We start from the raw sequence: 60,948 nt of genomic DNA, 5'->3' as shown, positions 1-60,948 counted from the left end.
TGCACTCTGCGCAGTAGCTCGACATGCTTTCTCCCTGCTGTCCCCCGCTGGATATTTCAATGCAAATGTAGTATGCCGTGTGTTGAAGTGCCACTTTATATTTGATTGTTTCATCGATGCAATTTTATCATTGATATTAGACACACTGTAGAACCTGCTCTCTCCACAAAGGCGAATTCCTCTGTCAATTCCTGCTGAAAAGTACGATACTCCTCATCTTTTTTTCTTTTAGCCATCTTCTTCATCAAAAGGGTTTCTGTAATTAGCTAGCTGACTGCTTGATTAAAAGGAGGGAAATTTACTTCCTGACCTCACAACGACTCGTGTACATTATGCGTTATCCAATAAAAATTTGGTGTTGTCCCGGAGGACAGCTGTGATTGGCTCCAGCCTCCCACAACCATGAATATGAGCAGTAGGAAATGAATGAATTGTAATACATGAGAATGTTTTATATATATATATATTGTATTTATATATATATATATTGTATATATATATAAATATATATATATATATATTTGTATTTTTCTGAAGTTGGAAACGGGGAGGCAGTCAGATAGACTCCCACATGCACCCGACCAGGATCCACCCAGCATGCCCACCAGGGGGCGATGCTCTGCCCATCTGGGGCATCACTCTGTTGCAACCAGTGCCATTTTAGCGCCTGAGGCAGAAGCCATAGAGCCATCCTCAGTGCCCAGGGCCAGTTTTGCTCCAGTGGAGCCTTGGCTGCGGGAGGGGATGTTTTATATTTTTAATGTTATTATTTTTTTTATTAAAGATTTGTCTGCGAGCCAGATGCAGCCATCAAAAGAGCCATGTCTGGCTCTCGAGCCATAGGTTCCCGACCCCTGCTCTATCCACTGAGCCACTGCCTGGTCAGGCTGATTGATTGATTTTAAATAGAAAAAAAGAGAAACAGTGATATGTTGTTTTGTTTATTTATGCATTCATTGGTTGATTCTTGTATAAACCCTGACCAGGGACTGAATCAACAACTTGACATATTGAGATGACACTCTAACCAACTGCACTACCTGGCCAGTACAGAAACTCTTAATCACTAAAAGTCTTAACACTTTATTTTTTTATTTTTTGTCTTAACACTTTTTAGAAGAATATCAATATAGAACCTTTACAGTTTACCATCTATAATCTGAAAACCAACTGAAAATTATAAAATATGCTAAAAATAACTGAAATAAATGACTAATATAAAGAGAAAAGGGAAGAAATGAAGAGATCCAGGAACCACAGGGCCATCAAAGAGACAGGAGTGCTGCTGACCCTAGCCACCTGGAAAAGCCCTTACCAATGCCACCTAGACACTTCCTGGCTTTGCACATGCTCACCAGCTGCACACCCAACTTCTGGGTGCTGTGCAATGGAACTACTGGCTCTCCTGGTTGCCACACCCCACTGGCCACTGCACAGTCCTTTTCCTGTCCACCTGCACAAAGCACTGCCCTCTACTCACTAAAATGACCCATGGGGTCATCTTCTACAAAGGCAACTGAAAACATTGTGTCAGAAGAAATTTGGCTGGCATTCTCCCAGTTCTATAAGGTAAGACTTAAGAACATTGCCTCTCTCTCTGACTTGCATAAATTTTGTTTAGCTCGCACATTAGAAGGCAGGGGAAAGATGGCTAGTCATCACATTATTAACTGCTGATGAGGCTCTCCTGCTTTAACCAGGACATAACCTGTACTTATGAGACTCAGACATTTTAGAAAACCAGTTAGTCACTGTAAAAAAAAAAAGATTAAAGAAATCATGAAGGCAAGAAATTTACCAAGTGTAGTATAGCCTTTATAGCATCCAGTATATAGAAAGTATAAGGTAAAAAGAGAATTTCAGTATCCAGCTGAAAAGAGAATTTGTAACCTGAAACATGGTTCAGAAGAAAACATCCAAACTGAAGCACAATGAAGAAAATGGGAAATACAGAGAGGAGCATAAAAAACTTGTCAGACATGAAAGGTTTAGAACAAGTATAATTTGAGGTACAGAAAGAAAGGAAAACGTGACAAAAGCAATGTTTGAAGAACAAAAAAATGGCGAAGAATTTTTCAAGAATTCAAGAAATGCTACAAACCCAAGAAGGATTGATACAAGCATTTTACCTAAAGGAAACAATGGAAGGTTTGGATAATTGACATACAGCTGTATTGTAGTCTTAACTGAAAGAGGTCTAAGAGATAAACCGCTTTTATACAGGGAGCAGCTTCAGAACTGCACAAGTAAATGACTTAAGGCAGTCAGACAAGGCAGAGCCAGAATCAAAATTCCTTTCTTTTTTTATTTACTGTATTGATTTCAGTGAGAGAGGAAGGGGAGGGAGGGAGAGAGAGAGAGAGAAAGAGAGAGACAGGAACATAGAGCTGCTCCTGTGTGTGCCCTGATTGGGGAGAGACCCTGCAACCTCTGCACTTGCAGACAATGCTCCAACCAACCAAGCTATCTGGCCAGGGCAATACTTTTTTTTTTTTTTTTTTTTCAGAGACAGAGAGAGACAGATAGGGACAGACAGGCAGGAACAAAGAGAAAGGAGAAGCAGCAATCATCAGTTTTTCATTACAACACTTTAATTGTTCATTGATTGCTTTCTCATATGTGCCTTGATGGGGGGGGGGGGGTGGCTACAGCAGACCGCGTAACCCCTTGCTCAAGCCAGCGACCTTGGGTCCAAGCTGGTGAGCTTTGCTCAAACCAGATGAGCCAGTGCTCAAGCTGGCAACCTCGGGGTCTTGAACCTGGGTCCTCCGCATCCCAGTTCAACACTCTATCCACTGCGCCACTGCTCGGTCAGGCTTTTTTTTTAAGACCGCAAAAATGCTGGTCTTTCACCTTAACCTTTATCCTTAGTAATTATTATTTTGTGATTCTTACACTTTCTTTTTTTTTAATGTCTTTTTTCCAATTGTATTAAAGTACAATAAAATTGTATATATTCAAAGAGTACAGCCTGACCTGTGGTGGTGCAGTGGATCAAGCTTTGACCTGGAACACTGAGGTCACAGGTTCAAAACCCTGGGCTTGCCCGATCAAGGCACAGATGGGAGTTGATGCTTCCTGCTCCTCCCCCCTTCTCTTTGTCTATCTCTATCTCTATCTCTTTCTGTCTCTCTTCTCTAAAATGAATAAATAAATAAAAATAATTCAAAGAGTACAATGCAATGATTTTATATACATATACATTGTAAAATGATTAACACACACACACACACACACACGGCTTCTACAGCCTCTAGTCTAGCTCAGGCATACTTCACTTGCTTTCTTCACCCTTAAGTCCAAGGACATGAGACACTAATAATCACGGAGCCTAATTCTTAGTGTTCAAGGCAGAGATGAGAGCAGGAAGAAGTTCAGATCCTTATCATTGGAGTCAAAGATAAGGTCCGAGTACCCCATGGGGCTCACTGGAGGTTGTTAACTGGAGAGCAGGAAAATACAGAAATCATAGATATAGCCCACCCACACTCCACCCTCAGTCCAGAAACTCCACCAGCTTTAGAGCATCAACCAGTTGCTAATGTACTGGGGCTGCTACTGTTATCCCCAGCCCAAAGGGCCGGTGTAAGTGAAAGGCACTTGAGCTGAAGCTTTTTTAGAGCCATGATACACCCATCGCTGCACAGAGCCTGGGTTAAGAGTGGCCAATTTTGCTAGTAGCCCACAGTCCCAAAGAGTTGAACAATCAGGAGCCATGCTGCCAGCAAAGCTGAATTGTCTACCTCATGATATAGAAAACTTCTCCGGATTTTCTGCACTCCTTTCTCCAAGATACAAGTAGTTAGTTGTTACTTCCTCTCTCTCCCTCTGATTTATTCTTTCTCTGCACACTCATAATTCCCTCAACTCGTTTCCAATATTTCACTTATTCTGTGGTACAGTCTTTCACAATTAGTTGAATGGTTTTTCTGTTTATTTGTTTGTATGTATGTTTGTTTTCAGGCAACAAAAATCCTGAAAACCCAATTCAAGCTTTCAAAAGAATAAATTCTATTGGCTAGTGGCACTGAAACATCCAGAGGCAGTAGGCTTCAGTGCAGGTCAGTCACATCAAGTCAGGTTTCTCTGTTGTTTTCCTGACTTTGCCCTTGTCCAGGGCTCACTTCATCCTTGGGCTGACTTTCCAAATGACCACAGGGGGCTTCCTGAAACAACGGACTCTACATGGTCCCTCTTTTGTGTCTGGGTGAACAAAATTGGAAGCATCTGACAACCACTAAACAAGCTTTCTGAGCTTTGTGCAGAAGTCAAATCACTATAGATAAAAGAACGTCACATAGGTTTACACCTCGGTTACATGATCACTGCTGAAACAATAACTGTAGTAAATGATTTTGAATTGTCTCTGGAACTGGATGTGATACCAATCCCATACAATCCTTAATCTCCTGGCTGCTACATGAGAAAAAAACAGTTAGAATGGTGCCAGGTAGACAAATAAGACATCTGTTATAATTATGATAGATTTTTTTTCTATTACTCCCATAAACCCTGGAAAGCCTAGAAGACAGTCTGACTTATCTCTGTATGTTGGGTCCTACCTCATAGCTGACATATAATCATTATTCAACAGTCACCTGAATAAACGAACAAACATAATAATTGATTTTCCTCAAAAATGTATTTGTCACCAACCATTCCAATAATTCTTAAAGCATATTATAGTTGCAATAATATTTGCACAATATTGTTCAATCCCACCCTGCATGGTTATAATTTTTACCTATTGAGTCCTAGTTCTTTCACTTGATTTCAACACATTAACGATTATTTTTAGAGATGCGATTAACAAAGACTTCAATTGCTATCCTGTTTTCCCTTAAGCAGTGAAGCAGTTGCCATGGAAACAGAATTTAATACCTCTCTCTAGAGCCTCACATCAATGCAATTTGATGAGAGGGACTAACATACTACCTCCTACCTCTATTTTATAAGTCTGAAGTTCTATTACTTCAAAAGATGCAAGTCATTACCGGGGAAAGGCATACTCGATGAAATAACAGGTTTGACAGCTTGTCCCCGAAGATGTTTCAGACCTCTCACCTGGAAATAATTCCCTAATCAGACTTGGAAAAAGTTCTGAATGCTTGAATTGACAAGAAATTCCAAGTCACAAGGACGATTTTACTTAAAGGTGGGAGAAAGAATCATTTTAATTGCTACCATTCATTCAGCACAGTCATAAGCTTGTAGCCTTTTTCAGAGAACCATGCATGGTGATTAAGAGGGAAGAAACATCCTTACTCCACCTACACAAAGAATGAGCTTTGAAATATAATCGAGGTACATTGATGGCGGGGGGGAGGGGAATAGGTTCCCAAGTATCTCTAGGTGAGGCAGCTCCCATTAGCCAAGGGCAATCTTCTGGACAAAGTTGTGTTTCTAAGCCCTCGCTGCCTTCCTCTCGGCAGCTGGGGGAAGGCTATACTGGCTATGTGGGAAACTGTGGAGGGAACCAACAGCGACAACTACATTACATATGAGTAGAAATAATTCATCCCCAGGTCCCCAACTGTCAGCTGGAACAAATTTGTATTGCGTAAAACGAAACTTTGACCTTGTGAGTACTCCGGAATTTTTATTTGGTAGCTCAGTGTGCTGATGGAATTTTCTATCTCATTGTGAGCTGTCTGCACAGTCTATCTCTGTGGGTATATCTCTGAAAGTAATCTGAGTTAGCCCCAAGAAATGTTCTTAAAAAAGCCAGGATGGGATAGATGCAGGTGACAAAGGGGCAGTGGAGGACAGATTACAATACTAGAGCCAACTGTATCGACAGGTACCTAACGCACAGGACCGAAGCAGAGCCGGTAGTGAGGAGACAAGTCAGAGCCAAGTAATCATAAAGGTATTGGGTCTTAGAAATAAGCAGGCAACGGTGAGTTTGTGGATGAGAAGCAAAGCCAAAAGGTACATGTACCGACTGGAACAGGGTCAACAGACTGAGATCAGTACCAGAAAAAAAGGAGAGGCGGAAGTTGAGGCTGGAGTACAAGACAACACCCTGAATTTGTTGTGGAATTATTTTCTTAGTGCAATGGTTTTCAAGTGAACAAACAAAAGGTTTGCTTTTTGATTATCTGCTTGTTTCATTTACAATCCTGGCTCTATCAAGATGATATTTTAAAGATGACACTCTATATATATATCTGTTCTTGGTCTATGCCTTCTCCATCTCTGAAGAAAAAGAAAGGCTATCCACGAACTAGATCAAGACTGATTCTCCCAAGTGTCCTAGTCACCCCAGTTTTGTTCTTTGCAGTATGAACCCTTGCCCGCCTTCCAGCCCCATTCCAGCTGTTCCCAAGGAACATTAAGTTCTCATTAGTATTGTTCTAGGAGAGAAGCAGGTCAATATTGTTAATGGAGTTTGTTCTACATACCACAGGTTTGGAAATACTTTTTATCAAGACATGCACAGGCCTGCTAACACTGCAGACCTCTGCAACAAAGCCAGATCACACCTGCCCATTTCTACTTAGGACTCAGGCATCTTCAAGGTGGCCAGGTTCTCTGCAGGTACTAGTTGGGGCTTTTTCCTTGCCTTCTTCACACTAGGCCCATTTCCAGGTGGCTGGGAACAGATCTTGTTTTCACTTGACTTGCTCTGGACAAAATTCCTGACCTGCTGCTACTCTACCTGATTCTGAACCTTTTTCTCTGTATTGCTTAAAGCCTACCCTCCATGCCTGCACCCATTGAATTCACTGTGGCCATTCTTGGTTTCTTGCCCATTCTTGTTTTCACAGTCCTACAGTACTCTCCACCCTAACTCCATTATAGAATGGCTACAGATGCTAGGCTGGATGGAAGTAGTATCACAGGAGAAAATGTCAGAGGAGAGCTCACAGCAGGACCAAGGCCTTGCAGGTAATTGTAAAGACTTTAGGTTCTAATCCTAGTAAAATGGAGTGTCACTGGAGGGTTTCCAACTGAAAAGTAAACATGGCCTAAAAATGATAAAAAAGGATCACCCTGGTTGTTATTTTAGAAACAGACCACAGCCTGACCTGGGGGTGATGCAATGGATAGAGCATCAACCTGGGATGGTAAGGACCCAAGTTTGAAACCCCAAGGTCACTGACTTGAGTGCAGGCTCACCAGCTTGAGCACAGGTTCACTAGCTTGAGTGTAGGATCAAAGACAGGACCCCATGATCACCGGCTTGAGCCCAAAGTTAATTGGCTTGAAGCCCAAAGTCACTGTCTTGAGCAAGAGGTAACTGGCTTGGCTGGAGCCCTTGTCAAGGCACATATGAGAAAGCAATTAATAAACAACTAAGGTGCCTCAATAACAAGTTGATGCCTCTTATCTCTCTCCCTTCTTGTCTGTCTGTGTCTCTCTCGCACGCTCAAAAAGAAAAAACAGACTACAGAGTGGGTAAGGGGTGAAAGCAGGAAAACCCTCCATGGGACATCAGAACTCAGACTGAGAGGACGGGGCTTCATCCTAGATGGCTGCAGTAGACATGATAAGATGAGGTCAGATTCAGATATGTATTTTTTAAATTGAGGGAAAAAGATTTCCTGACAGATTGGACATGGGCTATGACAGAAAATAATGAAGTCAAGGCTGACTCTAAGAGTTTGGGGCTAAGCAATTATTTAAACATATACTATTTCAGAAAACCATTATTGTGCCTGGCATTAATCCTTATCACAACGCTACAATACAGATGTCATTAGAATGCCTGTTTTATAGATGAGTCACTTGCACAGATTGCTTGAATGACTTATGCAAGGTCCCAGTGAATGCTGTCATTAGCTAAGACAGATCGGTATAGGAGTGAAATTGATTTGGAGCAGGGTTGGGAGCTTACAAGAAACTACTAACCACCCACCTGTCCAGGCTCCGTCCACCTTTTCCTTCAGCTGGTATTAGTCTATTTTATAGACTTTGTGGGGGAGGAAGAAACTTTCCTTTACCCTTAAGGTTCTTTTTGCTGGTCTAATAATTAAATCTAGATGAGACAGATTAACAAGACACCATAACGAAATTTAATTACATACATATGTATGGGAACCCAACATACACAGGAAAGTCAGAGACGCCATTGTGAGCGGTTCTGGGACAGAGAGATAGAATGAGGTATATATAGCATCTGAGCTAAGGATGAGGTAAGACGTCTGGGGCCTCAGAGGGGAGGAGGGTCACTCACAGGACAGTAAGAAAAATGTCCAGTAATAAGGATTTTACCCTGCTTTATAAATAGGCCATAAAGAGTTGTTTCTAGTAATAACTCTTACTATGAGCAAGATCCAATTTAAATTCTTTAAGGAAGAGGTAAAAGTTCTCATGAGTCTGCAGGGTCTCAGTTGCCTTTGCTCAAAATAATCTGCGTACCACAAAAACACATCTTGGGGTGACACGTTCTGAACCCCTACAACTTCTTACCAACAGTGGTTGTATCAAGTACTGTAGGCTGGCACCAGGACTCCCACAGCTGGGATTCTCCTGTGGTGTGCTGTTAAATGTTTACCAGTCCCTTAGGGGGAACAGAAGTAGTACTTGCTGACCATTTGGGGATTTCTGTGGTGGGGATATTCCCGCCAGAGCCAGTTTCAAACAACTTGATTTTGTTGACTTTGGACTTTGGAGGAGAAGCACACCATCTGCCCTCAGCAATAGTACACCGCTAACTGGAACCTTTATGGTATTTTAAAGTGCTCATGAACATCTCACAATAGTACTTTCAGGCTCCTAAATAAGGGGGAGAATTTATGGTTGAAGATGTAGCCAAAGCATTGGAAAAAATAATTTAGACTGGAACTAGAGATTGAAATGTAGATGAAAAGCAAATATAGACAGTAATTCAAAGGATATTGATTAACAAAGGGGCTATTTAACCATAGGAAAGTGAAATGATTGAAATAGTGGTTCCTGTTTGATGGCACAAGGATCCAGTGCAGAGAAGACTAGGGTATAAACCTGAAAAGACTTCAAAGTCAGGTCAACTAATCAAATGTCTTAAGAGTAGGTAGAGGAAGAAGTCCAGGCAGGGCAGAAAAGAGGCATCAGAAGACTCCTTATACCTAGCGATAGCAGACACTGAAGCAGTGTTTGCTTCTGCAAACCAGCTGCTTCTGAATCTCCAGGAAATTTTTATTTTCTATTGAAGTTATTGGGGTGACACTGGTTAACAAAATTATACAGGTGTCAGGCGCACAATTCTACAACACATCATCTGTGCACTGTACTGTGTGTTCACCACCTCAGTCAAGTCTCCGTCCATCAGCATTTATCCTCCTACCCTCCTCCACCTCCTCCCCACCCTCCAGGAGTTATTTTAAAAAATATTTCTGATGCAGTGGGTCCAGGCTGGATCAACGAAATATGTGCTTCTTAAAAGCCCCATAGCAATTTACATATATATATATATATATTTAATTTTTATTTAGTGATTTTAGCAAGAAAGAATGAGAGAGAGAGAGAGAGAGAGAGAGAGAGAGAGGAACATAGATCTGTTCTTGTATGTGCCTTGATCTGGGATCAAACCAGCAACCTCCATGCATTGGGATGATGTTTTAACCAATCGAGCTATCTGGCCAGGGTGCACGCATGTGCGCACAAACGCGCGCACACACACAATTTAGTTAACAGTAGGGGAGATTGTGAGGCAAACTCCCACGTGTGCCCCAGCCTGGATCCACCAAGCAACCCCCATCTGAGGCCAATAATTGAATACCAGGCTATTTTTAGTGCCTGAGGCTGATGCGCTCCAGTGGAACCATCTTCAGTGCCATGCTGAGAGGACCACACTCAAATTAATTGAGCCAATGGCTGCAGGAGGGGAAGAGGGAGAGAATGAGGAACAAAGCAGGAGGAGGAAGAAGCAGATGATTGCTTCTCCTGTGTGCCCTGACCTGGAATTGAACCTGGGATGTCCATACACTGGGCCAAAGCTCTGTTCACTGAGCCACCGGCCAGGGCCATATACATATATTAATAACAGGTTTGAGTACCAGGGAAATATCAATGGCTGGAGGAGTCAGAATATCCAGGAGTCCCAAGAGCAAGTAAAAGACACCTAATTATGAGATTAAAGTTTAGAGCCAGAGCAGTAATGCCCAAAAGGAATAAGACAAAGGTAACACAGCAGCCAACTAAATACACAGGTGAGGACTGAACTAAACACCAAGGACGTGTTAGGCATCCTTAGCAGAAGTTCACAAAGGATCCTATACATATAATCAAGAATTTGTCAATAGGAGCCAAGAGAAAATTTTAATCAGGGAAATAACATTATTATTTTACTTTCACAGTACGGGTAGAGCATAGAATGCAAAGAGACACAACTGGAAGAAAACTAGGCATAAGATGATGAAGGCATAAACAATGACTGTGAGGGGAGGAACGGAATAATGAGCCTGGTTTGGGAGATATTTCAGAGTTAGAACTGACATAGGATATGTGATTATATATGGAGAAGGAGGGATAGGCAGAAACTGGGAATAAGTCCCTCGTTACTAGATATGTAAAGGGAGGAATGGGGAGAAACTGAAGAGGATTTCCTCATAACTAACTAGGGTGATTCAGTAAACAGTGTCATTTGGAGAAACAGGCATCTAAAGGGAGGAAAAAAGATAAGGAAATATGTATTCATCAGGACTCTTGATTGCAAATTTGAGAAAATAAGTCAATTGGCTTAGGCCAAAAAATGGCTTTTCTTGTGGCATGAAATCTAAGAAAAGGTTAAACCAACAATGGGATAGTGGACTGTGGTAGCTGTAATGTTGCCTTCTCAGAATGTATTTTAATATCACTTGTAATAACATGTTCATGTTTTGAGTACAGCTGTGCCTGATCTACCCACAGATATAATGCCAGTATATGAGCTGGGTCTGGCCAATCAGAGAACATATGCTTTTGACCAAAGCGATGCGATCAGAGGTGGAGAGCAGACCTGAGCTCCGCCAATCAGGTTATGCGCCTTTTCCATTAGACCGGGCAGAGACCTTTCCCCGCTTTTGTCTTTGCAGTCACTGTTTAGGGAGGATCAAAGACTGAGACAGCCTGCTACCCTCCTCCTCAGCCCCCTAAAAAAAGCCTAAGTGCATGAGGCTCAATTAACCAAGGTAAAAGTTGAGACAAGCAGAGATGAGAGATGGATAAAAAGAGGAACCTAGCAGTTTTGAAGTATCAGTTCCCGACATTAATAGAGTCCTGTCTAATACAGCTCTTTTATTTTTTATCATATTAGTTTCTTCAATACTCTTCCTAACTATATAAGAAAAGAAACTCCATATTCCCCCTTAGGCTAGTTAGCAACAGGTCTCTGTAATATAAGATTCCTCATTAATACCTGCTGGAAGTCTAGAGATACAGCTGAGCCTCGGGAAAAACTAGACCCAGAGACCGGAACATCACCAGACCAGTCCTCCACCTTTATCTGTGCTTCTCCCTGGGTAACAGTTTTATTCTCTCTCACCTCAGACCACTTCCTTTTACGTAGTTGGAAACATGGCTACAGACATCAGTGATCAGAGAGAGGGCTTTCCCCCTCTCCTTAGTAATATGACAGTGACCTCTGCAACTCTCAAGAGGTAAAGAAAAACTTGAAATATTTATGAAGCTTCGAAACCACCTTCCAGGACCTCATTCTTTTTTTTTTTTTAATAATTTTATTTTTTTAATGGGCCAATATCAAAAAATCAGGATACATATATTCAAAGATAACATGTCCAGGTTATCTTGTCGTTCAATTATGTTGCATACCCATCACCCAAAGTCAGATTGTCCTCTGTCACCTTCTATCTAGTTTTCTTTGTGCCCCTCCCCTTCCCCCTTTCCCTCTCCCTCTCCACCCACCCCCGTAACCACCACACTCTTATCAATGTCTCTTAGTCTCGCTTTTATGTCCCACCTATGTATGGAATAATGCAGTTCCTGTTTTTTTTTTATTTACTTATTTCACTTCGTATGTTATCAAGATCCCACCATTTTGCTGTAAATGATCCGATGTCATCATTTCTTATGGCTGAGTAGTACTCCATAGTGTATATGTGCCACATCTTCTTTATCCAGTCATCTATTGACGGGCTTTTTGGTTGTTTCCATGCAGGACCTCATTCTTGACCTGCGACCTTGTTTTCTGTTTCACAGAGAGGCAGGAAGACACATCGGAAGAGAATGTGCACAAGCTCCCACCACATTTTCCCACCTTCCTCCCTGCAACTGCACCAATACCCTGTTGCTATCGATGACCTCCCTGCATCTAACAAGGGCTCCTCTCTCTGCTGTTGTCCTAGATCCCAACTGTCTGCACCCACGCAAGGACAGCACGCCAGCAATTCTCTTTCTTCTCCCTGGTAGTCAGCGTCCAAGACAGCCCACAGTGATCCCAGCTCCTGGTAGCCACACCATTATGTAATCTCTTCTCACACCAAATCAGGGACGAACTGTGTGAGCAATAGACTATTGCAGAAGTGACGATGTGTGCCCTCAGAGGCACACATGCCTCTGAGGCATGTGTAGCATAAAAGATAATGCTACTTCCACCTTCTTGGATTTATCACCCTTGGGAAAGCTTTGCCAGGTCCTGAGATGCAAGCAGTCCCCTGCAGAGGCTCATATGAAGAGAGCCGAGCTCTCCCACCAGCAGCTGCAGCCAACTTGCCAGCCATGTGAGTAAGCCACCTGGGATGTGGAGCCAGGCCCAGGCACATCCTCCCCTCAATGACTGGAAACCCAGCCAGCTTTCTGAGAGACTCGGAGAACCCCTACCCCAGTTGCTCCTGAATTCCTCACTCTCAGAAACTGGGAGAGAAAATAAAAATTTATGTTCTTTAAGCCACTACATTTTGGGATCATTTGTTACACAGCAATAGATAACTAATAGATCTCCTGTGATCAAAATACTTCAATTGCTCCCCATTTTCTTCATAGAGAAAGCCAAGGTCTCTTGATGGCTCACAAGCCCCTCACAAGCTGTTCACTGACTGTAACTTCTCTAGCTAATCTTCTACCACGCTCCTCCTCGCCACCCCAGTTCCACTACAGGGACCTCTTTGCCATCCTTCAAATATGCTCGGGGCGTCTGTGCTCGCATTCCTCCTCCCCTCCCCAGCTCTCTCAGGCCTCTACTCAAGTGTCTCTCTCTCTCTTGTGAGGCCTTCCCTAATTACCTTTCCAAAAATTCAGCTTTGCTACATGCAACCTCCCCAACACACACATTCTCCATTCTTCCTCCTCCTTTAGTTTAATATAAATAGTGTTTTTCTTAAAGCTCAGAATAGAGCTCTACTGGTAAAAAAAAAAAAAAAAAAATTCTCCAGTTTTGTCTGTTCGAGAAGTCTCTATTCCCTCCTCACTTTAAAAAAAAATAATTCCATTGAACACAGAATTCTAAAGGTGGATTTTTCTTCAACACTAAATATTTCTCTCCATTCTCTCTTGCTTGCATGATTCCCAAAGAGAAACCTGATGTAATTCTCACTGCTCTTCGAGAGATGTCTTTTATTCTTCTCCAGCTCATTTCAATGTTTTTTCTTTCACTTTTTGAAATTTGAATATGATAGGCCTTAATATAGATTTTATTATTATTATTTATCCTGTTTGGTGTTCTCTGAGCTATTGGTAACTGTGGTTTGGTATGTCATTAATTTTTTAAAACTCTCAGCCATTATTCAAATATTTCTTCTCCTCCTTTCTTTTTTTCCTGGTATTCCCATTATCTATATGTTATACCTTGTGTATTTTTTCCATAATTCTTGAATATTCCATTTATTTTCTTTTAATTCTTTTGTGGTTTTTTAAATTTTTTATTGAATTTACTGGGAAGACATTGGCTAATAAAAATCACACAGGTTCCAGGTGTATAATTCTATAATACATCTGTACATGTGCTGCCTTGTGTGTCCATCACCCCGTCTGCCCCCCCCCACCCTCCTCCACCTTCTCCTACCCCCCTATCCTTCCTGCAATCCCCACACTGCTGTCTGTGCCTATCAGGTTTTTTTCCTTTGCTTAATCCCTTTATCTTTTTTAAAATTCTGTTTTTACATTGAAATTTAGAAAGTTTTAATGATGTATCTTCAAGCTCGCCGATTATGTCTCAGCTGTGAAAGGCATTCATTTCCGGTGTGGTGTTCTTTGTGTTCTAGCATTTCCTTTCATTTCCTTTTGATTCTTAGAGTTTTCATCTCTCAGCTAAGATTATACATCTGTTGTTGCATTTGTCCACTTTTTCCTAATAGAACTCTTAGCATGTTAAATATAGATATTCTAAATTCCCAGTTTAATAACTCCAAATTCCCTACCATATCTGACTCTAGTTCTGGTGCTTGTGTTATCCCTTCAGACTGCATTTTTTCAAGCCTTTTAAGTGCACCTTGTAATTTTTTGTTGAAAGCCAGACATGATATATTGGACAAGAGGAACTGAGATAAATAGGCCCCCAGTGTGCGGTTTTATGTTATCTGAGAGGAGTTTGGCCCTAATGTTTGCTCTATCTGTAGGCATCACAGGCCTTAGCTTCCTTTTCATCTCCTCTTTTGTCCTAGGCTTCTCCTGGGATCTCCTTAAACAGTGCATCTTACAGATCTCTCAGCTGTAATCCACTCTTATTATGCTGGTGCACCTTTACTATGGTCATAAAGTGCTGGGGAATTTTATGATTAAATCTCCATTTTCAGTGAGCTAGAATCAATGGACTGTGACCTTCAGGAGAGTTTTATAACCATTCTAGATAGAAAGGCAAGAAGGGGCTCAAGTGGTCTAATTGTTCTTCCTCTAGGTCAGATGGAACTTTCCTGAAGCAGCTTCCCTTGAGGGCTAGCCTTTGTTTCAGAGAACTGAAGGCACTGGGGGGGGGGGGGGGGTGTCAGAATGATCCCTTTCCCTCCCCTGGCTAGAAGCAAGAGGACACTTTTCTTCTGCTCTTCACCGTGAGAACCTCAAGTGGCTCTTAAAGGTAAAACCCATTAACGTGTGGATGATCCCCTAAGACTGGTTGCTGCTTCTCCAGGGCTTCAATGCTAATTTAGTCCACATCAGTCACCTGCAACTCACCAGTTACTGTTTATCTATTTTTCATTTTTAGAGTTTATTTGATTTTAGAGGAAGTGGGGGAGGGGGAGGGAAGCATCAATGTATAGTATTAGTAGTTGCTTCTGCTATGTACCTTGACTAGGCAAGCCCAGGGTTTTGAACCGGCGACCTCTGCACTCCAGGTCGAGGCCTTACCTGCTGTGCCACCACAGGTCAGGCCCACTGCTTACTGTTTAAGTGCCCTCTACCCATTATGGGCTTCAGGGGCCTCTGCTTCTCATAAGCTGTGATTCTCTGCATTTACCTAATTCTTTGATGTTCAGGGCAGTGATTTGTAATAGGAATTATTGATTTTCAATTTGTTTAGAGATTTTTTTTTCTTATTGTGATCACAGAGTTGACAACTTTCAAGATCTTCAAATGTTAGAGCAGAAAACAGAGGTCCTGATAATATTTTATATACATGATAGTTTTTGACTACATAACAGGGTGAAGTACACAGATTTTATTATTGACATTTTACATATGAGAGAATGGAGGTGCAACTCACCTTAATCTTAGTCTCTGCTAAGAGTCTTCCAAGACAGACCTTATGTTTAAGCATTAACACATTTGAAACAATCTGAAAGAAATATTTCAGTTTCAGCAGCAGACCATGTAGTTGGGTTCTGAGGCATGATGTAAAAAGTACTGAACCAGGATATCCTGCCATAAATACCCTCAAGCCAGACTTAGCCCCATTCTCACCTTTAGGTTTTAGGGAATTCACAACAATGAGAGTCTCAGCTTCTCTATGTGAATGGAAGTAAGAATAAACCACACAACCCTTGAGGTCTCTTCAAATCACAAAGTGAAACAATTGTATTTAGACCCTATACTTTTTAAAACAGAGAGAGTTTGTGCATGTGCATAGCTGTGAGTATGTATGTGTGGCAAGGGGAACTTGACATTTTTTCCTGAACTGCTTAATTAATCCCTTCCCTTAAATGAAAAGCTTTAGCTTTTTAATTCTTTAAAGGACACAGTACTGTATGTACCTTTTCACCTGCCTATCATACACTACAGTCTATGAATGTAAATAATTCTTAAAGCAGGACTTGCCTCCAGGACACCTCCTCTTTGGAGAGTCCTTCTGTTTTCTCCTTGTAACTCCCCAACCGTGACTAACCTCTGTCTGGATTGTCTCAGCTAACTGCCACTTGCTCAGAAAGCCCTTTGAACTCTCAGTCTAGGAGCACTTCCCCTGGCTGAACTTATTTGGCATATCTGTGTCCCCTGCTATTCTGGAACCGACGTGAAAGGGTTGGACCCTGTATAGGTAGGTCCCTGCTGCCTCCCCACAGCTCACTATCAAGAACAGGGTGAGTCAACAGACTCTCTGTGATGGCAGAACTGTTTCTTCATCTGCACATGCGGCTACTGAGCACTTGAAAAGTGTCTAGTACAAGTAAACTACTGAATTTTTAATTCTACTATAAATTTAAATAGCTATGTGCAGTCTGTGGCTACATATCAGATAGTGAGAAACTAGAGCAATGTTTCTTTTTTTTTTCTTTAAAAAATTTTTTTATTTATTCATTTTTTTTTTAGAGAGGAGAGGGAGAGACAGAGAGAGAGGAGAGACAGAGAGAGAGAAGGGGGGAGGAGCTGGAAGCATCAACTCCCATATGTGCCTTGACCAGGCAAGCCCAGGGTTTCGAACCGGCAACCTCAGCATTTCCAGGTCAATGCTTTATCCACTGCGCCACCACAGGTCAGGCCCAGAGCAATGTTTCTTAAAATCTCAACCAAGATGTCTGGAATCGGCATTTTAATTCATTCCTTCTCAATACATTGATATCACTATAACGTGATAACTATTGATCTAGAATGTGATTCTCAAGAAGGAGGTTTTTAAAGAAAAATTATTCTTGAGCTATGCCCCCTAGAGATGCTATTTCAGTTGATCTGGTGTGGGGTCCAGGTATCAGTACTGTAAAAAACAAATAAATAAAATTAAAAACCTACCCCAGCAATTGTAATGTGCAGTCAAGCCCAAGAAGCCGAGAACATATGTTCTCATTGGCACTCCGTCCATATTCCATGAATACGCGGATCAAGGGTCTGGTGCATTTAGAAAGGGCTAACAACTACAAGTAAAATCCTGTGATGTCATGAGAGATGTCAGTGTGACATCTGTGGTTCAGATGAATTTCTTGATAGTGAAAAAAAATCAGCTTTAGATAATCTTTCACAACTGTGTGAAATTCCTCAGTTTTTGGTTTTATCCTTGAGTAGTCCAAATAATACCTAGTTCTGTGATGTTTAGAGGGAGCCACATACTCAAGAGTTCCCTGAAAAAATCACCTCTTCAAATACACAAAAGCCGTTCTAATTTGCTGGTAGATTGACAAAGGGTCTAAGGCTCCTCATCAGAATCACAGGGGCCCCACACCATGTGCTTAAAGGAAGGTGTTCCCCACCTGCTGCTCTCTGCCTAGGCCTTCACATCTCCTGTGATAGAGACGCCCTCCTCCTCCAGCCAGATGTGGAAGGCACTGTCCCTGCAGGAAGTCAAGGCTGGCCGAGAGGAGCCTAGGGAACAGGCCTTAGTGTCCTGGGTGCAAGAGCCCTTTCCTCCCCCCTCCTATTACCCGCCCCCGCGGGTAATAGGTAACTGTCCTTGAAGGAAGTAGCGGCTGGCGAGGTTCCCCGGGCGGCGGAAGGAATGAGAACAGAGCAGGCTCGGCACCAGCAGTGCTGTGGAGGCGGATCGCGGGGGTGCCAAGCAGGTGCGAGTTTTGGCCGCTAGCTCTGAGCGCGGTGAGTACAGCTACTCAACGGAAATCCAAGTGACTTTGCAGGGACTGTCTCATGATTTTTCAAAACGTGCCCATGATTAAAAGGAAAAATCAAGGCTCAGAAGTACGTTCGAGCACTGCTAATTTTAGCAGAGACGCTGGCAGAAGTTACCAGGAGATTCGAGGAAATTAACATAAAACTAAAACTGAAATCTCTGTTGAAGTGGAACGAGCAGTATTGATCAGAACATAGCAACTACCAACAACAAAAAATAATTTACTAATAAAGTACTACAAAAAATGAATGAATATAGTTTAATAAAATATCAGTGGACATTTGAGAGTAAACATTAAAAAAACTACTTTCAAGTACTAAAGTTTATTTACAAGTAATTTCCGATTTGCTAAGTCAACAGGTTTACAGTAAAAAGAATTGATAAAATGATACTGCTTTCCCCCCACACACACACAAAAATTTCATTGACTTAGAAAGAGGCAGACTCTTCCTGAAAGGTAGTCTTGCCAACCCACACTGAAATTGCACTGTGAGCTTTCTGAAATGTACCAGACCTGTATGCAATAAATTTCATTTGTCTGTAGGAAATAACTTAAAATGAAGTAACGTTGATTAAATAAACGTTTATTCAAGCAGTCAGAATGCAGTTCTTGCACTCTGATTAGCACTTCAAATTATTCTTTCAATTGGGTGCAGCCTGGGAGGTTTAGGGCTGTCAATATTCTGTAAAAGCAATTTTTTTTTTTCACGGAAGTGATCTGCCACTTTTGAATGTTTGACAGTCTCATCAATATGTTTATAAAGGTTTTCTTTCACTTTGCTTATTTTAATTAAAATGAGGAAAAATGGTTTCTTAGCTAACACCTAATTCTTTGTTTTTTTAGTCCCATGATATTTTCCCAGGCACCTGCTACCCCTGTGATCTATAGCAACTGTTATATCTTAGTGAAATTTCACCTACCAGGCTTGAACCTTGAGCTACAGTAGCCCAGATAAGCCATTGCAGGGCTAAAACTTTCTTTCAGCCTAACAGTAAACTGTTATTATTTTATTTGAGTAGTGTTACAGTGTCTGTGTTTAAATATTCCTTAGTGTCTCTTACTCAGCTCCATCCCCAAGGAGGATGCTGTCTTACCACCTGTTTTGTTGTTTTGTTTTTTAAAGAAAGCACACACAATTTTAGATAGATATTTTTCTTACTAAAATTAATTTAGCAGTTTTGAAGTTATACTTATTTTCCATTAAATTATCTATAATAGTGCCAAAGAACATGTATTGTAGGTAGTTGGCTATCTAATGTTGTCTGTAAGAACACATAAGGAACAACACCTAGAAAAATGAAAGATTTTTTTTTTTTTTTTCTGAAGCTAGAAACTGGGAGAGACAGTCAGACAGACTCCCGCATGCGCACGACCGGGATCCACCCGGCACGCCCACCAGGGGGCGACGCTCTGCCCACCAGGGGGCGATGCTCTGCCCATCTGGGGCTTCGCTCTGTTGCGACCAGAGCCACTCTAGCGCCTGGGGCAGAGGCCAAGGAGCCATCCCCAGCGCCCGGGACATCTTTGCTCCAATGGAGCCTCGGCTGCGGGAGGGGAAGAGAGAGACAGAGAGGAAGGAGAGAGGGAGGGGTGGAGAAGCAGATGGGTGCTCCTGTGTGCCCTGGCCGGGAATCGAACCCAGGACTTCTGCACGCCAGGCCGACGCTCTACCACTGAGCCAACTGGCCAGGGCCGAAACACTTTTAAAGTAAATGTTAATCGTAAAATAACAAGGAAAAGTTACTTCAGATGTATATACTTTCAATACATATCTACAAGAAGTTATCACTATAACATTAAATTTGGAGGGAGGAAGAAAAGACCGGCTATCCTCAATTCTATTTCAAAGGGTTTACTTACATGGTGAACCAAAAGATCAATGTTCAAAATATAAATTCAAGAAGGTATTGTGGGGAGACTCTGGTTTCAACTGTGATAAAATGACTCTTTTATGTTATTTTTTTCTCATGTAGCTTGTACAACTAAAAAGGTGACTTATTTTTAGCAGCCTTTCCCAAATGTTATCTTACGAAAATAGCCTGATTCTTGGCTATTTGTGATTTGGGCTTTTTCCTTCATAGGGTAATCAGAATTTCTTAACAAGTTTAGCAATGTTGTGCAATAGAACTTTCTGCCATGAGGAAAATGTCCTGTATCTGCCCTGCCCAGTACAATAGCTACTGGCTATACGTAGCTATTGAACACTTGAAATGAGATTAGCATGTTTGAGGAACTGATTTTTTTTCTTTTGCTTAATTTTAATTAATTTAAATGGAATTTAGTTATCCATATGTGGCTAGTGTCTACCAGAATACACAGAGAGCTGACTAGCTGCCTCGCCTTGCTCTGCTGGCTGGCTGACAGTATTGTGCAACACAGCACTGCTGAACTCGTTCTTGAGGATATTCTCGAAGGGAGTCCTCAGGAATCTAAATCTTGAAGAGATTTAGGAGATTCTTGAGATCTTTACGATATTCTTTTATCTGTTCATGTAAAAAAAAGTCATAAAGATATAGGGTTTTATGAACTATTTAAATTAATACACACTGTGAGAGTGCTACTGGTGCAGGAAAGTACATTTACCTGCAGGGGTTCTCGAGTAGGTAGCAGCAATTCAACCAAAATGTGCAGAGAAGCTCAGGTCAGAAATGTAACAAGAGCCTGTGCTTTGTTAAGGCGCTGATAGTTCTCAAAGTCTTCACACGTGCTCTCTCATTTGAATATCACAACAACCAATTGAAGTAAATATAGTCCTAGTCCACAAATCATTTCATTACAACTGTCTACCTACCCAGGAGAACTTTTTCTATTAAAAAAAACAAACAAAACTCTATCTAGATCTAGAAGAAGTGAGGATTTCAAGATCTGAAGACAAGGTTTTTTGTTTGTTTATTTTTAGAGAGAGACAGACACAGACAGACACAGACAGACAAGGGAGAGAGAAGAGAAGCATCAACTCATAGTTGCAGCACCTTAGTTGTTCATTGATTACTTTCTCATATGTGCTTTGACTGAGAGGCTCCAGCAGAGCGAATGACCCTTTGCTCAAGCCAGCAACCTTGGACTCAAGCCATCAACCTCAGGCTTCAAGCCAGTGACCTTTGGGTTCAAGCCAGTGACTATGGGGTAATGTCTATGATCTCATGCTCAAACCAGCGACCCCATGCTCAAGCTGGTGAGCCCGTGCTCAAGCCAGATGAGCCTGTGCTAAAGCCAGCAACCCTGGGGTTCTGAACCTGGGTCCTCAGCATCCCAGCCCAATGTTCTATCCACTGTACCACCACCTCATCAGGCTGAAGCTCAAGTTTTTTTCTTTAATTGTAGATTAGAGATAAAAAAAATTGTTTTGATAAACAAATGAAAAAAATGGATTAATGAACATGGCATATTAGCATAATACCTAATTTCATATTTTCCTGTTTATCTGGAAGAAGGAATCTTAGCATACTTTTGAAAAACTCAATCTCGTGTATTAATCACAATTTGTTTACAGATTCACAGCTTCTTCGTTGTTTCATTTTTATTTCTTTTATTGCAGCAGCTCTTGAAAATGACATCAAGTCTGAGGTGCAGCAGCCCGCTCTCAGGCAGAACTGGAGCCGTGAGCAACAATGGAATAGACCTAACCATTGGTCTCACTCCCTCTTCTGTAGCCATTCCTTTTGTGTGGCTCAAATTCTGTGCCACTTAAAAAACATAATACTGGTGATGGTAATTACTTTTCCCTCATTGTTAACCTTAAATTATTTTTAAATACAAAATTCTCTATTTGGGTCTTCTAAAAACGATGGCTACAAAAGCCAATTTTGTTGAAGCTGGCGCTGAATGAAAAGAGCTTAAGCTAAAACATTTGATAATGCCAAACCCAATTATCTGAGAGTTAGTAGAGGACAACCTGATGATTGTGTTTCATGGTAAACTGAGGAAGGATAGTGTCAGGAAAGCTTTTTAGCCATACCTGTTCTGTTTCCAAAAAAAGGAGGTCAGTCCATTCTACTAACACCTGTTTTGAAAACACAAATTTTCAAAACAATAGATGGAATAGAGAGCAATTTGAGCATAACATGAATTTTGTATTTCCTTATGTGTGATTTTGAGTCAGACAAAACACTGGGTGAACACAGAAAACAACAGCCAGATGGATACAGATGCATACTAATACATAAAATGTGCTCACACACTCACTCCTTACACTTCCACCAGCTCCTGAAGCAGCACACTCTTCCTCATCTGGTATTAGAACCCTCCAGCCACTATCACATAAATTTACATGCTGCAACACTTTTGATGCCACTTCCATAAGCAAACTCCAGGTCTTTTTAAGTTAAAGAGCCATATTTATTGTAGCATTGTGAATTTCTTAACCACTTAACCTGTGTAAAACTGCACTATCGTTTTTATTAGGTCCCTAGCCTTTTTTTAACAGGTTGCTGATTAAGTTTCTGTGTTGAACCCTAGTCCCAGTTTCTCCATAAGCTATGTGGTTTTTGTTACATGATTTTGCATAGTGCAGTGATTTTTTGGACTATAATATCACACTACAGTAGAAGTGACTATAATGTGAAGATGCAACAGCTGTTTTTTGTTTTTGTTTTTGTTTTTTATGTATTTTTCTTTTATATAAAAGTCAAGGGAAGGAATTGGAGATGTTATGGTGAATACCTATTAGGAAGCAGAAGTATTACCGTCCCAATTCTTAGGCACTGATACAACTTAGAATTACAAATCTTTTTGCTCCGGAGCCTTTCTTTTCCTTTGGAGTTAAGACAGGAATAGAAACTACCAGGAGAGGAACAAACAGCACACTAATGGGTAGAGGACCTGGCTTTCAGTTGTTTCACAACTGTGTGATCCTGGGCAAGTCTCATCTGGTCTTTGTTCTCAGTTTCTCATTTATAAAATAAAGAACTTGTGATATTATGTTCCTTCCCTTTTATCTTTCTGAGCCCGTTTAATTTTTTTTTTTTTTTTGTCTTAAATATCAACAGCCATTTTTTTTCTACATTCAGAAAAATAAGCAAAAATCTTCGACAGAGTCAGAAGTGCTACACTGAGTTATCACTGCCTTAGTATTTCTTTCAGTGTTGACTTTTTCTTTATCCTTTTAATCCCTAAACCCTTGATGGTGCAGAAGCCTCAGAAAGGTACAGATATACCTCACATCACCCTGTGATGTTCAGATAACTGGCAAATGGCAACCCAGAGCATAGAAAAGAGAGTAGGGCTGACCTAGAAAACTAATTCTCAGGTTTGTAAGGTCTGGCTCATCACAGGCATGCAACTCTAACTGGATGTGTTCTACATGTTACCATAAATAACTTTATTTTTATCCCAAAGGTGGCATACATGATCTCCAAAGGTTTAAATCACTGTTGTGCTCTTCTGAAGTTCTTGCTGCCATATTTTTGGTGATGGACAACATTAGGTGTGGCATCTGAATAAAAATATAGAGACTCAGTCTTGCCAGTACTCTCTGGTAGAAAATCTTTGATTTGCCTAAAAGGTGGGAAAGGTGTTAATGCACTGCTTAGTAAGCTTTAGAATCAAACTTAGGTTTAAATCCCAGTTCTACAAACTGCTAGCTGTTCGGACAAGTTGCTTCATCTCAGATTAATTTTCTGTCTTTGAACTAGGGTTAATTATGATGGACAGTAATTTGAGAGTTATATTAAAAGCACAAAGTTCCTGGCATATAGGCATTCAATAAACTGTGGCCATTCCTATAATAATATCTCACTGATATTCCTAGGCATTAATTTACTCCAATCAGTTTGAACCACTGACACTGATTTCTTTTATTTCCAGGAATGTTTATCCAGTGGGTACTTTGTGCTGCCATATGGTTGGTTGCCTTGGTGGCCAATCTGATATTACGTTGCCCTAAGTTTTGGCCTTTTGCAATGGTTGGGGGCTGCATTTGGGCAACAGGTAATGTATGAAATAATTTTTTATTTAATACTTTAATAAATTTATACTATGATCAACATAGTTCTGGCTCATAATAGAAAGAAATACACAAACAGTAATTCTGAATAACCATTTGTCACAGACACTAGATATTGACGATTTAGTTTCTTTCATTCAGATGCTCCATAAATATTTTTGCAGTGCTTCTTTACTCCACTTAATGATTTCTTTCTCATTAGATTGCAAAAATAAATTGCAATTACTCTTTATCTGCTCAAGCACAAATAATATATGAGGTTTTTTTCTCTAGCATGTTTATTAGAAAATATTTATTAAATAGTAGTCTAGGACTTGTCTTTTAAAGTAGGCAAGCACGGATACATTATCATTTCATAAGCACTGGCAGAAAAAAAAAGGAAACATAAAGCTTTCTTCTGTTGCCTTATTAATACCTGAAATTGTGTAAGTAGAATTTATCTACTTTGGCCAATCAAGAACGTATTGATATAAGTACATCCCCGGAGAGCTTCTGTTTAGCAAAGAGAATTCCAAGTATCAAGGACCTGTAGAGGTAATTTGATTAAGAGTAAATAAATTTTAAAATGTTACAAATTTATTGGGTACACCATTTGAATCTTGGCAGAATAATGATTTAGTGAAGTTCATGTGTTGGAGGACAAAAAAGTTAACTTTTAAATTTCCACTAGAATTTAAATTATCTCTCACTTATTCCCATGATCATGTTTAGCATGTCTAATCAGAATAAGGGAACAGAGAAAGCATCCATTCATCCTGCAGCTCTTAATAAACACCCCATAGTATTTAAATATTTACCCAGCAGTTTCCACTAAGAGTCAATGGGGAAAGGGTCTAATTTTAGAAGTGGAGCTATAGGTCATAGTAACTGATTGGTTATGGGTAGTAGACAAAAAGGAAAAGCCTGGGATTCTATAGGAATTTTACTGTAGATCATTAGCAGGATGGTTGTATCAATGACATGGAAAATAGGGACGTGTTTGAAAGGGAAAATTACGAGTTCAGCTTGGGACCATCAGAGTTTGAAGTCCCTGATGTTTCCACAGTGGGGAACATCTGTTTGGGTATCTTTTTTTTTTTCCCGGTATTTTTCCGAAGCCAGAAATGGGGAGAGACAGTCAGACAGACTCCCGCATGCGCCCGACCGGGATCCACCTGGCATGCCCACCAGGGGGCGATGCTCTGCCCACCAGAGGGCGATGCTCTGCCCCTCCGGGGCGTCGCTCTGTTGCGACCAGAGCCATTCTAGTGCCTGGGGCAGAGGCCAAGGAGCCATCCCCAGCGCCCGGGCCATCTTTGCTCCAATGGAGCTTTGGCTGCGGGAGGGAAAGAGAGAGACAGAGAGGAAGGAGGGGGGGGGGAGAAGCAAATGGGCGCTTCTCCTGTGTGCCCTGGCTGGGAATTGAACCCGGGACTTCTGCACACCAGGCCGACGCTCTACCACTGAGCCAACAGGCCAGGGCCTGTTTGGGTATCTCTTATTGACAGTTTGAAGCATAAAACTGTGGAGAAGGTCCAAGCTAGTCCTATATAACTAGGAGTATGTCTCTCTAGTTGATAGCTGAAATTATGAAATTAGCCAAATACCCAAAGTAGAATACAGCTAGAGGGAGAATGTGTTTTAGGGAAAATATTGAGTAGGTACCTAAATCTAGAGAGAAAGAGGTACAGAGGGAATCAGGAGATGAGGGCATCTCGGAAGTCAAGAGAGGAAAGCTATCAAGAAAAGACTGCTGGACTGAAGCCAGGCTGCTGAGTGGCTAAGAACTACGAAAACAAAGATCATGGTTTTGGCCCTGAGTGACCCTCAAGAGGATAAAATAATGAATGCAGAACGTAAATCAGTGAGGTTGGGAGGGCAAAGTCTGGGGTCCTAGTGGGTCAAAGACTTCTACCAGTGGTTGGCTCCAGTTCCAGTCTTGGAGGGTGGACACTACTAATTTAATCATTGATGCCTATTGCAAAAAGAGAACAGAGACCTGCGTTAAGATTGAAGAGTATTGGAGCAGTTAGGCAAGGATGTACTCAACATTTTTTTGGTATAATTTTGCTCTAAACCTAGTTCTTTTAGCAATTATAATTATGAGTTTAATACCCCAAAATTGTCTATTTTATTTTTAAAATTTACTGAATTTGTCCAAATCCCATTAAGTTTCAATTGAAGTTAAAATAAAAAATAAATTTATAAATGTATTTTCTGCATTGAAAATAATACTTTTCTTCTATATATTGCATTTGCAGGAAACATTGCTGTTGTCCCAATTATCAAAACCATTGGTTTAGGGCTTGGACCCTTAATCTGGGGATCATTTAATGCCTTAACTGGTTGGGCAAGTTCAAGGTAACACAAAACTATTTCAACTAATATTCCTGAGCTCATACTCTATGTAAGGCTAGTGCTAGAGACTAGCTGAAAGGAATGATATATGGTTCTAATTCTTTCAGAGATTACAGCTAAAATAAATGCATAAAATATACTACCTTAATTGTTACTTACTCTAAATTCTAAAGATGTGATCTAGATAATTGATTAAGATATAGTAAAGAATTATCTCTAGGGGAAAAAGGTAGGAAGAGAGAAAAGAAGCTGCAGTTTATCTTCCCTTTCTATTATGTGACAATTTGTTGGATTTGTAGCATCATTCTTATCTCATTTTCACAAATATATGAGATAAGCATTATCTTATAGGAGAGCTGATGCACAGAGAGTTCGAGCAACTTGCTAAAGGTCACAGAGCTAATAAGCCAGGATTTGAGCCCAGGCCTTCTAGTTCCAAAGCATATATTTCTCACTGTAGAGTCTGGGCCAGGGACAGCAAACCAGGGCCCAGCCTCCCAGGCATTTTTGTAGAGAAAGTGATATTGGAACAGCCAAACCAACCCATTTAAGTATTATTTATAGCCGCTGTTAGACTACAGTGACAGAGTTGGGTAGTTGTAAGACACCATCTGGCCCACGAAGCCTAAAATATTTAATCTCTGCTCCTTTAAAGAAAGAGTTTGCCAACCCCAGTTCTAGAGCTAAGCTGTTAAATATGGTCAGCACAAGCCACATGTGGGCATTTATATTTAAAGTTACAACAGTATGGTGGTTACCAATGGGAAGGGGCTGGAAGGTATAAAGGGTAAAGGGGTCAAACATATAGTAACAGAAGATCGGACTTTGGGTGGTAAACAATGCAGTATACACATGATGTATCTTAGAACTACACACTTGAAACTTACATAATTTTATGAACCAATGGCACCCCAATAATTTAATTTGAAAACATTAAAAAATAAGCCAAAAAAATCCATTTTAATTAATTAAAATTTGATAAAATTAAACATTCAGTTCCTCACTTGTGCTAGCCACACTGCAAGTGCTCAGTAGCCCTATCTGCCGGGAAGCTAGCTACTGTCCGATGTCGCCAGAGGTTCTGCTGGACAGCACTGCACTGCTCTCGGTCAGCAGGAAGATCACCATTCAAGTAGTGTTTGGGAAAATGAGTAAAAGGGAGGATATTATTCTTCCCTTACTTTTTGATCTCACCTTCCCACTTAAGCACTGCAACAACTTCAATAAAAACAAAACAAACTGATCTCCAATATATTCTTTCCCATCCTTTCCCCATTTCCCACCCTGCTTTTTACAGGTACTATTTTTTTTCTCTTCTTGCCTCTTTTTCTTTCAGGCCTCTGGATGTTTCACAGTGATTGTTGGTAACGATACTAAATAAGAAGGCGAGAAAATAAAAGGAGTTTAAGGTGTTGCCTAATAGTGGGAGTCTTTAACCAAGCAGTATTTACAAGTCTATTTAAATACTATACAACTCTCTCCAACCAACCAGTTAGCATTCAATTACCCACTTAATCTATTATTTTGTTTTCTTTCTTCCTTAGTCTTAGTAAGAAAGGGACATTCACAGGTACTTTAACCTATACTACTTTAAGCTTCATAAGAAACCCATCTGATAAGTATAATTATCCCATTTAAAGATGGAAAAATGAAGCACAATGAAGACTACTTACCCAAGTCATAGTACGTGAGGAATTTAGGATCTGAATCCAGAATCTGACCAAAGTTCATGGTCTTACACACTATGATGAACACATTTTCAACAGTGTCGACTTTGATGTGACTGTCTCAATTTCCAGGTTTGGCTGGTTTGGAATGGATGCGGCAGAAGTAGCAAGACCATTGCTAAATTACTTCGGAGCTGGGCTATCAGCAGGAAGGTACGCAGCTGTAAGGCCGGTGGCCGTGGCCATGCAGGTTCACAATGGACACCTGCAGCCTTACACAGACTACACACACATGGTGCTGCCCCATGCCAATTAGGCAAAATATAAGCAGCAAGCCTGACACACTTGTAACACACTTGTTTGCCCAACAGCAATGATTTCTATTGATTTAGCTCTTCTCCTAAACATTTAGAATACTTATTAAAGATCCTGATGAGTTTACTTTTTTTTTAAACCCGCACTTCATAAAATGACATGGTTTTCCTCAGATCCTTCATCCACACTGACGCACTTGGCTTGAGAGGACAGACAATGTCAGCCCCAGGGTCAGGAGGCCGAACTCTGGCTCTCAGAATCTCTGAGACCCTGGGAAAATCAATTAGCTCCTTTCAAGCTCACTTTCATTATCTGTAATATTTAGAAAACTGTAATACATGGATCAAAAATTAGAATTGAATAGCACATTACAGTATTTTGCAAACTGAAAAATAGCATGTAGGTAAATGCTGCTCTGCTTCGTGAGGCCCCCGGAATAGCCATTGATTCTCTCTTATTCTTGCTCACTTACTCTGTCACCCACATTCCATCTCCCTGTCACCTCACTCTTCTTAACCCAGTTAGATAACCCACTCGATCACCTCTGCAAACACAGCCATTTAAAGTATTTTTACATGTGTCTGTGTCTAGTTGTATGCTCTCTGTGAATGAAGATGAAATGACTTTGAATTTTTCTATATGGCAGTGTACAGTCAACACAACTCTCACAGAAATTAGGTCACCTTAAATTCAGTCCCCTGTCCTCCCCAGACTCCATTTATATTCCCTGTCAGCGCTTCACATAATGGATAGCACCGCCTGGAAAGATTTTAGTACTTTGTTTATTCTTCAGGGACAGAACACCATATTGTCCTTCCTCCTGCAATGATAGCTTTTCCCAGCTGCATTCAAAAACAATCTCTTTGTCATTGAAATGTTGCCTTAGAGAGTGTTTCCAGGCCAATTGTAGACGAAATAACATAGATTGTTCTAAAATAGCAGATTCCTGACATTTTTTGGTTAGAGGCTATTTTATGGATTTTCGTACAATTTACACAGCATTCTGGATTTGAACAGCTCTCTCAAAAACAATTCCTTTACACCCAAAATTCGTAATGTTAGCATGCTTTAGTTTGGACTCAATGGTCATTTAAGGCCAATTTGTCCAGTCCATCAGGCATTGTTTTTCTCCATATTGCTTTTTTTAGAAAGTACATATTCTCTAAAATTAAAAATTACTCATGTTCTGCTAACTCTACCTGTATGCCCTTGGGGAAAATCCCTCATTTTTCTAAGCTTCGGTTTCTTCATCTGGGAATGGATGAGAGATAATAATTGAACCAGCCTCATCAGATATTTTGAGGATTAAACAAAATATGTTACATGCTTTGTATAGTGCTAGACCCATTGCTCTTGCTCCATATATTGGATAATTTTTGTCATAATAATGATTATTTTTATTAATAACTATTTCATGTTCAATTACTCTTTCCCTTTTGGACATGTGCTGTTCACCTCCATGGCAACCTTATCTGCACCCCTGGGAGACCCAAGCAGCTTGGTTGGAGCTTGGTCTGTGGCAGGGGAAGGCAAGGATTCTGTAGGGCATCCTGGCTCGCTTCTGTGCTTCTTTACAGAGAGGAATCGCTTTTTTTATTTCCCCCCTTTTTTTTAGCAAGAGAGAATGAGAGGGACAGTTAGGGACAGACAGACAGACAGGAAGGGAGAGGGATGAGAAGCATTAATTTTTTTTTTTTTCCATTTTTCTGAAGCTGGAAACGGGGGAGAGACAGACAGACTCCCGCATGCGCCCGACCGGGATCCACCCGGCACGCCCACCATGGGGCGACGCTCTGCCCACCAGGGGGCGATGCTCTGCCCATCCTGGGCGTCGCCATATTGCGACCAGAGCCACTCTAGCGCCTGGGGCAGAGGCCACAGAGCCATCCCCAGCGCCCGGGCCATCTTTTGCTCCAATGGAGCCTTGGCTGTGGGAGGGGAAGAGAGAGACAGAGAGGAAGGAGGGGGGGGGGAGAAGCAAATGGGCGCTTCTCCTGTGTGTCCTGGCCGGGAATCGAACCCGGGTCCTCCGCACACTAGGCCGACGCTCTACCGCTGAGCCAACCAGCCAGGGCGAGAAGCATTAATTCATAGTTGTAGCATCTTAGTTGTTCATTGATTGCTTTCTCATATGTGCCTTGATGGGGGGGGGGGGGAGCTCCAGCCGAGCCAATGACCCCTTGCTCAAGCCAGCGACCTTGGGTTTAGCCAGCAACCTTTGGGCTCAAGCCAGTGACCATGGAGTCATGTCTATGATCCCATGCTCAAGCCAGCGACCCCATGCTCAAGCCAGCAAGCCCATGCTCATGCCGGCAACCTCAGTGTTTCAAACCTGAGTCCCCAGTGTCTCAGGCTGATGCTCTATCCACTGCACCACTGCCTGGTCAGACTTTCTCTCTTAACTATACCCTAGAGATGTTTGCTTATCAGAGCATTGAGGGCATCGTCCTTCCTTTTTTATAGCTGCATAGTATTCCATTGTGTAACCATGAAAGTCACCTCGCCTAACTATAGATGTATCTGTGTCATAGGTCCTGGAACAGGACTGGTAAGGTCAGGAGTGGACACCCCTGTGGCTTTGGTATGGCCCAAGTCTCCTCCATGGGCACTGCACAGCTCTGCACTCCCATCATAGGGACCTACCTGTCTTCTATAGTTTTCCACCTGAGGATGTTATTCAACTTTGGTATGTTTTGTTTTCTTTCAATACGCTAGATAAAAACTATAATTTCAAGGTCGTTTTTATCTGTGTTATTTTACCATGCAATTCCAGGGTTAAGCAGGAATGAAAAAAAAGATGGAGCCATTGACTTAAATAAGAAAATGAGGAGAAAGATCTGATTTAGATGGAAAGCTTATGAGCTTAGCTTTTTAAAACCTGTTGCAGTGAAAGACAATGAGACACCAAAGAGAATGGCAGTCCTGGGGAAAGGGCAGGGCCACGAAGGGGCAGTTTGAAAGTAATCATCATGTCAGTGGAACTTGATGTAAGCTGTGTTTCTTTCTTAAACTTCAGGCAACTTGATATGAACCAGGGTTCATGAGAAATATCACTAACATTTATTCTCTTTACAGCGCTTTCATATTTTTGTTCATCAAAAGTGAAATACCAAATAACATGTGTTCTGTGGATACCACACCATTAATGACAAAGCATGTGAGTATAGTATGAGAGACAGCCTGATTTGAAACACAAAATTAAGATAAAAGACAAATGCATAGATTTGAAACAAAGATGAAAAGGTAGTGGTTTCTGTGTTTTCTGTTTTGTTTTGTTTTTCCAACCAGGGCTATCTAAAATATTTTATTTATTACAACTAGGTCTGTGTAGCAATCAGTGTTTCTCCAGGAATGCTTCTTAGCAAACACAGAAGCCTATTTATTTTTATTAACAGTAGATCCATACTAGAAGATGTATATACAAGCTCATATTTTGGAATGATTTAAGGATTTCTATTTTTGAGAGAGGCAGGGAGAGAGAGAGAGAGAAAGAGAGAGAAACATTGAGCTGCTCTTTTATGTGCTCTAACCAGGGAATCGAACTGGTAACCTCTATGTTCCGGATGATGCTCCAACCAAATGAGCTATCCAGCTGGACTTGATTTTTATTGATTTTTAGAGAGACAGAGAGAAGAAGAAAGAGAGAGAGGAGGCAGAAGGGAATCATTCATTTTTTGTTCCACTCAGTCATGCATTCATAAGTTGCTTCCTGTGTGTGCCTTGACCGGGGATCGAACCCGCATCATTGTCGTTTTTAGGACTACTCTCTTAACCAACTGAGCTAACCGGCCAGGGCCAAGTTAAAGATTTCTACACTAAGAGAACCCTGAGTATTGTACAGACGTATGAAAGTTACTTTAGAAAAGAGGAGAAAAGAGGTTTTAAAGTAGGCCCAAGGAGGGAAGGGGGAAATAGATCAGAGGAAGCCAATCAGAGGACAGTGTAAGTCAAGTCATACAAAAGCAGGAATTGGACTTGATTTTCTTCCTATTTCTCTTTTCTGCCATATCCTGTTCCACACAGAGGTAAAGACAGGAAACATGTAAAGAGTGACTGTTTTGACTTGGATGAACCTCAGTTAATCTGGAATAGCAAATCTAGATGAAATAGCAACAACCAAAAGAGAGATCTAACACAGCAGAAGTGTCACAGCTACTTATACAAAAGTGACTTCAGGGCAAAGCCCTATTGCCAGGAGCCCAGTCTTTAGTGCTTTGCTATTTCAAGTACCTCTCCTCCCTGCTGGCTAACTCTGCCTCCAGCCTCACACAAGCACTAGGTACTGCCTCTACTTGAGTCTTTCTTCAAAATTAACCCTTTCTTCTCCCTTTCTTCTTCTATAAAACACTTATCAGCTAACTGAAACCTCAGTTAAATTGACACTCAAGTTAAATGAAATTAGCTTAAGTGTAAGAGAAAAGAGATGTATTAATCCAGAGAAGCATCTTTGGTTAGGGAAATGTTTTCAGGAAAATGGAGGTGATAGGGTTGAGAGAAAGTCTCTGGTGTTCCTGGCTGACTTTAAGGATCCAGATGTACCTACTAACCAGCCACCCTTCAAAGGGACAGGAAAATAAATAGCATAATGCAACTTGGTAATAGATACAGAGTAAGCTAGGTTTTTCTGTGCACGATGGGAGGATACAAGTCAACCAAGTTTAAAGATGCATCAACAGCATGATCGGTTAGTGTGCACATGTATACCCTGAGCTTCTTAGGGATTGCCCAAGGAAAACTTGACTTAGCACAGGACAAAGAATTCAAATCTAGTTTTGTATCTCTTACAAAAGCAGTAGGATTATAACATCAAGAAACTTCAGCCAAGAGGCAAGGATGATTACATACAAGAATAGAAATACTATGAATTTGCTCATAATTTTTTCTGACTGAAAATATTAGCCTAATCTTGAAACGTGGCTGGAAGCATTTTATTAACTAATTTTTTTTTAAAAATCTGTCTAAAAATATGCCTATTGAGCTAAGGCAGTAAGTACATGGTAGAAGCCTGAGTTTTCTTTGGTTCTCAAATTCTGAAAACATGCAAATGAAACACAGCATTAATAACTTTTGTTAATTTTGATAGGTTATCAAAATAGCCATTTGTTAAAACTGTAAAAGAATTTACATGACAACTTACCAACTGCCAAACCTTTCTGAATTTAAAAAGGATCAGAATCAGACACATTTGAGTCTAGAGATAGCCACAGAATCAGAACACACAGTATAAAACATTAGTATTTCAAAGTATGTTTGAGAGACTAGAAAAAAAAAACACTGGAAATCTTTTTGTCACCAATGTGATTATCAATTGAATGCTGTTTTTGTTTTGGCTTGTGCTGATGTTTTCAACAGGTGACCAACAATACTCAAGATCCCTGTCCCAGCTATTCCTGGGTGGATCAACTTTCTGCAGTGCAATCCCACCTAGTATAAGAAGTCTATTATTCTGTTTTATATTTGGGGAAAGCAAGGATTACTAGAGAGAAGTTATATTCAACTGAGTCCAAAAAGAAAATGGTAACACAAGCTCTGACTTTGTTAGCTCCATGGTGGAGAGACTTTTTCTTGTCCCCCGCTGAAGTTTTAGATAGAGGTCCTCTGTTTCAGTGCTTCAGGGAATGCCTAATCCACTGCACTATCCTGAGCCAATAAGTAGCTGACAAAAGCAATCTCATTTTGAAGACTTTTGTACCTAAAGTAAAAGAGAGAGTAGTACAGGCCGCAGCACATAATGAGCAGCATGCTCTCAGCAATCACAGTTGAATTGGGCAGTACACTTCCCTAGTACTGCACTGCCCAGGATGTCTGCCTTCCCCAGGAAATCTCTCCACTCACGTGTTAGAGAGTTTTATAATCCCAAAATAGTCATTGTCAGATATAGTAGAATATTTTGTTTCTATCTAGGTCTTATCCCCTCCCCCAAATGACTTCATTAAGTATCAACATCAGCCCCTATATTTTAGGGTTTCAGGGGCTGGCAAAGAATTATGAAACTATGTAATAGTATATAGCATTTTAAAACTGATGGCTGTTTTGGACTTATGTGATGACACCTTCTTGTGCCTCAAGAATATAAAGCTTTCCTTCTGTGAACATATTCAATATCCTCTCAATGGGAAAGAAGTCGTACCTGGTGCATACTAAATGCTCAGTAAACACGTGAATAACTACAACAAATAAAAGACTTAACAAGCTTTGGAAGAAATAAATATGTTGCTGTCTCTGCCTCAGAATAAAATAGATCTCTCAAACAAAAATGTCCTTTCACAAATCATCTCCTTTGTTAAGGAAATATTTGCTCAGAAAAATGTGTTTTGTTATCTCACAGTTAGCCAGACTTAGGCGTGGTCCGTGTTGGGGACACCCCTCCAGAACTGTCACATCCAGGCTTCTCCATGACATAGGATTTCCCGTGAATAGAGCTCATTGCTCATTGGCCCTGTGAGTTTCTACGATCTTATATTCTTTAAAGCTCTATTAAAATAGACTTTAAGAATTTGTTTTTTAAGTTTGGAATGGAATGGTTTTTGCCTAAAACCCTTTTTTGTTTTATGCCATCGTCTTTTTGTAGTAAGTTAAAGGGTGGTTCCAAAATACTAATCACACCCCTGCCACCCAAATCATTGGAAATGCCTGCTTCAGGCAGATGTCAAGTCTGAGGAGTCAACATGACTCCAGTGCTTAAAATGAAACATTACCTTATTATAAAAAGTAATGTTTTTCCTGAAATATCTAGAATATTTTATTAAATCAGTATTTCTTCGTGACCATACCATACTGAACTAAGACATAGGCAAATCTGTGGATCTCCATAGTCGTTTTGAACAAACCTGTGTTTAGCACTTAGTCTGTCCTAGCCCTCTACTAGATATTATATGCTATTAAAAAAAAACATAGGGCATAGTGTCAGTCCACAAATACTTCATAATTTGATTAGAGAGCCAAGTTTATTTATGGAGACTGTATAATATGATAGCAATATTTCCATCAGTGTAATAACAATTTATAATGATACTTTGTATATAACTTCTATAAATCATGTATTTCCAAAATTAGACAGTGGAGAACCTAAGCTGAACTCTTCGTCCTGATGCCACTTTGACACTACAGGGTATTTTTTTTACTTCTGCCAGTCATAGAGCTTGAGATAGATGGGCGATTTCTGCATAATTGCTTGTGATTTATATTTTGAAGCATGCTTTAGTTATGATTCCATTTGTGTGCTTGTCAGAAATATTGCTTTCAACCAAGATTAATAATGATTTATTTGTTTTTTAAGGGGCTGCAGTCTTACGGTGATTTCCGGAATACTCTACGTTTGTGCCAATCATTTATATCAAGGACCACAGCAAAAGAAATGATAGTATATATGCAGGGGCAAGCCAATTTAGTGAGAATAAAAAGTTATTTTACTTTACCAAGGAGCTCAATACCTATTTTTCTACTTAAGGATATAAAAAGAATGTGATTATACTACATATTGGTACATACATTTGATTCTACTTTTTCATTTTAAGCGGTGAGTTAGAAAGGCACCGAAGACTAATAGCAATACAGAGTGTTTGAGTATTTTGATGTGATCTCTGACATACAAATATAATCAACATTAGTCAGCATTCATTTCAGCTCCTTAGATCTTAACACATGGTTTCCAGCTTTACACTACGATTTGGAGATTATTTTCTGGTTAGATGATCTCTGGGAAAATACGTATTCTTCTCCTCTTAAAAAAAAAAAAAAGCTAAAGTTCAGCACATAGTACTTTAAAATCAAGAAAAAGGTCAAAGCATAGCCTATTTAGTCAGAGGATATTACTTTTTAAGCACAGAGTGGTACTTTGAAAGTCCGATATTATGCTCCCTAATAATCTGTTTTCAGTGATAGAATTCATTTCTGAGGTATAAATTCAGCACTATGTGCAATAGCCTTGTGGAGGCTCAAAGGAGATGAAAAGTATCTATAGCAGAGATCCTATAATTATGTTGAAACATGGCTTGCATCCATGACATGATAAAAAAAAATGAGGTCATGGATAACGAAGTTCTAAATTAGAAGGTGCAGAAAACTGATGTGATCTATGTATACAGATAAAGGAGAAGTTTGGAGGGCAAAAGTGATGGGGGAAAGATTGATGAAAAGGCTGGGATTTTTACTTAATTTTAAATGAGTAGATAGACTGAATAGATACCATAGTTGCTTTATTTTATATTCAGCTCCACAAACAGTAGTCAAACCTTTTATTAACTTCTTTTTTCTTTTAGAATTTAGACAAATACTGTTTGTATTTTTATTTTTTTAATTAAAGGATGACAACTAATAAAAGTAGAATAGCAAAGGATCAATTAAAAGAGAGAAACAAGAGTAAAAAAATAAAATTAAACCAGAGATGAATCTAAAAACTGGATCAAACTTGGGCCTGGTCCATTGGCTCAGTGGTTGAGTATCGGCCCAATGTGTGAATATCCTGGGTTCAATTTCCGGCCAGGGAACATAGGAGAAGCATCCATCTGCTTTTCTACCCCTCCCCCTTTCCCCTCTCCTCTCTCTCTCTCTCTCTCTCTCTCTCTCTCTCTCTCTCTCTCTCTACTATCTCTTCCCCTCCTGCGGCCATGGTTAAATTGGAGCAAGTTGGCCCCAAGCACTGAGGATGGCTCCATGGCTTCCACCTCAGATGCTGAAATAACTTGGTTGATGAACAACAAAGCAATGCCTCAAATGGGCAGAGCATCACTCCCTAGTGGGCTTGCTGGGTGAGTCCCAGTGGGTGCATGTTGGAGTCTGTTTCTACCTTCCTTTTTCTCACTGAATTAAAAAAAAAAGAAAAAAGAACAAAGAACTGGACCACACTTGTATACTTGATAGAAATCAACCATAAATCTTGTTCTAAGATTTCATGTAGCCACAAGAGAAACCTGATCAGTTCCACAATTTTGTGAACACAAGATAAAAACAACTATTTGTTCAGGAGTACAGTTATTCTTGGTACTGGGACATAATAAAAATGTCCTCAACAATTTTTTTATATAAATAAAGTTCTCAGGGACCTTTCCTATGACAACTCAAATATGATCTGAAAGGAACACACTTTATTAAAAAATAATTCTAGGGGGACATAATTTTTTATTTTATTTAACAAACTCATAAGTAATACATGCTCTGATAGACACTGTTCTAAGCACATTACAATAATAACTCATCTGCAGCAATGTAACTGGTTGAACTCCATTATTATTCTTATTTAATAATTGAAAAAACTTAAGACAGTAAGAGATTAGGTAATTTACCCAAGTCTCAAAGTTAGCAAGTAGTGGACTGAGGGTTACTACCCAGATGGTTTGTGCTTTTACTTGTAATTTTATGCGCTGTTTGCAGTACATGGATGGATGTGTTATTCTTATATGATCCAGAAGTAGGATTTAATATGTTTGAAGAACTCTTTGATCTTCAAATTTTTCTCCCTACATATGGCTGTTTATCCTAGTCAAATTTTAGTTGAGAGAAACATTGAGTCCAATGTGGCCTTGCCAGCCAGAACCTGTAGTATACTCTTTTTTATGGCCAAAGTACCATCTGCTTGCATGGTCAGTAAAGCTAGGGTTTCTCAGATACTGGCCAACATTATGTGTTATTAAATTTCTCATGTAAACAATTGAATAAAACTCTGGGGTAACCTCCTAAATATTATTCTGTGTAGATGTCATCTGCAACAGAAATACTGGTCTCCAGAATTGATCAATAGACCATAGACCTTAGCAGTCCCCCCAATTTTTCACACACCCCCTTCCACTATAGTCTACTGGAAATTTGCTACAATTGCTGTAGCCATTAGTGAAATTACAATAAGTCTGAATACCTATTCTTAAAAAGGAGATATTAACATTGTAGTCACATGGTGCTTCTTGTTTCTTGTTTAGCCTTCCAAGATAATCATAAAAAGGAGCCTTTTATATTTGATTATAGTAACTAATTTGCTACTTAATATATTCGGGTTTTAAATATGTTCATTAAAATTCTATAGAAAAAGCATGTAGAAAACTAGGGTGATAAAATATAATTAATGGTTCTTTTATGTTTAAGGTTAAATTTGATGAGTTTGTTTTATTTTAGAACTCTATATTTGAAATGATACACTTAAGAGTTTTATATTCTGTATTTTCAGATTTAGACTATGTTTTTGCACACGCCAGTGACATCTTTCTTACAAGTACAGTCTACTTTCTGGCTTACTGTATAAGCATGAAAAATAATCCTAAACTATATCCTGAAGCAGTCTTGCCAGGTAAGAATATTTACTACAGAAAATCTTACTCTGGAAAGTTTCATTCTCTACTCACTTAAGTAATCATCTTCTGGAAAGCAAGCCATTTTGTGTGTGTGTGTGTATTTTCATTCCCTTAATTGCTTTGGCCCAATTGACCACCAAATATGAAAGATTTAAAAACCATGAAACTGAATATAAAATGCTAGTCATTATTAAAGAAACTAAAACTAGAACAATGACTCTAAGACCATTTCCTATGCCAAAACATCCAGTGTATTACCCATCAGACTTTATCTTTTCTTCTTTATGGTCTAAGGATTCTTATTAAAAGCCAGTTCTATGGCTTTTTAAAATTATTTTATTTATTTTTATTTATTTATTTATTTATTTATTTATTTATTTATTTATTTTAATGAGAGGAGCGAGGCAAAGAGACGAACTCCTGCATGCACCCTGACCAGGATCCACCCAGCAAGCCCACTAGCGGGCGATGCTCTGCCCATTCGGGGCCATTGCTCTGTTGCTCAGAAACTGAGCTTTTTCAGTGCATAAGGAGAGGCCCTGGAGTCATCCTCAGCACCTGAGGCCAACTTTGCTTAAACCAACTGAGCCATGGCTGAGGGAGGGGAAGAGAGAGAAGAGGGAGAGAATGAAGGGGATGGAGAAGCAGATGGGCATTTCTCCTGTGTGCCCTGATCAGGAATTTAACCCAGGACATCTACATGCTGGGTCAACGCTCTACTACTGAGTTAAAAGGCCAAGGCATTATTTATTTTTTTAAGTATCAACGAATAGGAATCTGTAGACACTTGGGAAAGCACACATTTTTTTCCCCAAAAAGTAAATAAAAATAGTTTTAGAGCTCAAAAGGTATATGTTAAATGCACATGCTTTTGAATTTAATTCAGTAGGCATGATGGAAAAAGTATATATATATATATATGATTTCTCACTAATTTATGATTTTGCTACAATTAAATTTGGAATAAAAGTCCACAAGTAAAATTTTCATAGAACAAATACGGCATATGTCACACTCATTTCTGAGTGCCAGATTGAAGCCAAACTGTGCCTCTATAACCACTATACCATTATAGAAAATGGTAAACTATTGAAGTCTTAATTAAATTATCATGAAATTTTTAGCTGGTATATTTATACAAATTCTAGGAGTTTTTTTTCCCTTGGCTATAAACATCATTCTGAATTTCTCATATTTGATGTTAGTGCTTTAGAGTCAATGGTGTTTGCAGAGCATGTTCAGGTCCAGTGTCTTCCCTCGGCCCCTCTCCACTACCCAGTCTTCGCTCAGGGACTACTTTGGGTACTTTATTCATGTCAATAAAGTGAAAGGATTCATAATTATGCCCACAGCAGTCAAGAGAAATCAGTTGGTTTTCAAAATGATCATAAAAGCATACCTCAAAAGTTCATGTTGGCCAATAACGTTGATAGGAATGCACTGATGTGTGTTTTAGTAATAATGCCTAATCTAGAGTGAGAATTTTCAAGAGAGGAACATGACTCGTTACCTGTGTGGTCTCTGTGTGTGTTTCAGGATTTCTGTCAGGAGTACTTTGGGCAATAGCTACCTGCTGTTGGTTCATAGCTAATCACTCTCTCAGCGCTGTGGCCAGTTTCCCAATGTCACTGCTGTAAGTAGCTGAAGTTTTGTTTTCCAAATTTTTGTTTTTCAAATGTCAATCTAATTTTTCTGAAGCATTCTTAGTGAATCACTGAAGACTCTTATGGAATTTGATTTTTTTAAGAGGACAATTAGTATAAAAGATTCATGCAATCTTTGGTCATTTTACCTATTGCCGTTTTGAATACTTACTATTTATAACAATATCTGTCTCCATATAACAATTTTTAAATATAAAATGCTTTTGCATATATTATCACACTTGAATCACATGGCAGTCTTGTGAGATAGAAAGTACTTATTACTCCTCTTCTTACTTGGAACTTCAATATTTTTAAAGAAAGCTTTTAGAAAAGTGCTAAATCAAAGTATTGTCTCTGGATAACGCCATTTATTGTAGCATACATAATACAATTTGCTTCATCTGACTTTTATCTTTTTTTTTTTTGTGCTAGAGAGAGGGACAGACAGACAGGAAGGGAGAGAGATGAGAAGCATCAATTCTTAGTTGCAGCTTCTTGGTTGTTCATTGATTGCTTTCTCATATGTGCCTTGACCAGGGGGCTCCAGCAGACCAAGTGACCCCTTGCTCAAATCAGCAACCTTGGGCTTCAAGCCAGCAACCTTTGGGATCAAGACGGCAACCGTGGGGTCATGTCTTGAATCTCATGCTCAAGCTGGTGACCCCACACTGAAGCTGTTGAGCCCACACTCAAGCCGGTGACCTCAGTGTTTGAACCCGGGTCTTTTGCATCCCAGTCTGATGCTTTATCCATTGCACCACCACCTGGTCAGGCACATTTTGACATTCTTAATCTCTGCTGGGAAAAATGTTATCAAAACCAAACATGTTATAAGGATTTTTTTTAGGGTTAAGTCCTCATCATTAGAATAGACTTATCTTTCCATAAAGGGCTTTGTTTCTCAACATTTTGGGGATGTTTAATGCGAGAAGTGACCATATAACACAGGGAGATAGAATAGGCAATGGTATATAAAGCTTACCAGTTAAATGCTTAAAAATAAATTTGCATAGAACAGCATACTATGATATTATCCTTAACTAAGGATGCTTTAAACAGATTTTATCATATGGGACCTTTTACAAGGGAGACTGAACAACAATAAATAATATTCTTTACAAACTTTTATAGTCGACAGAGAAATGTTTTTGCAACAACTATTTCTTGTATAATAAATTATGGTAAAGATGTAGTGTAAAACATGAAAGCCGAATTCAGTGACACAAACTGCTGAGGTAGTTAGGGTGTGGGCAGAGGGTCAGTGGAGTGGCACTGAGGCATTTGGAGATGTGCCTGTCGACAGGATTGTTCTTGAACCCCTGTGACAGAAGCACAGTCACCCCACCAGGCAGTGTAGCTTCCTCTGGTGCTGGAGGATTATTACCTGGAAAGGACACATACTGCTGAGAGATGAAGTAATAGGTCCTTATTGCCACTAGGTTCTCGCTTGGTTTTTACTTTTGTTACTCTATTTAAGACCACCTTATCCACATGCAGAAAACATTCAGGCCTTGTCCTCAAGGCTCCTACATTCTTTTCGATTTTATTTGCTGAGCAGAGTAGATTATTTTTGAATTTTAACTTTTTCTAATGGAAAATTTCAAATATACCCATCAATCAGCTTCAATAATTATATAGTCATTCCTATTTTATCAAAAAAGTACATTTTTCCTAATCTCAGCAGCTCTGTATTTTCTATATACATATATTTCCATTTTTATGTATCTGTTGGTGACTAGACTATGAGTATCTTGAAAATCAATGAAGTAATAAGCAAAAAAGAAGAAGGAGGAGGAAGAGGAGGGAAGGAAGGAAGGGAAAGAGAGAGGGAGGGAGGGAGGGAGGGAGGGAGGGAGGAAGGAAGGAAGGAAGGAAGGAAGGAAGGAAGGAAGGAAGGAAGGAAGGAAGGAAGGAAGGAAGGAAGGAAGGAAGGGATACCCACATATCTTGAGGAAAGGCTTGTTACCTCTGCTCTAAGTCCTCCCTATAAGTCTAAAAGCTGAATTCAACCTTACCCAGAAGGTTCAGGTTCTCAGGATGGCTCAAGCTCATTTTGTTTTTAAGGACTGATTTACAAATGTAATTTGTATGAATTTACAAAAGGAAACTATACAATCTCAATCGCCAAAATAGTTATGGCTCTTACCCAGGATGCCTTTCCTATTAGTTTGCCTTTGCCTGAATCAGAGTCTGTGCACACTTTCACTTATGTTTGCATTTAGCAAAGCACCCACTTCCTACAACCACATTACTTGTCACAATAAACTTTGGGTGCTGTCTGAGCAAATATTTAGAAAAGCATTAGCCAAAAAGTCACAAAGGTCAATGATACCTTTTGGTATTATCTTCCACCATGTACTGTGAAGGGAAATTACTTTTCTGATTAAAGAGGGTAAAATTCTTAAGCAAACGGCATGATGATATTCGTATTATATCCCCTCTTCTGTTGCTTTCTTCCGTCCTGTCCACACTCAGTATAGAACTGCCTCAAGCACCCAGATGCTTCTTGTTTAGTTTGGATTTTGAGGTTTAGGACCTATGTCATTGATATCAGGGAGTTCTTTGACCTAATTTTCTGGCTCTTTTGATGTAGGCTTTTCCAGATGCTGACAGAGAATACTGTATTTTTATTGCTTCGCTCACACGCCAGGAGTGGAGTCAGACACTGTTGACCCAGTCACGTAGACTTGGAGGAGTGCAGGAGGGGAAAAGCATGTTGAAATTGTTTATTTGAAACTACCAGAGTTTGTGCAGCTTGAAATGGAATCATATAAATGCTAATGCAATACATCTTCTCTACAAAAACCATGCTGAATTCAAATGCCTATTTTTTCCCTTCCCGGCTAAAAAAATAATAGACTTTAAGAGCTTAAGTTTTTAAATTGCACAATCATCCTTTTATTCCCATCGCCTTTCTTCTCATTTCCTTTATATTATTGTATTCATGTCCTTGTCTCCTGTTCACAAACCCATTGTTTATTTTTCCTTCCATGGTTTTTCTCTGTTACATAATGCTATCTTTACTTTTTATTAGACTTTAATGTTAGATGAAGTAGTATCAGTTTTTTTAAAAATTTAAAATACATGTTGCTTCCATATGTACATATTTGTCAGGTCTAAAAGAACATACCAAAATTTCTTCAGTTATAAGATTAGCTCATGCCAGAGAAAGTTATAAATTTCTTCATACACTTTCTCCAATTAATGTTATTTCTAGTCCCATAAGGAACTAGTTCACTAGAAAAAAAATAAAACTAGTTTTTTATTAAAATAGTTTATTATAAATAGATCACATTAAAGAAAAGCATTCTATGGCACAAATTTGTATAATATCATTATGATAAAAATGAAAACCATAAACAAAAATTTAAAATTCTTTTTTTTTTACCCAATGTTACTTAATTTAACTTAATGTTGAGTTAAGGCTAAGATTGTTTTCTTGACAATATTGTTATATCACTTTTACAATAAAGAAGTTATTTGATTAAAGTGTCAGGTTAGCTCTCCAATTTACCATGCGAGTACAGTCACAGAAAAATAACCAATTTAATTGAATTTCTCATTTTTTTTAAGGGTCCAGGATTTATAGCTGCACTGTGGGATGTCTTCATGTTTAAGGAAATACAGGTATGACCTGACCAGGTGGTGGCACAGTGGATAGAGCGCCGACTGGGATGCTGAGGACCCAGGTTCGAAACCCCGAGGTCGCCAGCTTGAGCGCGGGCTCATCTGGTTTGAGCAAAAGCTCACCAGCTTGGACCCAAGGTCGCTGGCTCGAGCAAGGGGTTACTCAGTCTGCTGAAGGCCCGTGGTCAAGGCACATATGAGAAAGCAATCAATGAACAACTAAGGTGTTGCAATGAAAAACTGATGATTGATGCTTCTCATCTCTCCGTTCCTGTCTGTCTGTCCTTATCTATCCCTCTCTCTGACTCTCTTTCTGTCTCTGGAAAAAAAAAAGGAAATACAGGTATGTACAAGAAAGGGAAGAGTTCTAAAATGTGTAGATTTATGTATGAAAAGTATTTAATACTATATTTGTGTTGTTTTCTGAAAACTGCATGTAACTTTTAAAGCTAGTACAAAAACACATGAATAGAGTTGACAGGTCAGATGTTCAAGATGATTTTAATCCCTAACTTGGAAAGAAAATACTAAAAATATGATAATTACTATAGAGCATGTTTCTCTCTACCCCAAACCCCAGTGGAAAAATGCTTTAGTTGACTTTATATTTCCGTAAGAGATTTGGTTACATAATCCAATAAAATATGATAGAGGGAAATTTAATTTTGTGTAAAATATGGTAGATTAACAAATAAAAGATTTTTTTAATCTCAAAGATTAAAGTATTCCTGAGGCCAATGAAATATGGAAATAGATATTTCTACGGCTTCCTCTGCTTCCCAAAGAACTCCATCTCAAACCAACCACTTTACAGGAAAACAGTACAGTAATAAGTGACTCCTCCTTCCTCCCTCCCAAGTGTAATTGATGGTGACTTAGACACTATCCCAAGGCATCATAGACATAATAGTTCTGTCTTAATACGCAGCTGTAATAGCAAATAATTCCTGGTTCTAAGAAGATCTGATGTTATTAATCTCTGGGAACCATGAAATGAACTGTCCCTGGTGAATCCTTAAAATGATTATTCCATTTTTAGATTTAAGAAATCATTTCATTAATTCTAAGTGAAATGTTTTGATTTAGAGAGCCATAATTTGATAACAAGTAAGATTCTCAGATGAAATGAATGTGTTTTAAAGATATTTGGACCATGATCTTAATTTTTTTAACTACACAAGACAACTTAGGACATTTATAGACTCATAAGTTACTTTTATGCATATGTTTCTCATTTATTTTAGTTAGGGTTGCTTTCCACAAAAATAATTTTATGCCCATAACACGCTGTAAATCTCTTTGCAAATATTTCATCTGTCTCACAAAGGATAATGATTTCCATTTCAGAATTATTACTTGTAGGGAATCACCCATCTAACCTTAAACCCTCTATGACTTGGATTGGACAACTTTAGTTAAAAGCCCTGAGTGAATGTCTCTTGGATGCAAACACCAAGAAACTGTGAGAGTGGGTGACCTTTGTGCAGACACAAAGGAATGCATGCGAACTGGCTTTAGAAAATTAGCCTAGAGGTTCTAGATTGCCCCTTCCTTTGTGCTTGTTAATAAGCAAAAGATAAATAAGGTACTGACCTAAAGTAGCCCTTTCTCCATGTTAGCAAAATGGCCATTAGTCATTCTTTCCCCTTATCACCTGGCCTCCCTCTCTTGTAATCCTATTATCTCTGTTAAGGGAGAAGAAAGTTCAGGAGGTCTTCTTTGCCTCCCTTGGCAGGCCTCCCCCTCTTCCTCTTGACATGAGTTTGTGTCTAGAGTAAGTTTTTTCCACGTGAAACTAGTAGTTCCCAACGGGGTGGAGTGCTGCAATTACTCAGTATAACATATTGAAGCCTTAAAAATCACGAGTTAGTGATCAGAGCTTATTTGCAATTAAAGTATAAAGAAGTATAAAGTAAGAATAAAGTTATTTTAAGCATTTGAAAATGATTTTGTTCACTACTACATTAATAATGATACTGCATTAAAAGTTCTTATAGATATAAGAACTCCCTTGAGAGAAAGAATCTCTAACCATTAAGCCTAGTGTTAATTTCTCAGAGTGCTCTACAAAGATACTAAAAGACATTCAAAAAGAGGTTTTTTAAAGATATCTTTAAAAAGACAGCTCAGACCAAACAGAGGAGTGTTGGGCAGATAAAACATATTATGCTCACTTTGTTAAAGATGGCGCTGCCCACGAGGAGGCCATTGCCCAGGTGATATTAATGTGTGTCTTTGTGGGCAGTTAGAATCCTTGTAGCCTGGGGCTTGGTTTTGGGATTAAGCCTTTCCCACCCGTTTTGATGTGGGGCGGTACAATCCAATCATGCCTCAGAGAAGTGTCTGTATTAGAGACTTCCCTATTTTGTATATTGGATTAAGAGTTTGGATTTCTACACTATAAAATGGGGACGAAGCAGGAACTTGCGCTCTTGGTTCCTGGGATGATTAGAAGAGAGAGCAGAGCAGAAGGAGGCCACGTGGAGTAGGCCAGGAGAAGCAGCCAAGATGGTGGAGTGCTGAGTGAGATACCAGTTTGTACAGAGTTTGTATCTGGGATAAGGAAGGAGATGGGGAACTGAGGAGAATAAGGCTGGTGAGCTAGAAACCTTTGATTCTAGGAAACTCGGATAAGTCAGTGGCTTTGTGAGCACTGAATGTGACTGGGTTTTGGAGCCTAGTGTGTATTTTTACTTGCCCGCCGGGTGCAAGCTAGGATTAAAGACTATGGCCCATCAGTTTTTGGCTCCGCTGTTTCTTTACCGACTGTCTGAATCCAATGCGAACCTGCAAGAGCCGGGCTGCTGTGATAATGGCCCTAGCCCTGCCTCCTGGCTTTACAAGGAGGAACCATTAGGAATGATAGCCTTGCCTTACCAGGTGGTGGTGTGGTGAATAAAGCGTCCTCCTGGGATGCTGAAGATCCAGGTTCAAAACCCCCAAGGTCACCCACTTGAGTGCAAGCTCATCCAGCTTGAGCACAGGATCACCAGCTTGAGCTCAAGGTTGCCAGCTTTGTGTGGGACCCTAGACATGACCCCATGGTCGCTGGCTTGAAGCCCAAAGTTACTGGCTTGAGCAAGGGGTCACTTACTATGCTGTTGCCCCAGTCAAGGCACATATGAGAACGCAATCAATGAACAACTAAGGTGCCACAACAATGAACTGATGCTTTTCATCTCTCTCCCTTCCTGTCTCTCTCTTTCTCTCTCTCCCTCTCTCTCTCTCTCTCTCAACCAAGTAGGACTTAATTCAGGAATGCAAGAGTAGTTCATACTATGTGTAAAGCCAGTAGCCATGGCCACCATCAGAGCTGCCTGGCCTGTGCAGGTTCGAATTTGATTCGGACAGACGGTAATGAAACAACGAAACCAAGATCTGGTGGGCCCTTACATTTAATCCTAGCTTGCACCTGGCGGGCGAGAAATACACACAGTAGGAAAACACTTCCTTTTCTCTTCGGGGCTAACAAAGCCACTGACTCATCTGAGTTTCCTAGAATTAAAGGTTTCTACCTCACCAGCCTTATTCACCTCTGTTCCCCATCTCCTTCTCTCTGCACAGACTCTGCAAAAACTGTCTTCTCCTTCAGCACTCTGCCATCTTGGCTGCTGCTCCTCTGCAATGATAATTTCAGGAACTGAGAGAGAGAGAGCCCCCAGTCTGCCCCATTTTATAGTGTAGAAATCAAAATCTTTAAGCCAGTATACAAATAAGGAGGTATCTGATACAAAGCCACTTATCTGAGGCATAAATGGAATTACTCATAAGAGTGCACCACCCCACATCATGCAACAGTCAAGGGTGTGGGGAAAAGTTTAGTGTTGAGAAGATTTTAGGATTAAAAGGGTGGGAAAGGCTGTCTTAAAACTAAGCCTTAGGCTATAAGGACCCTGCCTGCTTACAGCCTGTCCCCCACACCCAATGCAAACTGTAAGTGAGCAAACATACATCATATTTGCAAACTTATTTGACCCACACTATGCAAATGAATTAATGTAACTTATAATGTCAGGGAAACTATGTGATAACATATATTCAAAAGGAATTTACTAAAATTAAAAACCAGTTTTTAATTAAGAAAATAACTTCTTAGTAAAGCAACAAATAAGAGGAAGCTTTAGATATAAGATGTCAGCCCTGGCCAGTTGACTCAGTGGTAGAGCGTCGGCCTGGCGTGCAGAAGTCCTGGGTTCGATTCTGGGCCAGGGCACACAGGAGAGGCGCCCATCTGCTTCTCCACCCCTCCCCCTCTCCTTCCTCTCTGTCTCTCTCTTCCCCTCCCACAGCCGAGGCTCCACTGGAGCAAAGATGGCCCAGGCGCTGGGGATGGCTCCTCAGCCTCTGCCCCAGGCGCTAGAGTGGCTCTGGTCACAACAGAGCAATGCCCCGGAGGGGCAGAGCGTCGCCCCCTGGTGGGCGTGCCGGGTGGATCCCGGTCGGGAACATGCGGGAGTCTGTCTGACTGTCTCTCCCCGTTTCCGGCTTCAGAAAAATACAGGAAAAAAAAAAAGAAAAAGAAAAAAAAGATGTCCGTCAAAAAACAATAGCAAATAAATAACAACAATGGTACCTTGAGATACGAACAGACCAACATATAAATTTTTTAAGATAAGAGCTGTGACTCGGTCCATATTTTTGTTCGAGATTCAAGCGAAATTCCGAGATATGAATCGTGATTCGGGAAGCTGCGGCTAGTTGGCATGTTGGCGCAGGGGACCAGTATCGGCAGTTTGATATATCAATACAAGTTGACTGACTTACAAGTTTGGTTACAGAACGAATTAAATTCATATCTCAAGGTACCACTGTAAGATGAAACAGAAGAGTTCTCTATCAATTATACCTCAATAAAACTGATAAAAAAGAGTTCTCTATAAGTTGGAAATCAAAGATTTCTCCATGACTGCCATTATTCAGTATTTTCTGAAGATCTTAGCCAATGTGGTAATATAACATTAAGAAATAAGAAAAACAGGTATAGAAATAAAATGCAAAAATTGTCATTTCAATATATATTATATTCTTTAAAAATTTATGAAATTCTCTTAATTCAATAATACTATTTAGTAAGGTGCTGAAATATAGCATAAATGTAAAATAAATACTCTTCCAATATGCCACTGATAATTAACTAAAAAGTGAAAAATAAATGCTATTAATACCTACAATGATGATAAAAATATGAAAATAATTAATAAGAAGTATGCTAGAATTCTAAAATATTTTACTTTACCATAAACATTTACAAAAGGACTGAAAGGAAACCCAGAACAAATGGGAAACTCACCCTGTTCCTGACGTAGCATCTTACTGCTGTTATGAGGCAGTTCTTCCCGGCTACATTCAGTGACATTCCTATAAAATCCCAGTGGAACTCCTTTTGGAATTGAGAGTAAGTGTCAAAGTTTGGCCAAGTGTGTATGTAAAAATGAAGAGGGAGGGCCAAGCTGAAAGCAAAGAGTGAGTTTTGATGACCTTCCTAGAGTTAAAAAAATTTATGAATCTGTCTATAAACGAAGCTTGAAGGGTATCCAGAGACCTCTTGACAACTGAGTTAAAGGACAGTTTCAACTACTTTATATGCCAACAAGTTTAAAAAGAAGTTATCAACTAAACACTGAACCCAAAATTCTATCCGAATTTTAAAAAATTATTTTTCTTACAAACAACACAAAACCCTAGAGTAAAACAAAAGTAAACTACTTATCTTTATGACTTTTAGGTCCTATCAGTTATGTCTTGAAGGAACCCTCGAAGACATATCTTTATTTTATTTACTTACATTTTTATAAGAGTATAATGCTTTTTATTTTCTTCTTTATACTTTTCTAGATTTCCCAAAATTTCTTAACAAACTTGTTACTTTATAATCAGAACAGATAACCCAGTCTTGGTACAATAAAGTTAGTATAATTATAATACACATTCTGTTTTGTGATCTGCTTTTTTTGCTTTTAACAACAGAAAATGTATTTCCTTTTTTTTAATTAATTTATCGGGATGACATTGGTTCACAAAACCATACAGGTTTCAAGTGTACAAATCAATAAAACATTGTCTACACACTGACTTGTGCACCCTTTGTCCCAACCGAAGTCTCTCTCCATCCCATTCCCCCACTTTTACCCCCCTCTACCTCTCCCCGCCTTCCTTTCCCTCTGGCTGTCACCACACTGTTGTCTGTGTCTATGTTTCTGTATATATGTTTTTGGCTATTTCTTTAACCTTCTTTCATCCATCCAGCCCCGTCCCCCAATTGTCCTCCCTTTTTTTTTTTTTTTTTTTTTTTTTTGTATTTTTCTGAAGTGAAAAGCAGGGAGGCAGAGAGACAGACTCCTGCATGTGCCCAACTGGGATCCACCTCGCAAGTCCACTAGGGGGTGATGCTCTGCCCATCAGAGGTGTTGCTCTGTTGAAACTGGAGCCATTCTAGCACCTGAGGCAGAGGCCATGGAGCCATCCTCAGCGCCTGGGCCAACTTTGCTCCAATAAAGCCTTGGCTGTGGGAGGGGAAGAGAGAGACAGAGAGGAAGGAGAGAGGGAGGGGTGGAGAAGCAGATGGGCACCTCTCCTGTGTGCCCTGGCTGAGAATCGAACCCGGGACTTCCACACGCCAGGCCGACGCTCTACCACTGAGCCAGCCAGCCAGGGCTCTCCTCCCTTTTGACAGCTGTCAGTCTGTTCCATGTATCCATGCTTCTGTTTCCATTTTATTTAATAGATTTCACATATACATGAAATTATATGGTATTTGTTTTTCTCTGACTCCTTATTTCACTTAGCATAATAATATCCAGGTCTTCCATGCTATGGCAAAAGTTAAGATTTCCTTCTCTTTCACAGCCACATTGTATTCTATTGTGTAAATCTGTCACAGCTTTTATATGCACTCATCAACTGATGAACATTTGGGCTGTTTCCAGATCTTGGCTATTGTAAACAATAGTGCAGTGAACATAGGGGTGCATATATTCTTCTGAATTAACATTTCAGGTTTCTTAAACTATATTCTCAGAAGTGGGATCACTGGGTCAAAAGGCAGTTCCATTTTTAATTTTTTTGAGGAAACTCCATGCTGTTTTCCCCAGTGGCTGTATCAGTCTGCATTCTCACCAACAATGCAGAAGGGTTCCCTTTTCTCCACACCCTCACCAGAAATTGTTGTTTGTTGACTTACTGATGATAGCCATTCTGACTGGTGTGAAGTAATATCACATTGTAGTTCTAATTAGCATCTCTCTAATGATTAGTGACATTGAACATCTTTTCACACGTGTATTGGCCATCTCTATATCCTCTTTGGAGACCTGTCTTTTCAGGTCCTTTGCCCGTTTTTTAATTGGATTTTGGAAGACACATATTTAAAAGTTTACAATCTACAGCAGTAAGAACTTAATCCAAGACGCAAGCACTTTTTTTGTGTGGAAGAATTCAGTGATTTTATTTTGTTTAATGCCATCAGTGCTCCAGTTGGATGCTTTGTATTTCTGATATTCTTTTATATCTGATATCTGTTCCTTTGGGGGAAGTATTAGAATTTTATATTTAGCTATTTTAACCTAAACATATAAATATTTTACATTTTTAGCAACACACCTTTTTTTAGTCAGTCTGTCTACAGTAATACCAATGCAGGGGATCATTACCATAACACTAGTAGGTCAGTAACTATCCCCAGATAAAGAATAAGGTGATTTTTAAAAAATATCAATCGCTATTTCAACAATTCAAGTTAAAAACTTTTGCTTTGGGTGAAACCATAAACATCCTAGAAGAAAACATAGGCAATAAGCTCTCTGACATCACTTGCAGCAATATATTTTGCTGATTTATCTCCACGGGCAAGGAAAATAAAGGACAGGATAAACAAATGGGACTATATCAAACTAAAAAGCTTTTGCATAGCTAAAGACACCATGAACAAAATAAAAAGACAAACCACACAATGGTAGAATATATTCGACAATACATCTGATAAGGGGTTAATAACCAAAATTTATAAAGAAGTTGTAAAATTCAAAACCAGGAAGATAAACAATCCAATCAAAAAATGGGCAAAAGAAATGAATAGACACTTCTCCAAAAAGGACATACAGATGGCCAATAGACAGATGAAAAAAATGCTCAACATCACTAATCATTAGAGAAATGCAAATTAAAACCACAATGAGATATCACCTCACACCAGTCAGAATGGTGCTCATCAACAAAACAACACAGAATAAGTGCTGGCGAGGATGTGGAGAAAAGGGAACCCTCCTGCACTGCTGGTGGGAATGCAGACTGATGCAGCCACTGTGGAAAACAGTACAGAGATTCCTCAAAAAATTAAAAATGGGCCTGACTGGGCAGTGGCGCAGTGGATAGAGCGTCAGACAGGGATGTGGAGGACCCAGGTTCGAGACCCCCGTGGTCACCATCTTGAGTGCGGGCTCATCTGGCTTGAGCAAAGCTCACCAACTTGGACCCAAGGTCACTGGCTCAAGCAAGGGATTACTCGCTCTGCTGCAGCCCCACGGTCAAGGCACATATGAGAAAGCAATCAATGAACAACTAAGGTGTCACAATGAAAAACTAATGATTGATGCTTCTCATTTCTCTCCGTTCCTGTCTGTCTGTCCCTATCTATTCCTCTCTCTGACTCTCTGTCACTGTAAAAAAAATTAAAAATTAAAAATAGAACTGCCCTTTGACCCAGCCATCCCATTTTTAGAAATATATCCCAAGAACACCACATCAATGATTCAAAAGAAGAAATGCACCCCCATGTTTATGACAGTGTTGTTTACAATAGCTAAGATCTGGAAACAGCCCAAGTGTCCGTCAGTGGAAGAGCAGATTAAAAAGCTATGGCACATATACACAATAGAATACTATGGGGCCTTGAAAAAGGAAATCATACCTTTTGCAACAATATGGATGGATCTGGAAACTATTATGTTAAGTGAAATAAGCCAGGCAGAGAAAAAAAAATATCATATGACCTCACTCATTTGAGGAATCCAATGAACAATGTGAACTGAGAAACGAAATAGAGACAGAGGCGGGGTCACCAGGACCAGAGGGACAGGGGACAGAGGGAAAGGGGATGAGAGGATGGGATCAGAGAAGGGAAAGAGATTGGTGAAATTATACACACATAACACAACATTATAGAGAGCAGAAAAGCAAATCCTGGAGGGAAGGGGGGAGGGTGTTGTGGGGAGGAGGAAAGGGGGAGGTTGTGGGGAACACGGGGGAGGGGGATGCGTTCGGGGGGGGGGGACTAGAATCTATGTAAACACAGTCAATTAAAATTAAAAAAATTTAAAAAAACTTTTGCTTTGGGGAGAATGCTAGTGTGAGCTTTCTAAGAGCTAACATTCACCTTTGACCAAGGAAAACTATTACCCAAATATAAGCAATTTTTTTCCTCTAGGAGACTAGGTAGTTTGGCAGAATCTTGACCTTAAAGGGGGAACACTATTTTATTCCCTGAGAACATTATTCTTCTCTCTACATAGGCAATAAAATAGAAAACTTACCAAAATAGGCACATAATTATATTGTAAAATACTGACAACTGAGGGCCTACAGTTTTTTCTTATTTAAATAATCACTTCAAATTGTTTAAAGTACAGTTAGCAATCACATGAGTATATTTATTTTTTAAACAAATATTTATACAGTGCCCATTCTGCACCAGTACTGGTATGTAGGTAAAGGTTACTGTATTTAAAACTAAATAAAAAAACATGTCAGGGAACCTTAATGTGTGTGTGTGTGTGTGTGTGTGTGTGTGTGTGTGTGTGTTGATCTGTACTTGTCAAGGCTTTGTAGTACTGTCTTTCACTTGTACAACTTGTATTAGAGTAACTTCTGGTAGTGTTAATGCTCACAGTGAATCAGACAGTACAACTGGCTTCAACCCAATTTACATAGACCTCTCTGGTCATCAGACAAACAAATTAATCCACTCTAACCCAGTTCTTTATTAAGTTGAAAAGAATTGTATTGTATTTGAACTATATATTAATTGGCATTAATCTTGACACAAGTTAATAATAGTATTATATGACTTGATTGTCAGGAGATCACCATGTAATTTTAGACCATATATCTAAAAAATTAGAGAGGCACTAATCATGTTTTACTTCGTGATGTTCAAACCTCTCTTTACAATATTGAGAACTATATTTAAAGAGGGACATAGACAACCTGGCAATCAATCACTCAGAGGGAAACAGCAAGGATTGAGAGGGAACTTGGAACCATTTATATGAGAAAATGGTCAACTAGGCTAAAATATTAACCAAAAGAAAATATGCTTCAGGGATATGAGACAGTTATTTTTTAATGTTTGAGGGATTTTCTTGTGGGAGAGAGATTAGAATTGACCTGTTTGTACACACTAGAGATAGAACGTATAGGAAATAGAATATTTCTAGTTAACAGGAAGATATTTCTTTGTTAATCTAAGGATGGACTGTCTACTTTCAAAAGAGATTCTCAGCTGTTCCCCATCTTTGTGACCTGTGCGCCCAACATAGCTGGACAAGCCAAACTTGTCTGCTTCTTCCTCACCCTTCAGATTGATCTCCACATACTTCTCTGAACTTTTCTCTCTCTCCTGGAGGACTAGTTGTTGCCTCTTTATTGGTCTCCTTCCATTTATCTGGCCCCCTTCAATCTGTTCACCATTGTAAAAAAACAAAAAAGAAAAAAAAGTGTAGGCTTTATCATTAATGTTTTTCTATTGCTCAGAAAAATAAAACTCAAACGCATAACACTAGATCCCTGGTGGCTCAGGCCCATAGCCTTCCAAAGCCACCTTGCTGCACCTAGCTCTCGTTGCTCTAGTCCTACTGACCTTCCTTCAGCCCTTGGCAAGGATCATGCTTTCTTACAACAGATCTTTGCCCATAATATTCTTTCTACCTGGAATTTCTACCTGCTGCCCTCTTTCCCAGCCCAATTCGCTGATACTTATAGGTAGAAACTCACCATCACCAAACCACTTCGTTAAAATTCTTTTATAACAGTCAGAAACAAGCATGGTTGGTGTCTAATTAACACTTCTCCCATGTTGTGACATTCTTTTCTGTGATTATTTGATCGATTTGTCTCCCACATGATCTGATTGGCTAAGGGCACGTTGTGCTCTTTCTGTTGCATATTGTAACCCCAGCACATGTTGATGTATAGGAGGAGCCAACCTGTATTTACTGAATAGGTGAATTAGCAAAGATCTTGTGGGTTTTCAAGGGAACCTGTATGATTTTTTACAGAAATAGCAAAACAGAATATAGGTGGATGAGGAAGACGGTTAGTAAGGTCCCTAGTAATCTTGAGAGTCTGTGCTTTTTGCGTGTTTGATTCCAGTGTCCTTAATTACAGTTATTCTTTTTTATTATCCAGGGTCAGCAAAACTAACTATTAATGATACTTGCATTTTGCATCATCTTGACTGGAGTATTATGCACGGCTTTTTCTAAAAATCTAACAATCACATGACCAGCAGGTGGCAGCAGTGTTCAAGAGAACGCCTCTACTGGACACCAGCCAGATTATGTTGAGAGCAGTGCTCATTTTCTTTCGTACAGCAAATGGATTTCAACTCATCTCGCGGTGGGTAAATGATTTTTCCCCACAAGTGTGAGAATGAAGAAAAACTGATTTTCAGTTAAGTATAAAAATGAAAAAAAAATTTAATGAACTATTTATGAAGACAGGCGTAGTGGTGATGGGGGAAGAACTATCTCCCAGTGGAATTAGATTCTAAAGATACCTGGATCCTTGGCTAGAAAAAGTAAATGTCAGAGTCGGTAGCTGAATGTTAAAAAGGTCATTTTATTATTTTTAGCCCAAACTTACTTTTGCTTCGAATTAATATTGCCCAACTCTACTTCACCTGCCCATCTTACTTAGCTGAAAATGTTTTTCATTATCTGCAGATAAAAATCCATCTTCAGAGAACAGAAATTTCCCACCATTGAGAGTATGTGTATAATTGAAAGGATGTGCATACATAATATGCAAGTACGTATACATACACACACATATATGCATGTATTATTCCAATCTGGGGGAATTTCTGGAGTTGCTGAAGTGAAGTTCAGGTTTAGCAGAGAAGCAGTTTAAAGAGACCAAGAGATCAAACACTCCTTGGGAGAGAGATAGATATTGCCCCCCCCCCCCGAAATATAGTTTTCTAAAATCTCTCTTTTAACTAGAGATTTTCTTCCTGTTTTCACTGGTGGTTTTCACTAAGCAATAGAAAAGAACAGACATGCTAGTTTTATTTCTTTAAGAAAACCAAAGTGGAACTGCTAGTACGTTCGTTCATCACAATGGTTCCCAAACTCTCAAACTAACACAACCCCTGCTGAGGTGTCAGTTTCACCATGTCAGCTGACAGTGTGTTACTTGGCTGTGCAGAGGAGACAGAATAGTGTCTGCTTAAGCACTGCACTCCAGAGCTCACAGGCGTGGGTTTAAATCCCTCCTCTGCTTCTTTTTCCTTGTGTGACTGTGGCTAGGTTCTGAGCCCCTGTATTAGAGTCCTCATCTGTAAACCACGGGTAATGAGAATATCTATCTCACATGGCTGTGTTGATGTTCAAATTAATGAAAAGCTATCAAGTATGGGCATTATTGGGCACTAGGCAAATGTTCCATAATTCTTAGCTATCATTGTGTTTTTTGATAAAGAAAACACGTGTGTAGGTTGAAGAATATTTTTTAAGAGTGATTGCCCTCACCACCACCCCATCCAAACAATTACCTACTATTTCTCTATATGAGTGCAACTTAAAAATTATACTGGAGTCCCTGTTTAATTGTTAAATTGCTAAAATAAATATTTAATTGTAATACCTTACAAAAATTCATTTTCATTTTAACCTAAAATGTTACTATGTTGATAACTTTGAATAAATTGACATGATACAAAGGCTATTTTTTCATTTAATTATATTTTAAATTTTATATAATAGCATTTAATTATTCTTTAGTTGAAACCTCCATGCACTAGGCCACCAGTGATCTGTTTTCTGTTATTCTAGATTACTTTGGCCTATTCTAAAACTATATAAAAAGGTATCATATCAGTAGGTTTCTTTTTGTGTCTGACTTCTTCTGTCTTATAGCCATTTTTAAACTAGTTTTAAAGATCTGAAACAATTATAATTTATTCTCAATTATTTCCCCTAGTGGAAGAAAGCCTATGGGTATATTCAAAGTAACAACAAGGAGCAAAAATTATTAGCATTTGGATTTGTTATATTTAGGTGTGTGATGTCTCAGGTTCCAGAAAGTGACTGTTTCAAACGGATAGTGTAGTTAAGAATTCTTAGCTACCCTTTGCCTCCGTCTCCATTCTATAATAGTCTCACTTGAGAGGCTGTGAAATTTTAAACTGCTTAAACTAGATCACCTCCATTTTCCACATGTTGAAAAGAAGTGCATATTCTTGGGTGTTCTGCAATGACCTAGTGAATTGTATAGTCTCCAGCCCTGGAAAGTATGTATTTGCATTTTTTACAAGTGCTCTTGGCTATTTTGTTACCCCTGTGCTCTATATTTTTTTTGTATCTGTGACTTATACCTTGATAATTAAAAGATTTCAATGAACTAGGTTATTAGAAAAATTAAAAAGAGGCCCTGGCTCTAAAAAAGAGTTGGCTCAGTGGTAGAGCATTGGCCCGGTATGTGGAAGTCTCGGGTTCGATTCCCAGTCAGGGCACACAGGAGAAAAACCTATCTGCTTCTCCACCCCTCCCCCTCTCACTTCTCTTTTCTCTCTCTCTCTCCCTCTCTCTCCTCCTCCTCCTTCTCCCTTCCTGCATCCATGGCTTGATTAGAGCGAGTTGGCCCGGGGCACTGAGGATAGCTGCATGGCCTCTGCGTCAGCAGCTAAAAAATGGCTCTGGTTGCAATGGAGCAAAGGCCCCAGTTGGGCAGAGCATTGGCCCCTAGTGGGCATGTCAGGTGGAACCCGGTTGGGGCACATGTGGGAGTCTGTCTCTGCCTTCCCTCCTCTCACTAAAAAAATTTTTTTTAAAAAATTCTATCTTCCACAACTAGAGAAAGAGAATAAAAGAATGGTTATCCATTTAATTTTGTGAAGAAAATTTAGGAGAAAAAAATGAAATGCTTAAGTCCAATCTTTTAAGTGAAATTTTTGACAAAAAAAAAAAAGAAAAAACCACTTATAAAAACTGTATATTATCTTCTCTCTCTTTTGGCTCAAACCACTTAACTTCCACATGTTAAATCATCTCCAAGGGGTCAGTGACCAAGTCTGTTTTTATTTCAGATCCTGCAGAATAATTACTCTTTTTCCAGTAATAAGATCTCTAACACAACTCATCCTGACAAGATCCCATGAAAACATACAAAAATTCTTAAATGGAGATTTTCCCAACTAGACCTAATGGAATAAATCACTTGAAATGAACTGGAGAGAAAGATGAGATGGTAGGCTGTAAATTAGAACCTAATTCAAAGCATTCCTCATGATTTTCTTAAGTTCCCAATACGTTCCTCCAATTTTTTTTTCATTTTCCCTTACCAACAAGGTATTTGTGTGCTCTGTTTCTAACTCATTCATACCTACATAATGAAAGAATTTATAAATCTGTCTTTCATAAATAAAGTTTTATTTTTCTTTGTTTGTTTGTTTTGTTTTGCATTTTTTCCGAAGCTGGAAACGGGGAGGCAGTCAGACAGACTCCCGCATGCACCTGACCGGGATCCACTCGGCATGCCCACCAGGGGGTGATGCTCTGACCCTCTGGGATGTCACTCTGTTGCACCCAGAGCCATTCTAGCGCCTGAGGCAGAGGCCACAGAGCCATCCTCAGCACCCAGGCCATCTTTGCTCCAATGGAGCCTTGGCTGCGGGAGGGGAAGAGAGAGACAGAAAGGAAGGAGAGGGGGAGGGGTGGAGAAGCAATTGGGCACTTCTCCTGTGTGCCCTGGTTGGGAATTGAACCTGGGACTCCTACACGCCAGGCCGACGCTCTACCACTGAGCCAACTGGCCAGGGCCTAAATAAAGTTTTGATTCATGAAACTCACCTCAAATAATTTTTGTACAACAGAAAAAACTATATTTTCTCTCTTTCTTCAAAAATATTTGAGAATTATATTGGCTTTATATGCCTGTGATAATTAAATGCATTGTGAGCTCCTTGAGAGTAGATGTTGTTTTATTTACCTTTATATTTCAAGAAGCTACACATGCACACATATGCAAAATACATACATGCACACACCACGCTCCCCTGCTGTCTGATAACTAAGGAGATCTGTTGGGTCCGTTTACGTTTCCCCTTCCTGCGCTGCAGCCTGAACACTTTATCCGGGCAATAGACTCAATTCACTTGTTTTCACTTAACAGGGATCACAGTTTTGTTCCACCCGCAGTCCAACGTTTCATTATCATTATACACCCATTTTAAATTTCTTGAATGTGGAAGAATTAACCTTGTTTTTATTACTCCATTGTTGCTAAAAGCAGAAGTCCTCTAATTAGCATTCTGTTAGATTTTGATTCCAACTTTTCTTGTAGCACATTTTCATGAATAACAACCTCAAAAGATAATTAAGTATTGTAATAAATTGAATATTGCCTTTTTTAGAGAAAGATTTTATTTATTGATTTTAGGGAGAGGAGAGGGGTGAAGTGAGAAGCATCAATTCATAGTAGTTGCTTCTCCTATGTGCCTTGACCAGGCAAGCCCAGGGTTTCGAACCTGCAACCTCAGCGTTCCAGACGTTATCCACTGCACCACCACAGGTTGAATATATTTTTCCGAAGCTGGAAACGGGGAGGCAGTCAGACAGACTCCCGCATGCACCTGACTGGGATCCACTCGGCATGCCCACCAGGGGGCGAGCCTTTGAAGAAATATGTCCAAATCCTAATTTCCAATACCTGTGAATGTGCCCTTATTTGGAATAAGGTCTTTGTGGATATAATTAAATTAAGGATCTCGAGATGAGATCATCCTGGGTTTAAGATGAGCTCTAAACCCAATGACTGGTCTCTTTAGAAGAGAAAAGAGAAGGGCAGTTGACACACTCAGAGAAAAGAGTCACGTGACAGTAGAGGCAGAGATTGGAGTGACTTAACTACAAGCCAAGGAATGCCAAGGATTGCTGTAAGCCAATGGTCCCCAACCTTTTTTGGGCCACGGACAGGTTTAATGTCAGAAAATATTTTCACAGACTGGCCTTTAGGGTGTGACCAAGACAAGCATCAAGAGTGAGTCTTAGATGGATGTAACAGAGGGAATCTGGTCAGTTTTTAAAAAAAAAACATCGTTCAGACTTAAATATAAATAAAATGGAAATAATGTAAGTTATTTATTCTTTCTCTGCAGACTGGTACCAAATGGCCCACGGACCAGTACCGGTCCACGGCCCGAGCTTTGGGGACCACTGCTGTAAGCCACTACAATCTAGGAGACAGGTATGGAAAGGAATTTTCTTTCAGATTCTCCAGAAGGAACTAACCCTGCTAAGACCTTAGTTTCAGACACTTTGCTGCTGTAACTGTAGGAAAATAAGTTTCTGTTGTAAGCTATCAGATTTATGTCATTTATTGTGGCATGCCTACAAAACTAATACAGGTGTCTTTAATCCAGTGAGTGTATAAGACACACAACAAAATCAGGTACACAAGTGCAAGCCAGGACCTTTGGTGTTGGCAGTACTACTGCTAAGATAAAGATGAAGACTAAACTGCAAAGCCAGCAGAACTAGTAGGAAAAAAAAATACATGTTGCAAATGTCTCCAAAAGTGGCTTTTTTGCCTCAACAAAATTGAGCATTTTATCTTTAGAGAATAGGGGCGGGGCATACCTCTTCCTCTGTGAAATAATACACAAATGTGTCAACTTACTTTGAAATGAACCAAGTGACCCAGAATGTTATGTAAATCATTCCAGGCATCCATCTCTGTACAGAAAAAGCTGTGACAGGAATTAGATACAAAAAAATAACAGGATTTTTAAGAAGTGTCTTGCTATTGACATAAGATTCTTCTAGCCAGTGGGGGACATCAGAGTGAATTTGATTGTTTTTCAGCTATGGAAGTCCTCATATGGGAACTCATGTCATTTTTATTTACATTGAAGACAAACTCTCTCTGAAAGACTATTCTACTTTAAAAAAAACTATCTTTTTAAAAATCCTGAAAAAAGTGAAAAATAAAATAAAACACAGTGTATGTGTTGTGACTTACTTGTCATTTATTTGTGTTAATGCTGGAGTAATATATGTATAGATAGATTCA

The 60,948-nt window shown here is 39.6% G+C and overlaps 1 protein-coding gene across 1 annotated transcript; it reads left to right on the top strand.

Moving 5' to 3' along the window:
• Nucleotides 1-1,491: 1,491 nt before the first annotated feature.
• TMEM144 (transmembrane protein 144) lies at nt 1,492-55,161 on the top strand. Its single transcript, XM_066360181.1, is given in 17 exon segments — nt 1,492-1,569; nt 17,490-17,654; nt 21,385-21,504; nt 21,506-21,557; nt 23,652-23,774; nt 26,031-26,130; nt 27,927-28,007; nt 31,185-31,266; nt 33,462-33,536; nt 34,438-34,550; nt 35,389-35,424; nt 35,426-35,499; nt 38,269-38,388; nt 39,929-40,025; nt 42,632-42,659; nt 43,612-43,665; nt 55,066-55,161. Coding segments are annotated over 17 exon segments (1,494 nt in total).
• Nucleotides 55,162-60,948: the final 5,787 nt, after the last annotated feature.

Source organism: Saccopteryx leptura, chromosome 1, assembly GCF_036850995.1.
Source record: "Saccopteryx leptura isolate mSacLep1 chromosome 1, mSacLep1_pri_phased_curated, whole genome shotgun sequence".
In the NCBI taxonomy this organism is placed as follows: Eukaryota; Metazoa; Chordata; class Mammalia; order Chiroptera; family Emballonuridae; genus Saccopteryx; species Saccopteryx leptura.
The sequence above is the reverse complement of the archived record's forward strand: the minus strand, read 5'-3'. Positions and strand labels throughout refer to the sequence as shown.